The following is a 65,799-nucleotide window of genomic DNA, read 5'->3' on the forward strand; positions in this document are numbered from 1 at the left end:
TTCTTTAGATTGCTTCTTCACCCACATGTGCTATTCATGTTAAGTCTTCCATCTTCAACACACACACACACACATCATTGCTACGTTTCCTCTCCCATCCTTGCTTCCTCACAGCCAGCCAGAGTCTCCCACTTCACACATGCATCCATAAACACACACACACAGACCCAGATGGAGACAGTCTGTGATGGTAGGCGATTAGCTACTCTGGCGCTAATAGTGACTTTCACAGAGGGGGCAGATTTGACACGTGTCCAGGGACTCGAGCTCGGAGCTTTTGCTCCACCGTGCCACACAAAAAGATGCCATCTGTGCACAGACAAGGTGGGCACAGAGATTAAAAAGACGTGTGTCCAGTCGCTCCACAGACACAGTATGAATGAGGCGCGACTGGTTTGTAAAAGCAATCCTTGCAGCACGTGGTGGACAGAACAGAGAGAGGACATGAAGGGATGAAAGAGGGAAAAGAGGCAGAGAACAGAAGAAAGTGGTGATATTATTAGAGAAAGTAATCACAGAAAAGAAAGTGTACTTTCTGTGGAGGCTATTTGTCAGAGAGTTCAAGAGAATTAACTGCGTATCTCTGACAGTTTCAAAAGGAAATATATTGAATTAAAATCATAGTGGGCTTGTATTGGACTCAATGTTCATGTTATTGTTTCCACCCCGATACAGAATCGCAACAGGTGAGTCCGGGTGCTGTGTGTTAACCTTGACAATTAGTCATTTCAGTTTTGAAAGAAATATTTAAATATTGCTGATAAAACAGCACAGCGAAGGACAACTTATTTATCAAATATATAGATTAAAATATTTATTCATGGGAGATGGTGACATACCAACACAAGGTTTTCTTACCAGGCCACGGTTTTTAAAGTTTGATTTCATATCTTGCTCTGTTCAGCGCTTGTGTTAGCTTTTAGTTTTAAAGGTTGTTTTTACTTCCCTAATAACATTGTCAACCATCTTTGGCTATCTAGAAAAATGCTTGAAAATGATATGCTACTTGTCCGACGTGATATAGCTCAGATTAAAGCTCCAGTCATAAATTCCCCAATACAAATTAACTAATTCCCTTTGAAGCAGAGTAGTTTTGTGCAGTTGAGTAAACAAGCTTATCTATTGTACGGTCATCCCTTTAGCTAGTTAATGAGATGATTGGTGTACGACTGAGGGATGGTTCTGCTCGGTCCTATGAGGCCACCTTGAGAGGAACCAGCTTGACTCAAGGCCTCTGACTGATGAAGGAGCGAGAGGCAGAACGCTTAAGTCAGCAGCTCTGTCTCATCAAATGTGCTGATTCATTTCTCTTCAGACTGTGAACTCCCAATCAACCCTCCATCAAAAAAAGAACAGCCTCTATTCATGAATGTAAAAAGTAGGTCTACTGCTAGAACAAACCTCATAACAATTGCATGTTTCTTTTCCTCTTTGAAAAAACAGAACAAATGCTACTTTTACTCTCCTCAAGTAAAAAAACGGGGAGGAAATGAAAGTGTTTCCCCTCGCTTTGTTGTTGTTCTGTTTACTTGTTTCTCTGCTGACCTTTTTTATGGCTGTTTATATCCCTGTAGTTTATAATCCTCTTAATCTCCTCTGGTTCTTTTTGTCTTTTTCTTGTCCCTCCCTATCTTGCATCTGGACTCTTATTCTTCTTGTAGGTGCGATCAGACTATGAGCAGCTGAGACAGACCTTTGCTGTAGTGAGCCAGGAGAGAGACGTGGCCCAGCAGCAGAGGCGCCAACTCCAAGACAAAGTGGAGAACCTGGAACAGGTTCTAAAGGTGAGACTTTCATCCCATATACCCCTAAATACATACATCACTAGTCTGCTTTAATTAATAATTCCAGCTGTTCATCTCTGTGTCCTCCTTCCACCGGTATTGTTCGGTGTGTTCGTAATTTAATCCTTTTATATGAGACTTGATACTACATATTTCGTAGTATGTTCATACTTACATACATTGACAGCTTCACATTTTTAAAAAATCCTATAACATAATGACAACTTTGAATCATCTTTACCGTATGGAGTAAAAAAGACCTTGTCGCCAGCTCCATATCACTTAATCACGTTAGAAAACACTCATCCTGTCAATAAGTGTCAGTAATGAACCGTTGGATTTTCCATTTTTCATATATCCCCCAAGGAAAACATTTCCTTTCTTTTCCCACATCTAATCACCTGCAGTTAAAGATTAAATTGTGTAAATCAATTAAAAGTTAGTTCAGGGATTGATACAATAAACCTGCTATGGTTTCTTCTTCATCTCTTCCGTTCTTGTGAAGACTATTGAGCAATATGTCTCTAAGGCAAACCCTGGACATGTTTTACTGCTAAGTAGGCAAAGCAAAAGAATTAGGAGACCTAAGTCGAAACCGTTTATTCTCCTTTATCACCACTGATTCAATCCGTCCACTTTTCCACCGACATATACTGTATCTCACCACATTTCTCCAGCATTCTAATCTACACTCATTCATCCCTTGTTCACTTCAGTGGTTCTGTTCAGCTCACACCATTCATCAGTTCTGGGGTTTTTTGACCCTATTTTTGCTGCCTATTTTTTAAAATATTCAAATCTCCCATGTTCTCTAAGAAAACTTTAGAAGGAAAGCGATGCAACTCATGAGGTGAAGTGTTGTCTGATTCATGGAGAGGCTCTTTTTTCACAGTCTTATAGTCTGCCAATAGTTATCAGACACAGCCTCCCTGTGCCGTGAGAGGCACGCTCATTATAAATCCTCGCCTCCCTGCATCTCCTATCGATTGTCTGTTTGTCAGGATATTTGAGAGAGAAATGTACCCATCTGAGAAAAACTGACCTGCTCCCTAATACAGCAAAGAAAGGTTTGTCACTTTCTCATTGTGTATTGATTAAGCAGACAAGGAGACTATTTAGAGAAAATTACACAGGGCAATGTGGGTGGAGAAAGCAGTGATGGAGGAGATGGAATATGAAAAACAAAAAGCCATAAGTCCGACTTCTACAGTCAAAGCTAATGAGATACAGCACTGTCAATCTTGGCTTTAAAGTTATATAATCTGGTAACAAAAGACTTATTGTCATACATTCTATGTGGGGATTTAATAAACCTCTCTGTCATCATACAGAACGTCTAAAAGGCAATATGCAAGACAAATGTAAAGTGGCTCGTTACAATTGCGACTGAAGAGGACAGTCCATCGGATTAAGCAGTGCTAGTAGCGGCTAATGTAGCTTTGGGCCTCCAGCCACAAGCAGAGAGGAGGAGTGGGCTACAGCGGTCTGCTAAGCTCACTTCTTTCTAACTCCATGACCCTAACCGTGGTCTTCAGACCCAACGGATGTTGCCATCCCTTGAGACAATTCATCAGATTTAGCGCAGCTCCTTTTTCCTCACATACAGTAGTACTCTCCAAGACCCGTAAATACCAAGTTCAAATCCTAAAGTTCTGCTACGCAGTAAACATTACCACAAAGATATTTGTCTGTCGTGTTGTAGCAGAGTAGGGGCTCCTGGAACTTTGATAACACTCATATATTTTATTACATATATATATATATATATATATATATATATATATATATATATATATATATATATATATACATATATATATATATATATATATAGAACAACTTTATAGATGAACGTGTTTCATCAGGATCATGAAAAAGGCCACAAACCAAAATAAGAAAGGTTGGTAGTCGTCTCAAAGACTTGCGCTGCAGACGTCCGTAAGGCAGGTTGTTGGTTTAATATCAATGTCTGTCTCTGGTTTAACATGACATCACAGAGTGTTTGCTTAAAATGTAGGTGAGTTCATCAAGCCTTGAATACCCAAGAGTTATAAAAAGTAGTTTTCACTAAGGCTCCAGTGACAGCCTCTCAGCCAGCCCAGTCCTCTGCAGCTCAGAACTTCTCCCTGATTATGCAAAACAGTAGCTGCCTACTCAGGACACCTCGAAGCCACTCCGGGAGGTAAAGAGGCTTTTCTTTTTTCTTTTCGAGGGAGAGAGAACACAGAGAGAAAATGATGAATGTCAGTGCTTTTTAAGCTGTCTTTTTTTCTTAAGCCCGTAGAAACATCTTATGGCCTTAACTCTGTTTCTGTAAGATGTGGCAGCTGGTCGTGACTCCGCGGATGGATACTGTATGGTTATGAGTCGGCTAATTTGGGAAAGGGTAGATTTAGGATCAGCGTGGGTGACCATGCGTGACAGCTTTGTCTGAGTCAGTTCGGAGTATACAGTGGGTTGCATCTGATACGCATTATATGAAAAGCTCATACTGTATAGCACTCTTTACTTCCACAGTGAACTCAACACTTGAGTGCCTTAGATTGAAAAAACCTGCCTTTCAAGAAACGGTATACTGTGAAAAATCATCTCTAAATAACATCCTTCAACATAACCACATCCTCTCTCTGTTTCTCCAGCATATGCACGAGGCTGTAGAGCTGAAGCAGCAGCTGCAGATAGAGCATGAGCAAGCCTTGGTGGCCCTTCACACCAAGCAGAAGGAGATTAATCAACTGCAAAAGGTATGGCCTTATGGATAACGGCAAAAGTGGTAATTGAAAGCTTTATTTTGTATATACTTTCGACATAATGCTCCTTAATTGATTTTGTGATAAGACCAGTGACAAACTGCAGCCCTGTTTTCATTAATTGATGTGTCAGGAGTCACTTTGTGCTGAATCACTGTCATTGAATCGCTACTGTATCAGGAAATATAAAGACCGTAGAAACCTGTCAATCGAAGTAGAAATCAGCAGATTTCATCCGAAATGCAGTTTCAGCTTACGACACCTTTCATATTGTTTGATAGTGTGATGAATGAAGAGCACTTTGCTAAAAATGTTTCCTTTCTAGTTGTTGTTAAATTTAAACACCTTGTGAACATCTTTCAGTGTGCAGACTTTCTTTTTCTAGACCTCCTATTCTGTCTGGTATTTTTTCAAATTGGGATATATGATAGAACTGCACGTTTCACAAAATTACAAGTGCTTTAGAAACACCTGAAACCCTTCAAATGTCTAAGATCTTCAATCATCCATGTTTATCAAGTTAATCACCCTGACGTTCAGCATTGTGGAGCCTACATTTAAATGAACAAACATGTAGCTTTAAAGAATTAATTTGTTGTATATTTGTCCTGTTGCAGCATTATTTACAGTACAACTGTTTACACAGCATACAAATATTAAAAAAAAGCTAAAAAGCCCATTCTTATTCTAATGATTGATATGTAAATATACTCAATACCTGCTGGATTAGACCGTGCTAGTTTTTTTATGCCATAAAACAGCTGAATAGTGGCCGCCTCCTTTGAAATCTGTCAGGTTTGTGAGCCAGTTGTCTGCATGCACCCCCTCATGGTCTTGTATTTGCATTGGCGTCTTTTCAAAGAGAAACAAACAGACACTAAGCAGATGCTAAGTTATTTGTATAACTACACAAAGAGGTTTTTTAAATTTCTGCTACCAGCCACTTCTCGCACACTAAAATAAATCTGTTCCTGCTCATCAGAGCCATCAGGAGAAAGCATCTCCTCAATTACCAGTGCCGGGATCAACCAGTGTATTGGGTTGACAGCATGTCAGCTGTGTGCCGTCTCTTCTCCCTCATGGACCGTGATCACAGTGTCAGCTGCCACTGTGAGTCTCTGTGTGTTCGCTGCAAGCGACGTTTCACGCTGACCAACAGCACGAGGAAGCAGTGCACCTGTTAGAGGGACAGCTTTACCTCACTGCTACCTTTCTGAAATATGGTTCAGATCTGTTTAAGCTGATGAAATGAGACAACAACAACAAATATGCCAGATGTTTAACATATTAGACAGAGGTGGAACAAGGGGCACTGCATATAAACTCTCTAAAACAATGCATTTCATTTGGGTGTAAAAGTTCAAATGAAAATGGTAAAAAAACAGTAAAAAAACAAATGTTGTACCACTCACACAGGTGTTTTTAATTACTCTGGCTGTTTGCACCTCTGCTATGAATGCAGCGTTTGTTTAGCCCTGCCCTCCTTTGTTAACATTGCTGTCAAGCTTTCTGTTACTTTTTCAGGATTTGTGTGAAACATTTCCTTGATTTCAGATAGATTTCTAGCCAGCAACCGTCAACTTCGTAGTTTTAGGATTGCAGTCCACCTGTCAGTAAGAATGCAAGATTCATGATGATGATGTAAAAGTGTCTAAAATCTACATTTTTGACTCTCAATTGAGTGATCCTTCTATGTAGTAGACCGTAGTTTTAGACATACCTGGTCTAAGAATGATAAAAGTGTGAACAGGTGCATCAGCAAGACGTTAACGAGATGTCAATCTGCACACGTCCACGCTCCTAGAGAAGAGGTCTAATCAGGCCAAATGAGTGAAAACACGTGTGTGTGTGTATGCGTGTGCTGACCAAGGCCCTCTGCTCTGAAACGGGTGGTTCTGGCATAAGTTATGGTTTATGAAATCCACTAATGGTAAACTGGCCTCTTCCTTCCTAGAAGTAGTTGTGCACAAATACTGTAATACCGTGTAGGTTATTCAATACTCCACAGCAGTTTGTGACTCACACCCCAGAGGATCTAAAACAATCCGTAGCTCAGCTTCTGTGTTTGCGGCTATATTCCAATAGTGTCCTTTGCCTTCCTGTCAGTTTTCTGTACTTTTGCTGTGAGAAATATTCCTCCAAACTTTAACATTAGTTGCAGATTCCCAATAATCCTGCAACCAGGCTGACCTTGAATACGAAGTGTCCCTATGATCAAATCACTGACCTGCTGTGTTTCATCAGCCTCTAAGAAGCTTGTCACTGGCTCATCTACTCAAAATTATTTTTCTCATTTCACTCTAAATCCTTTTGTCACGACAATAGGGTGCAGACTCCTTTGAGCGTAACTTAAGTAAGGTCATGTTATTATCCATCTGAAGCACTTTAATATGATTTTACTGAGACAAACATCAAGAGTTTACATGAGTTACTTGTCTTCTTGCAAATCCTTTAAATCAATTGCCTGTTTCTTTACTCTGATGGCCCCACTGCCTGTCGAGTCAACCACAGACACAACCCCCTGATTCCACAGTCCTGTGCTCGGATATTACTTTTCCAGATTGTCTTTCTTTTTGGTTCCTTTTACTTTCATTTTTATGTTGCTTTTCCATATTTATCTGCACCGATCAATATATATTATTGTTTTGCATTTCACTTTTCCTCTTTGCATGCACTGCAAGGACATTTATTAGTGTTTGGTTCAATCTTCATTATGTTTTTTCTTTTAATTTCTTCTTCTTGCTTTACTTGCCCCCCCCCCCCTTTTTTGTTGTTGTGTCTAAACAGAACAATAAGGACAGAATGTTTCAGGTATTTACTTTTTCATGTGTGAATTTTCAACGAATCATTAAAAGTTTTCAAACTTTATTTAGTGCAAATTGAAAATCCATTTGTGCACTGAATGGTATTGAGTGTTACTATACTCACTCTCATCCATCGTCTTGACTTCCTCTGATATATTTATGATATGACATATTTAAGTGTTATAATCCTCTTAACTACTTGCAGTATTGAGGCCTCCTTATCAGAGTGTAACAGTGCAGACGGCTACACTTCCATATGCTCTGATTAGACTGCAGTGAATCCAATGCAACGCGCAGCTAAATGCTGAAAAATGTCTCTTTAGGGATCCTTTCCTAATTGGTCCTTTGTTTGATCAGCTTTAATAGATGCAACGTTGGCTGTTCTTCAGAGAATTCATATCTGAACATTACACGGGATGAAGTACACTCCATGTTTTGTGTGTGTATTTTCCATCATGTTTCACTTTTTACCTCCTGCTCTCTCTCTCTCTCTTTTGTTTTTCTCCCTCCTCTCGGACATTACACCCTCCTCTGCTTTCTTTGTTGTCTTTCAAAGGTCAAGGTTCGTGACCTGGAGCAGAAATGCAGGTCACAGAGTGAACACTTCCACCAGCTGTCCAACGAGCTGCTGAATTTCCGTTTGCAATCAGATACTGTGGACATCCTTAACATTAATCCTGCCTCCACATCCCAGAAGAAACTCTCACAAATCATCGTTGGATTTGAAGCCCAGCCGCATACAGGTGGGCCAGGGCTCTCTCCTCATAGCCAAACTTCACATGTACATATACAGGCTTTTGAAAAGGAAGAAAAATCAATTCTGCTAAGATTTTGAAAACGTCCTTTTTTGAAACTGTCCATTGTGAGTCGCACAGTGTTATATAAGTACATTGAAGTAAACGTTGCTTAGACTACAAGTCTTCAATGGTCCACTACCAGTGAGGTCCACCCATTCTAAAAAATAATGACTGCACTCTCGATAAAAGCATTCACCAAATTAGATGTGATCAAAAGGCCTATGATCAGAATAAAATGAGTCAGAGTGATCTAATCCCTAGACGGCTCACATAACAGCTGGATCAGCTCACTCCTGAACAGATGTGGACACCATTAATGGCAGCACTGCTTATTCATGATCAATATCTATCATAATTGATCGTAGGCCTGATGTATGACATGAATGTGGTTTAACACATTAGTATTCTAACGACACATAGTGCAACCTGCAGAGCCAGCAGATAGAGCCATATCAATGATGTAGATTTATACAGTCTGGCACAGACCAGAGGTCTTTGAAGTGCTGGAAATCCTGTTTTATCTTTCTCTTCACTTGAAACAGAGGGTGCACTCGCTGATGCTTTCGGGCTAATGCATAATATTACTCACTCACAAACCACAAGAACTCACTGATACCGTGGACCCATGTTGTTGACTGACTTTAATTTCCTCAAGGAATTCAGCTGTTCACACTGTTAGACTGCAGTTTTCTATTTTGAGTGGAGTTTTTCAAGTGTGTGTGTGTGTGGGGGGTGGGGGGTGGAAAGCACACACACACACACACACACACAAGGACCTCAGTGGTATTTAAGGACAAATGCATTGCAGATGTGAGGTGTTGATCGGGGTGGAATAGCCTTTGCCATGAAGCGTGTTTGCTGTACATTGGCTGCAGGAGATCAATAACTGTACAGTGAGCAGCAAATGGGTGCAGAAGGAATGACAGTTGCTCTTTATTTGCTATGGAAATCAATGTCTCCCAGACGATGAGAGCACGGCAAACACGCCTCCACTGATCTCCCAGTTCTTGCCCTGCACACCACAGACTGGAGACAGAAAAAGACTAGAACCGCTGTCTGTCAAATACAGCACCGTGAAAACGGACCGCCCCAGCAACCCTCGACAGCGGACCCCCACAGAGGTGGGTCTGATGCATTGATGTGACCACTATCACATCAATGCTTGTGTAATTTATCAAGTCTTCAAGACAGTTTCAAGTTTGCATGCATATAGTCAATGACATTAATGTTGATTATGTTATCAATCTATAGATGGAGGATGAGGCCAGCCCATCATCCAGGTCCAAGGCTCGCTACACAGGCCAGGTCCGCCTTTGCACTGCCCGATACAGGTGAATGAGATCAGCTTCTTTGTTTAAAAAATGTAAATGTAAAATAGCTACTGTCATGAAAACTAAAAAAAGTAAACTCCTCCTTTCAGTTATAACCCTTATGATGGCCCAAACGAGCATCCAGAAGCAGAACTCCCCCTTGTGGCTGGAAAGTATCTGTACGTGTATGGAAACATGGATGATGACGGCTTCTATCAAGGTGAGAAGTAAAACAAGGCTCAGAGATGACATGGACAATAATTAGTAAAAACAAAATGTATTTATAAAATTGCACTTTATATTTCAAAGATTACAGTACAGCAGGAGGTGTCTTTTGTAACTTTTCAAGTCTGTGGTTTTGCCTGAGTCCCTGTCCAGAATGCTTCACAGTCACAACAAGCGTGTGCATCACCGCATATTGATAATCTCACAATGAGACATAATACCTAGATCTGTGTGTCAGCTCAGTTATCCCACTGTGAATTTGTTAAAGTCAACATCCTTTTAACATTACAATTGTGTGCGTGTGTGTATATATGTATATATATATATATATATATATATATATATATATATATATATATATATATATCCTACTTGTCACTCAACAGTACATCTTGTTGACTTTGTCCTGAATGGACATGACATGACATCATGATCAAACGCAATCATCACTGTAAACATTGTTGCTCTTCTTAGGTTTCATGAAGGTAGCAGTATTTGTCACCCTCATACTGTATATGTCATACAAGTTATTTTAACCTTGTGACGTGAACTCTTTGTCAGTGCAGTCAAACTGCATTTGGCTCAAGTATCAAATCATTTTACAGTTTTCTTGAGATCACAGTGCTGTTGTTGCGCTGCACATTGCTTTGAAAGCTCACATTTAAACCTCTTTTAAAGCAATCAAAATCCAGCTGACATTCAACTTGTTACTTTAAAGTGAGTAATTTACCCACGAGGTGATTACTTTAATTTGCCTACACCTGTTTGTACGCATGCTCTGTGTCAGTGTCACCAAGAACACATCCTGTACACTTTTTCTAACTGGTGATTGGAGTGATTCTCTGTCTAATCTCTTTAGAATTATGAAGGCTTCTTCCATCAGAGGCAATCCTAATCCAGCTGACTAGCAATCCTGCCGACAGCGCAGCCCACTACTGACACAGTTGTACTCGGCTGTAGTGATTCATTAGCTGTGGGCGGTGAAATTGTATGTCATCGTGGAGGAGCCTTGTATTTACCACGCAGGAGGGGGACTCGTGCCTCAGACCAAGCTGTTGTCAAGATGGGACCTTTGTCCCTTTTAGCTTGATGACTAATCCAGCAGGGCTCAGTTTAATCATCAGCACACACAAACAAAACACACAGACACACACAGATGGTCTTCGGGTCTCCAAGGCCTCAGTGGAGAAAGGGATTGAAGGACAAGATGACAGAGAGCCTTTTTTGAAGACAAACTTCTTCCCTTTGGGGAAAAAAGTACAGTGCAAATCTAAGAGTTTTTTTCTGCACTGACATACTCAGAGGTGTTCCTGGAAATGTTAAACACGGTGAACTGAAGTTCACGTTCTTAGAAATGTTGAGTTCTGTGTTTACTGGAGAGTACAAAAGATAGCATTAGAGCAGCAGTTAATCTTACATTTTAGGGAATAGCACATACTGTATGTTTACATATCCCCCACCTCTCACTCACTGACTCTCACCCACCGCACAGGGACAATAGAACCCAATGTTATCTTAGTGTATTCAAGTTTTCTTGTCAGGAGCCATTAGTGAGCCTAATTTTAACATGTGGAGGGACCGTCTTGCTTCCTAGAGAGAAGACAAGGGTAGTGATTTCAGGCTTTTTGTGCATCAACATGAACAGAAAGAATAATGCTCTTTGTTGAGTTATTCATCTCCTACAACTTCCCATGTATGTCTTTCTGTCTCACAGGGGAGCTGCTCGACGGCCAGAGAGGACTTGTTCCCTCCAACTTCGTGGAATTTGTCCAAGACAAGGAAAAACTAGCAATTGAGGCGGGGGAGGGAGGAGACGACCTGGGCCCTCTGGACCGTATGTCCCTGGCCTTGATGCCAGTGGACGGAGGTGCCTCCCAGGATGGCCTCATGAGCTCAGCCTTGGTTCCCTGTAGCAATGGGACAGGGGGGGCCCTGGACCCTGAGGACCTGGCTGAAGACGTTGTGCCTTATCCCCGAAAGATCAACCTGATCAAGCAGCTGGCACGGAGCGTCATCGTGGCCTGGGAGTCTCCACTAGTGCCTTTGGGCTGGGGGAACATCTCTGGCTACAACGTGTTGGTAGACGGGGAGCTTCGTGCCAGTACAATGTATGGTGGCCGGACCAAGTGCTTGCTGGAGAAGCTGGACCTGGACGGCTGCGTTCACCGCGTGTCGGTGCAGAGCGTCACGGACCGGGGCCTGTCAGATGAGCTCCGCTGCACCTTGCTGGTGGGGGCCAACGTGGTGGTCGCGCCGTGCGGTCTTCGGGTGGATGACATCCAGCGCGACACTGCCGAGCTCTCCTGGTTGCCAAGCAACAGTAACTATGGTCACAACGTGTTCTTGGACGGGACAGAGCATGCAGTGGTAAAGCCAGGAAGGTATAGACTACGCTTCATCAACCTGAAGCCCCTGACAGTATACAAAGTGACGGTGGTGGCACAGCCGCACCAGGTGCCATGGCAACTGCCGCTGGAGCAGAGAGAGAGGAAAGAAGCTGGTGTGGAGTTCTGCACTCAGGCTGCAGGTCAGCAAAGCTCAATACTATACATATAGCTATGGTATCAAAAATATATTGCTTTTGAAAGAAAACATGCTTAAAACAATCTTGGAGACAGATGGAGCTAACTGTAATGCCAGCTCAAATATGTGACATAATGCCATATGAGTTTTAAGGTTATTGCACTGTGCGGTTAGAAGAGGACAGCACATCATTGCCTTACCTTGACGTTGTTGTGTATTGTATTTTGTCTAGGTCCAACACCATATTGCAGAACAGGTCAGAATGAAACAGTCCTGGGCTGGGTTTCCCAAATCATTTATTTTATTGCTAACCAATGGGCAGAGATGACATTAGTGCGATGATTATGGTCATGGAACAGAATAATTATGACATATTGTTCAATTAGGAGATTTGGGCAAAATATCATTTATTGAAAAATAATTTTCATTTAGTCATTTATATGTCAATTTAAATACATAAAAAATACTAAGAAATACTTTCTTTTTGGAAACCAAATTCACCAAATTCAATTTTGTGCAAGTTTACTCACTGCTCTGAGGATATCACTGATAGAGAGCAGCCACGCATCACACGATATGATCATTTATTATTCTGATGAGTCACTTCCTCTGCCTATAGCCTGGCCTGCAGTAACTAGCACTATATAAAGCAGTGGCTCTCCACTGCTCACTGAAATGACCATTTTGTATGAGTGTGCATTTGCCTCTGCTTGACTGCAGTTGTGCATGTTTTATCCAGTGATCCAGGAGAGTGGAAGACAAAGAATGAGCTGCAGTCTCTCTGGATTGTGTCCTGCATGCAGAGACGACAGCGCTTCTCTCAGGAGGCCCAGAGGCCCGCATTGATTTATTTTACCTTCATTGTTTCTCCTCACATAAAGAGTAGTATGAGGTTATGCTACAGCACTAGGACAGAGGAATACACAATACACAAGGAATTGTTCATATTTGATTTTGCAAAAAACTCAAAGAGGATTTCATTTCACATTTGGAGTATCTTATGCTAGACAATATTATAGTAATATTAATAATTAGTATTTTATAAACAAAGCACACAACGAATTGTGAATGTCCCCCACTAGCAATGTCCTATTATCACAAGTATCTGCATGAACTGTGCACATCTACAAAGTATAAATAAAGTGTAATTCTTTCAGTATAAATATGATAAGTGAAATTATAACTGAACCCAGTTTATTTTGTCTTGAATCTTCACCCCCCCACACACACACACGTTCCCCCCCTATCATTTCTGTGCATGGTTGTGTGTGCACCAATTTGTGCATTTCGATGAATGCTTCACACCCTTTCCTCTTGTTTGTATATTTGTGATAATAAAACCGTAAATAATTACACAACTTTTAAACTTTCTTTTCCTTCCCTCCCAGGCCCTCCCCAGCCTCCCAATGATGTACAGGTGCTCTGTGGGCAGGCTCCAGGGGTCCTACAGGTCCGCTGGAAGCCCCCTATCCTCTCTCCCACAGGCACATCTAATGGGGCAAATGTCGTTGGTTACGCAGTCTGCACTAAAGGACAGAGGGTGAGTTGGCAAGTGTTACCCACCACCACTATATCCTCTGATAAAGGCATGGCGAGTTATGGTGAGGAGCTCATCTTGGGTTAACGTCATCAATAATAATAATAACGGGGAAAATAAATGACTTCGTACAGTAGCATGAATAGTACCGAGGGACCGGTTTGTGGAGAATTCCCAAACATATGGGATACATATTTCAGATACAGTAAAACACTGATTGGGTTGTTTTAATCATATTTAATCCAGTTGAAACATGAGGACATGCATCACAGATGGGGCGGTAATAGAATCGGATGTTGAGTTTAGCATTATGTCATCAGTGGCCTGAGCGCACACAGCAGTGCCATCTACTTGTGAGTCATGGTCAGAGCAAACCTCTCAATCTGGGCCCTGTGAACTTGGAAAAGGTCTCGCACTCCCTCTGGTGACTGCCAAAGTAAATCAACACGCTATGCTGAAACCTTTTCAGCATGGTGTTTCCTGCCATATTATGTGCTTCACATACTTATATCGAAACGTATACATTGGATTTAGTTTTGCCCAGGACAAAAAGAATATAAACCATTTTGTATCTTGGGATGCCAGAAAAGAAATAAGTAGTTTATGTTGTTAAAAATGATCTGTGTATGTTAACATTTATTTTGTCTTTTTGAATCCAGATAGCTGAAGTGTTGTTCCCAATGGCAGACTATGTGTCCGTCGAGCTGACAAGGATTCAGTGCCTGGAGGCCAGCGAAATTATTGTGAGGACGCTGTCAGTGCAGGGAGAGTCCCAGGACTCCCAAGTCGCTGTCATTCCAAACAACCTCCTCGTGCCTCTACCTGCAATCCCCATGCCACCGCCAATGCACCCTCACGCTGGCCCCCCTCCACACCCCCATGCTGTCCCCCCTCCACACCCCCACGCTGGTCCCCCTCCACACCCCCACGCTGGCCCCCCTCCACACCCCCATGCTGCCCCCCCTCCACACCTCCACACTGGCCCCCCTCCACACCCCCATGCTCCGCCCCTCCTCAAATCCCCTCACCTTCCTCATGCCCCACCCCAACTTTGTGCTCCACCCCAGGCACATGTACAACAAGCCCCACCCCATCCTCCTCACCCTCAACCTCATCCCAGACTTCCCCACCCAGGTGGACCCCCGCAGCCCCTGCACCGGCCTCCACATCCTCAGCCCCAACCCCAGCCCCAGCCCATACACCTTCAGCCTCGCCATCCACACCAAGGTCCCAGGCCCCAGCACCAACTGCCTCTGCTACCCCACCCCCATCACCACCCTATACCTCAGAGACCAGTATGTGCCAGAGACCTGGATGCCAAAGAGCACGCAGCCCACCACGGGGGGGCTTTTCCACCTGGCCAGCCTGGCTGGGAACCAAATCGCTCTCCCACTTCCCAGCCTCCTGTGCCCATGCAAGGCCACACCCTTGAGGCCCCACCCTCAGCCAATCCACGTTCCCCGTCCCCCCAGAGGATTCTTCCTCAGCCCAGAGGAACGCTCATCCCGGACACTGTGGCCAAAGCCATCGCCCGAGAAGCAGCGCAGAGGGTGGCAGCCGAAAGTGGCAAGGTTTGATGAAGATGGAAATGCTAAATCCATTCACATAAATGAAATGAAAGAATAAAAAGGAAACTTGCACTGTGACAATCCACAGTGAATTTAATTATAATTTAAAAACACCTGTAAATTAGCTTCAAATAAATTGAATACGGCGATCTATTGATTGTGTACAAAATAATATTTGGCTTTCCATGACTGTCCGTGTATTTACACCATAAAATGAACTGTCAAACACGTAAAGATCAAGTACCACTGGTGTGCCCCTGTCTCTGTTACTTACCTACCATACTTTCCATGCGTATTTTCAGGTGGACAGGAGGCAGGGCAGATTTGGAGAGCAGGATCGTTCATTTCACCAGCATCATTCTGATGAGGAAGAGGAAGATGAAGAAGGTTTTGCACGCGGCCGTCGGAGAGGACCCTCAGTGGATGAGTTCCTCAGAGGCTCTGAGCTTGGGAGGCCGGTAAGAACAGCGATGAAACTTTTCCCTTATTTTGTCCCAATGTGTTTTCAATGGACAACCTCCTGTGTGTGTTTTTGGATGTGTGTGTGCATGCATGTCTGGGTGGCTGCATGCATACACTCCTGTGCCTGTGTTCCTGTGTGTGTTCACATGCGTGTGTTTGCCCATCCATGTGTGTTTGGTGTGTGCATGTACGTATGAATGTATGTGGACTTAAACAATTGCGTCTGTGTGTTTGTTTGTGTGTGTGTGTGTGTGTGTGTGTGTGACTGCCAAAAGCCTCACTGTAGTCACAATGAAGATTATCACAGCGAAAGCAGCCGGGGCTCTGACCTGTCTGACATCATGGAAGAGGATGAGGAGGAGCTGTACTCTGAGATGCAGCTGGAAGAGGGACGTCGACGCAACTCGCACAACACACCCAAGGTGCAGTTCTTTGCACTTATTCTAAACCCAAAAGTCATAACCACCCAAATTTATTATTATTTAGTGAACTGCACGGGCACAGATACTTCAATTGAGACTGCTGCCTTGACATGCATTTAATAGGTGTTGTTAGTGTGTGTGCTGAGTTTAGTTCAAATTTAAAAACAGAGATAAAGAAACTGGGTTTCAGCACTATGGAGAGAAACAGACTTTGCTGCTTTCAGGCAGCATTTCCACTCACCAGTGAAGAGAAACAGTTCTGAAGCAGCGTCTTCAGAGTTTGACTATCAAGTCTGGCCCAATATTTGTGATATTAGTCAGCAAAATTGGCTTGTATCCTATCATCTAAACTGTAATCTTCTCCATTTCGCTATAAGATCGCACACGGTAGATAGAAGCAGCCTGTGGTGTATAGAACTGGTTATTAGTCGGATCGGAGGTGACGTGGAGCTGCAGCGACTGCAGTCTGCTGCCACCAATTCCTCATACAGAACACTGACGCCGCGCGGCTGCAGTCTAAGAGCAACAGAGAGAAAGAAGCTGGGTTTGAATGTTTCAGCTTCATGGAGAGAAACTAAGATACACTGGGTGTGAATGTGTTCAGCACCCTTGGAGAGAGAGACTGGGTGTGAACAGTTTAGCATTGTATACAGTAATATACAAGTGCTTTCTGATATCTTTGGTACAATTATTTTTCCTTATACATATTTTATATCAGTAGTTTTTTTTCTTAATCAATATTCGCATAATATCGAAATGTTGAAATTTCCCGTGGGCTGGTGTGTGTCTGAGTGCGTGTCTATGCGTCTGTGTTTCAGTGTGCCTGCCTGTGAGTGCTGCATGATTTTGTTTACATACAAATTGTACGAGTACGTCGACATGCGTTTGCTTTCACACACTGTTTGCGAGTCATGTGTCTGTGAGCAGCTCGTGAATGTTTAATGTTTGCGAATGTTTTCTGTGCTTTTCTTTGCATTTCAGACCAACACTCCTGCTGGAGGCCGTCATGACCGGGACACAGGCAGAAGAAACCATCATGGCGGCTCCCAGCCTCAGAGAAGACCTCTGATGGTCCCCTCCATTGGTCAGTGTGGGCGGGTGGAGAGAGAAAGCAGGGGGGTGGGGGGGTGTCGCTTATTTGATCATTTTTGTGTTTTCTGTGCCTTAGAAAAGACATGTTTGTTGCTCTGTTAAAACCACCATGAGCTTCTCTGTGTCTCCAGATCACCGCTGTGTCTATTAACCATGCTCATGCCCTTCACTACCTGAACATCTTGAAGAGATTATTATGATGCAAACAAACTGACACTTTTCTTAAATTGCCTTGCACAGTTGCACTACACGCTGATGTGCTAATCTACTCTGATAAACTTATAAAATTATGATATGATGATGTGTGTATTTGTTTGTACCTCGTGTCTAAGCAATAAGACGCTTTAGGTGGCAACACAAATCTTCAGTTAACCTTTTGGGAAGGGAATGTTGAGCTTTGCATTGTAACCCCATCACCCTCTAATTGGTGTTTCCTGTAGAGGTAACCTTTGAGAATAGCAGTGAGGCAAACCCCATCACCGAGGATGTTTACTATGGCAGAGTAGCTCGGCACAGGACGTGGTCTTCCCGCAGGCACATGGGCGGCACCAGGTCACCCCATGGTATGTGCCTGCAGTCCTGTTTCCACCACCACAGCATGGCGACAAAAATGCCACCAGCAACTGGCAAACAGCAAGGAGTAGCTGTGAACACCTGCAAGTGCCTGTTTCCTCCGTTTCAAATAATACTAGATATTATTATGCTTACAGTTGAACAGCATGACTGCACTGCACTCAAATAGTGGACCCACTGGCAAGCCATACCTGGGGTCCAGGATGAACCTTCCCCCAGTTGCAGATGATAAATGATTGATTGACTGCTCAGAGAATGCCTCACTCACTGCACTGAACTCCAGATGCCTGCTAAACCCCTTACCCTTGTGGTACAACCACACCCTATGACACTTTTAATGAGAGCATTCATGCATGACATGTAGAAGAAATATCAGTGGCAAACTTTAAATGATGACTACACGTTCACTGCTTTCTTGTTGTCTTTAGACGTTTGAGTTTGTTGAGTTTGAAATATCAGCTGTTGGAAATGCAGTTGTCCTTTGGTCGTGCCTCATAAATACAATTACCAAACCTTCTGTAGGTTGGGATATGCTCAGCCAGGAGCAGTGCATTTCACACCATGCTTGTATTTCCAAGCACCAAAATAAAGCTTTTGGCCTAACAGTATCACGCGTTGCTAGCAAATTCATATAAAGTACTTCCACAACCACTCTGCCATTTTTGCTTTAGACCTCTTGCTGCTGCAAGGCTTGGCAATGTGTAGGAAGTTTTGGATTGTTGCTTTAGACACATGGAGTTGTATCTCTGTCTTTAGATGCATTTTTTTTATGTACGCTTCTTGTAGCATGCATGTCCGAGTCTTGTGTGTTTCTAGTGTTGTGTCATGTCCATGAATCACGTCTCTGTGTATTGCACCATGGTTTGTATTGCTCCTCGTCTGTCTCTCACTGCATATTCAAATGTAAAAATAGACAAAATCATGAAAGTACATGTAATGTGTGTATCTGTGTGTATGTGTGGGTAAATTATTTAAATAGTTGACTGACCACTGATTTTTTCCTGCATGCTGACAGGCACAATTATGGCTAGACAGGACATTTTAATCTGTCACCTAATACAGCAAATCAATGAGACGTATTAAGACAAAACAGATCTTCTCATTGATTTCCTTTGAAGCATGGCGAAGACACATCAATATGTAAACATTCTGTATGGACTTGCTCAGTATATAATTACTTTAAAGTTGTGTTGCTGAGTCCTGAAATCCGTGACCAAACATCACAAACACAGGCTCATATTTTATAGAAGACAAACAAAAAAATATGTTTGCAAATAGTAAATATTTCCACGAAGAAACAAAGCCTCCTTCAAAGTTCCTGTTTTGTGTGTTGGACCACATTAATAAGTTGTTCTTTCTAGTGATGCGGGATGATGGAATTTGTTTGTCCTCAATGTGTTTTAAGATGGCTACAGGGACCGGGACCGCCGCTCTCCCACCTACTACGATGAGTCCGAGCCTGAGGAGTCCTTCCGGATCTTTGTGGCCCTCTTTGACTACGACCCTCTGTCCATGTCCCCCAACCCAGATGCAGCTGACGAGGAGCTGCCTTTCAAAGAGGGGCAGATCATTAGGGTGGGAGTTTATGTTTATTTATTTTTCAAGAGACAAGTTGTTTTATTGTATTTTGGCCATGAAATCCAAACACTATAATCCTGAAAAATAGTAATTCCAGTGTGCAGTAACTGCAGAAAGTATGTTCAGTTTGAATATAGTTCTCTCAGACGGACTTCATCATTCACTATTGTTTGTTTTTCCAATATTCATGTGTACAGACTAGCTGTCAGTAAAATAACTTCTCTGAAATGAAACCTGCTTGGGTCTTGAATCTTTGTTTGTCCTTCAAGCTCTTTGTCTTTTCAAGAAAAAATCCCCACATTTGTACATTTTGTAGCAGCTGACACATTTCGGTCAGTGGTGCACCATAGTCATACAAAAATGGTTTCATTTAAAATGAACCACGAATTAACTAATTTCATTCGAAAATAAAATATCTTTATCGTTTATGTATAATCCTTCCACTTAAACTCAAGCATTTAATTACTGGCTTGACTGCCCCAATCACCATAACAGTAGTACGACATATTTTGGGAGATCTAAACATCACTCGCTTACTCTCTTCTCTGACAGGTGTACGGTGATAAAGACACAGATGGGTTTTACAGAGCAGAAGTGAGGGGCAGGATGGGGCTTATCCCCTGTAACATGGTGTCAGAGATCAGAGCGGAGGACGAGGAGACCATGGACCAGCTCATCAAACAGGGCTTCCTGCCTCTCAGCACCCCTGTGGACAGATTAGGTACTACACAGGCTGAATCACTCTCATGAACAAGTACAGATGATCACCGTTACCCACTGTCAGTGGGGTTGCAAAGTGTAATTGTGAATGAAAACACAAGTGAAATACTTTCTGTTAAAATTAAATTTGTTATTGCTTCCAGAGCAGCACAGAAGAGGTCTGCGTCGAGATCAGGCCTCGAGGAGAATGGTGGCCCTGTACGACTACGACCCCCGGGAGAGCTCCCCTAATGTCGATGTCGAGGTATCAGTGCTAAGGACTCATTACTGAACACACACATATCTACTGATCCAAGGAAGTAGCACACCATGACCCCACATAAACAAATATAACAGATTAAGACATAGCCGACTTCACCTGGATTGCATTCCTTGTACAGTATATCCCTCTCTGTATCTCTGTCTTCTGATAGGCTGAGTTGACCTTCTGTGCTGGTGACATCATGGCTGTGTTTGGAGATATTGATGAAGACGGATTCTATTATGTGAGTGCCACTTGGCCATGTTTGCTTTTGTTACACTTTAACACTTTATATTTTGTTCGTTTTTTTTTCTCACTTGGGGTTTTATGTATTAATTTTCTGGTATTCAAATTTTTTTGTCTAAAGGCAGAGCCAGGATAGCTGCTTTCCCTTTATCCAGTCTTTATCCATTGCTAAGGTAACCAGCTGCCAGTTGTAGATTTGTATTTACTTTTGTATTGGCAGACGTGAGAATGGCATCCATCTTCTCCTAAACTCTCATAAAGGAAGCAAAATGTGGAACTTTGAACATACAGGCCTTTCCTGGGTATTAACAGCATTGTGTTAACTGTAGAGTCTCGATTTGTGATTGATTACAGGCAGGGTGGTTGGTGGCAAACTATCTTTAATTTAACAAATCAGAAGGTTGGGAATTATTAGATTCTAAACATGAATTAAATGATAAATAGGTGCAAGGCATTAGCAGTGTAAATTAGTTTTACATGCTGATTTTAGTGGGGGAAATATAAAGATGGAAAGTGTCCCAATTCATCCCTGAGGGGATGACCTGAAATGACAGCCTACACAGTAGTATACGACACGGTGTTTCCAGTATTAAATGCATCACTCTGACAGAACGGTCTCCTCTCTTCCCCTCATTACTGTCGACAGGGTGAGATGAACGGCCACCGCGGTCTGGTTCCCTCTAACTTCCTGGAAGAAGTGCCTGATGACGTGGAGGTGTATCTGACCGATACTCCGTCCCACTACCCCCAGGAAGAGCCTGCCAACCGGCCCCCTGCCAATTCTGCCTCCACCGTCTCAGAGGGCAAACGGGTACACCATCATCGCCGCTCTCAGCGCTAGGCCCTGTGTTCATCCATCCTCCGTCCTCTCTCTTGATTTCCGTCTCTCGCTTCCTCCACTTGCCTTCTGTGTGCTGTTCATTGTGTGTGTTTGTCCATGTGGTGACAGTGGTGACTCTCTACAAACTAACAACCTCCCTCCCCCTTCCCCCGCTGCCCTCCACCCTTTGGAAAAGGGGACAAAAATCCAGTGTTAACACCTTTCTGAGTCTCAGAGAAAGGAAGAAGCAAAGCCTGACTTGGACAGAGAGAGGATAGACTGTGGGATCTCTGCGGGTGATTTATGCATGTAGCACTGGTTAAGGAGGACTTGAAAAAGGCTCAACTCATTCCCTACACAACATAATTTGGTACCACTTTGCACTGAAACACAAAATCAAAATGTGGTTATTGTGTCTAATAATAAGTGCTTTATTAACACATAACAACGGCTACCCAAGGACACTGAAATCAATTATTTGAGCAAAAACTTTTCAGATGAAAAAGAGAGAGAAGCATGCCTTTTTCATACTTGATACATTTTATAATAACTTTCTTGATTCGACTGCTGTATTTCCTTAAAGAGGCTTTGTTTCTTTATGTATATTGCACACACATCAAATCTATTTTTCAGCCCTGTTGACAGTGGATATGCCATGTTTGCTCTGAGCTCGAGAGACAAAACTACTCGCAGCACTGATACATCCATACTGTATTGTTACAATGGAACAATAAAAGATAAAAAATTGGATATTAAAAACATTCTTTTTTTTGCGCTCTGTGTTCGGTGTGTTGGTGTTGTTGTTGACGCTGTTGTTGTTGTTTGTATAGTGGTGTGGGTTTTTTAAGCGACGGTGACTTTGCTGCCACATCTGATTTCTTTTTTGTTTTTCCTCACCCGCTTGGCAAAACAAAACAAACAAACAGAAGAAGATTGTTCATTTCACACCATAAATGGCTCTGTCTGCCTTGTACAGTAAGTCGGCAACTTGAGATACCAAACTCGCGGCTCTAATGCACACAGCTTGTGGTCACAGCAGAGGGCTTTTTTGTTTCTCACAGTGATGTATCACATCTTCCTGGTTTGAGTGTTACCGAAAAGGTTTTGGTACAATTTAAAATATATACATGTTAATTTCGAAATGTTAAAATGTTTATAATATTGGCCTCACAATAATATTGAATAGCATCATTTTTGTCACCCGGAAGCTGTACATCATGATACATCACTGACCATTTGGACCACAGTCTCAGAAATGTAGACTTTTTAAAAACTGGAAATCCATGATATCAAAATACAGACTGTCGTCTGTCTTTATAATGATGCTTACAAATGCATCACTGCGTATCCAGCTGCTGCATTAGCTGAGAAGCCTGGTATCTACAGTTGTGCCCCTCAGTGTTGTTCCGTATATGACTGTACTGTATGTTCCCTCTGATGGCCTACTGATGGTGGACTTCTGCGCTCTGTGTTGTGCTGATGTCGTGCTCAACATTTGATGGCTTCCTCCTCACTGTTTCTTCTACTCATGTACTGTGTGGATGTGGATGTAAATTAATTTCACAAATGTAAACTATGATAGATAGATGGATGGATAACTTTCCCAAGAAATTGCGATAGTTAGAGCAGCCACATAAGAATCAACAAACAAACAACAGAAGTAACAAAAATATATTGGCTAAAAGAATGAGATTAATATTTAACAAAAATAAATGATATGATAATATTCTGTACATGGATAGGAAAGTTAGAGAATGCAAATTGTCAATTCTGCATATACTCTTCTTTTTTTCTTACTTTGCTTGTTAACATCTGCATCAAAATGGACAGACATGGGAAACGTGTTCCAGAGACGGAAATAAGTTATTTTTTCGTGACCCGTGACCTTACCTTCCATCAAATGAAATTTAAAAGAAAGACATTTGAGATGTTCTGCTCAACAACAAGAAAGGCCAAAGACGTAACCTTGCTGGAGGTAAATACAAATGTATTGAATTATTGGATGAAACAGTCAGACCTGTTTCTCAACAAGTCCCATCAGCCAACAAACAAGCAAGTACGACATTGAGACAATGAGTCAGTGGGTAATTTGATCATTGTGTGCTCAGTTTTAGATACACAGGGAGCTCAGAGAGCCGTACTCTGCATGAAGAGAACAGTTTGATGACCAACTCAGACAGACGGACAGATTCCGTGTGAGAGTGTTGCTTCCTTTGTAATACGCTGCCCCCCATGCCTCCACTCCTCCCCACCGCTTCTCCCCTCAGGTGACCACAGAAACCGCCGACGCGGTCGACAACGACGCCACACCTGTCCGAGCTCCGTCCCCCATTGTTCGGCCCCTGCTCCCAGGCACCATGAGACCCCTCAGCCCCATGAGGAGCCCCCACATCCCGCTGGAGCCCCGAGACCCCCGGGACCAAGATCTGGCAAACAAGAAGAAGAAAGGACTACTTTCCAAGGGGAAGAAGCTCCTGAAGAGACTCTCCCCTGTGAAATAAAAGGGAGGGAAAAAAGCATACATGTACAATATGTGCACAGGCTCTGAATATTGCATCCACACAATCAACTCTGATCCAACAACAACATGACGGAGAGGATGTGAGCTTCGTCTCTCAGACCGTGAGCCTATTTTACTATAACCATAGTTATTCATGTACGGTGATGGATACAAATTAACTCAATTATGTATAGTGCAGTGCCAAAATCAAGAGAGAGGTCACCTGCGGACACAAAATCATATTACTGTGATGTATTTTAAATCAACGGATAATTTATGAGAAAAAAAAAAAAAAAAAAAACTAGGATTTTCATGACATGTACTTTTCTTTTTTCTTAATCATTAGTCAAAGAAACTACAATTGTTTCAAGCAGGGTAGCTGTGAAAACAAAGCATCTGGGTACACATCTATGTTTCTAATGGGCTTTTTTCTCAGCAAAAAAAAACAAAACACATCAACTTGAGTATTGATGTCACAAACGAGGAAACGCCGACCACAGTCCTCTAAGAGCATCTCAAATAGACAACACTGTTATCAAGGCATTCTGTGAAGTAATGCTGGCTGCTAACTCAAAGCCTTTATTCAGTGCAATATCATGGAGAGGCGGTAGCATATGTGGGAAGAAAAGAAACATTTCCACTTGTACCTGTGATTTCATCAGAGTGGAGTTCTTCTGTGATGAAAGGAATACACACAAAAAACAAGAATAGCAGATTGGCAACAGGGCATTAACGTCAGAGGCGAGCTTAGCTGTCTCAGTGGCCTTTATGAGAACAATATGAGCCTGACATTCCTCAGTTGATTTACACACCAGGCTTTTTGTTTCATGACGGGCTTCTTGTGCTTTGTCATTTTCGAAAAATTAAACAAGAGCAGAAATGTGTGTTGTCCTTGTCAAACTGTCATGAAACGCCTAGTTCAAGACTAAATTTTGTGTCTGTCTTCCTATTGCACAAAGATGGGTGTTTTGATTGGTAAAAGACATGTTTTGTGTGCTTGTGTGTGTGTGTGTGTGAGGCAGTATGTGATGCGTTCATGTTTTGCACCTTTGACGTTTGTTTTTCACTTATATGTTTTGGTTTTCTGAAGGAGAGGCCATGTAGTTCTTGGTCCTGTGATTGAGTGATGTGCTGCTACCTCCGTGGCCTGTGCACCGCTCCGTTTGGTTGTCTCATGTTGATCCAGAGGGCCACGGTAAATCCTCGGAGAAATCCCAAATCAAAATGTCACGGTGTGCATTGTTCACTGGGCCTGTCGAGAAAAATCACTGACGTGTTTAATATGTCCTTTTGTGCTCTACATGACTTGTACTTACAGTACATAAGACTATACCATAACAAGTTAACATGTTCCACAGACTATATATATTTAAAAGGGAACTTGGTACAGAACTGACTTTTACTTTATTCCTATGATCTCGGATAATTTCACAATTTGTGAATTCAGCACTTCACCCGAGTCTGGCGACACTAATCAATAATGTCGATATTCCGTTGTTGCTCCATTTTGACTCACTGAATGTTTCATATATTGCAATCAAGTCTTCAGAATCAACCAAACCTATTTGCATAATGCCACTATAGACAAAATGTGATCAGATCGGTGAGAACTACATAATATCCTGCATATTAAGTCAGTTTATCATTCATTGTTGATGTAAAAATCTCCAAAATGTATCTTTATTGCAACATAGATGATGCTGCATTGAGTGAGAAAATCCTGAATTTAGTGTTTTATGTGATCATTGAATTTTGCCGGTTTTCTCATGTAGGTAGAATAGGAAAACCTGTAGGTTGGAGAACAGATCGAATTCTAAAACGTAACCAAAATTAAAAGAAAAAATGAATGAGTGAACATTTCTATTGCAAAGCTAAACTTCTATCTCATTGATCACATAAAGTCACAGCAAATAACTGACATGCATTGATCCGGTGGCCCAAACACAACCTCACTGTCCTACCTCAGCTTTTGCCTCTCGAGGAGACAGTCAGTATGTGTGTTAATTATATGAGATTATAGAAATAATAAATTGGAATTTCATATTTGAAAGCAAATAGCAAAGATTAGTAAAAGGAATACTGTACCTACATGTATTTGTGCTGTGAAGGTGACTAATAGTGCTCAAAAACTCAATTATGAACTGGAGGGATAGTACGTCTCATAGCTTTAATAATTAAAAAACTTGCTTTGTGTAGTTTTAAATATCCATTCTGTCCTGTTTATCGCTAGCTGTCCCTTGTTTCAACTTGCACTTAAGGATTCTCTCTCCTCATTATTTGTTAAGATTATTGATTCAATGCAATGCGTGTTTGCCAAAATGGAATGTAAGAACGGTTCGGCTGGTAATCGGTTTACATGATTTTGGTTCCAAAGCTATTCATGTTTAGTTTCCCATTCACAAAGTCACAACCTTGAATAACTGTACCACGGTGACCCAGTACCAAATCATTCACCTGTGAATGGGTGTAGTGTCTCTAAACACTGTAGTTCTTTTGTACTTTGATCCATTTGTAGATCATTTATAAATGTTTCTATTAGTTTTTACGACAGCTTTTTTCCTTCCACCTGTAAGACTGCGAGCATTCTCCATAGTGTCCTTTGAAATCAGATGTATCGGTCCACCGTATGTGCTTGCTTTGTGAATCAAGGTTTAAAAAAGAAATCAAGAAAAAGAGAAATCATTGGACAGTATTTATGGTGATCATCATGTATGGGTGTGCATGTGAAAAAATGCAACTTTTATAACCAAATTAAATTTGATATTTTTTAGGAAATTATTGTTTGCAATTATTTGTGTGTCTATGGGATCTCAATGAGGGGGGCAGAGGTCAGATGTTGCATTCAATACAGCAGGAATTGTTCTGTTGTTTGTGACCATTTGACATATATTAAATACAGTATATGATTAATATTCTGGTAGCCACTGCTGGCGTCCTTGAAGAGCATCCTTCAAATGACGTCAGCTGTCATTTGCTGTTTGTGTCATGAGTGAATAAGTCAGTGTTCTTAGTTTGATCGCTTCACGTCCAGAAAAGAAATGAAGGTTGTTTATATGACTTCACAAAGTTGGACATTCTCATGATAATGTTTACAGCCAAATAATAAATTCCTAAAAAATTAATTAAAAGTGAGCTACAATTACAAAGATGTCCAATCATATGTTCATATGCTGGACTGATGGACCTGACTGATGGCTATTTTGGATTTGGGCTATCTTTAATCATCACAGTGTCACACAAATTAATGAGACGTGACATAAAAAAAAGAAGAAAAAAAAGCCTTTAAATGTATGCAGGCAAGACATGTAGCACAAAGTATAACCTGGGTGTATATGTCGGGGTCAATATCAGACGGGGTTTCACAGCTTTTTTATGGCTGCAGCAAACAAAAAGCTTCTCACAGTCATCCTCTCAGTGGAGGCAAAATGCTTGTCAATAGAAGCTGTGTCCTAATCAGTGCAGTAAAAGAATATGGGTTGTTATGGCACCGGTCGCTTAATGGCACATCCACTGTGGGTCTGATTTAATAATCATCATCATCATCATCATCATCATCATCATCCCCAGGTTGTAATCGGCTGCAACAAGTGGTTGTTTGGAGAGAAAATCACATTAAAATTACGCCTCACGCTCATTAATGAAAGACAATATGACAGTTATCTTTTGTTCAGTTATCAGTTTGATCAAGACATGACGCATTATAATGATTTGATGAACTGATTTATGCAACATGTATTTCTAAGTTAGATTTTTTAATCTAAAATTCAATATTCTCTCTGCCATCGGGCTGTCATTCAGCCAAGAACATGACAACAAATCACATCCGGCCCGTCATCACTTCAGGGACAAAAAGCTGAAGGGATGGTGACAAAGCTGGGTTCACACAGGCCTGCTTGGCAGTCCATAAACAACAGGACTGACTGTCAGTTAAAGTTAGATTCATAATTAACGAGAGGTTGAAGAGACTTGGCTTCGATGCAGCAACAACAAGTAATAAGTGAAGTGCCGTTAAATAAGATCTGAAGTACAACAGATGTTGACTGTCATCCATGACTTCAAACTCTCTGAATGTTATTTGAACAATTAGTCTCAAAGCTCTCAAAGAGTGCGATCCAACATAATATGTGTGATTTCAGAAGTCTGAAATGAGAAACAACACATCCAACAAATTCATAACTTATCCATTTTCTCTTTTCTCCTGTTTATATCTCCGTTTTTACAAGTAGCACACCTGCTTGTGTCCACCACATTTACATGAAGGCAGGAAACAATCCAATCAGAGGCGAGCAGATTTGAAATCAGCGTTGTGTGTGGGTGACTCGATCTTTCAAATAAAAAGTGCATAAAAGATATAACCAAATGACCCTTTTACCGTCTATTTAAATTGAATGATTTTTTTGTACTCACAATCTCTTCAGTCACATACTAGTCTTGGTGTGTGTCTACTACCAAACCGGCCCGCTCGTCCATGCTGTGACATCACATTCCTCTGGAGGGCAGCAGTGCTTTTCAGTTTGGCGAGGACGGCGTGTGACTGCAGACTGCAGAGGAGGTCTCACTCTCATCAATGTATTTAGATTTTCTGATGTCAACACCGTAAACCACAAGACACACATTTCACATCATGAAATGTGTGTAAGGACAAACTTGAGAAATAATCCTTCGGCCTCCTCTTCCTCCTTTTTTTATACCCTGCTTTTAAATGCGTGTTAGTTTTTTTTTTACCATTGGCTTAAGTTCATTGACGATATAAACAAAAGAACCTCAACGTCTGAGTGATTACTGCAGCGTTTCAGTACTGAAACACCCATTGTGTAAATCAATGAATATTTGTTTTGTTGCATCTTATATATTTGCCCTGTACTCTCATCTTCTTCTTCTCCTCTCACTCCCCTCCCTTCCTTTTCTTCCTCCCCCGTACACCCCCCTCCTCTCCTCCCCCTCTCTTCCGCTCGCTCTTGCCCTTATTTTCCCTCGCTATCCAACAGATCTTTATTGAGCAGTAAGTCTGTGGAGTTCCCGAGGGCCAATGGATGTTTAAAATTCTTGCCAGTTGTAACCTCTCTATCACTCGCTTTTCGTCCTGCCTGCCACGCCACCAGAGGGGGGGCGTGAGGAGACATCCATCTTCTGCTGGCCTCTCTGAATATTTCACAAAAACCTCAGTTAAGCACGCCAAGTCCATTTGACCCTCCTGCCCCAAAATCACAGCGAGGATATCCCAGGTAAAATGTTTTAATTTGACTTTGATATACCGAGACGCGAGTTGGAGCCTTCTTTTGAAGTCTCTGGGAAAACTTCCTGAAGCTCATGCAGTAAATGTACAGAGGTTTAGGGGGGCCGTGAATGGTACTACAAGTTGCTTTGCATATAAAGTAACTGTAGGATTTTATTATAGGCTCTTTCGTTATATGTCCTTCGATGGATACATACAGGGCCGAATCAACCAACTCGAGGGCCCCGAGCCAAGTTTGTATCCTCTAACCTTTAACCACAATGTTCACAGCAAGCATGTGAGCTTCATTTGGCCACACACCAACCAGCGCTCCCATGCTGGATTACCAGTCAGTCCCCAGGTTAATGTCGTGCCAGTTGGTGTGTGGCAATATGATTAAACACAGGTTAATTTAGTTGCCAAAACAACTTTGAACACCATTTCACACGGTTACATTTTTACTTCTAGCTAAATGTAGTTTACAGACATTTCACAAATAATAGATTAAAGTAAAGTAGCCACCTGCAGACTTTCCCCTGAGGGTCTGGGGTCCTTGGGGAAGCTGCCTGATTTGCTTGGTCACTAATAAATAAAAGTGAGATCATTTCTTTGCAGGTTGTTATGAGGCACACTCATACGTAAGTCAAACATTCATGGAAACCAATGACCTGATCCTAGAATATGACATGGAGTTGTGTGCAGTCAATTTTACAGAACACACACTGAACAGTTCAGCCGTGTGTCCATCCATCCATTCCAACATGAATGCGTTTCCCAGCAGGTGGTTTGAGGCAGGCCTCTTTCCTATCCATCACGACGCTCTGAGGCCAGGCTACCGGTGGAAGGATATACCACCTGGCCTGTAACTCATCCAAGGCATCCTAGTGGGGTGGACAACGGATGTTTATGCTGGCTGTGTTCAGAGAAGAGCAATCATTCGTCATCAGTGGACGAATGTCGGCTGATGTCAGCGAAGGGAGGAAGCCAGGGTAAGGGCCTCGTCTTGGTGATTCATCTTCGGCTGAGACGGCTCGAAGTGGGAGACGCTCGCTGGGCACAACTTGACTGGAGAACCACGAGTGTTGAAAGGACTGGCCGCCCCCACCTGGCAGACTGTGGTGGTAAGTGTTATTACAGAGGTGTACCGGACACTTTACGTTCAGACAATGGACTCCAGCACTCCCCGGAGATCAGAGTACATAATACAGGAGCAGTTTGAAATGATTTATACTTCATAAATGCTCATGGCTCCAATTGTCTTGGGTCCAGAATCACCTTTTCTGTTAATATTCTATTCATGTGCTCCCCTGGCACCCGGATAGACGGGTTGATCTAATCTTTGAGCCGATGGAAGTTAAGACAATAGGATTATTAAGATGGAACATTGCTGTAGTTTAATATCCATCAGTGAGCTGGATTAGTGTCAGTAAAGGTTAATATATCTAGTAATCATATGATGACCTCAGTGTGCACTGAGGAGTTGAGCAATAGCTCACCTGGATGTCAACTTCCAGATTAAAGTTTTGATATGACATGTCCTGGTCTGTTCATACACAGCTCAGTTCATGCGAAGTGTCTCGTGTCAGGTAATATTGTAATATTTGAAAGTCAAACTCCTCTGACCCGCATTAAGATATACTTGGAAAATCTTTTCTTTCTTTGCTGTTTTCATTTGATGTAAAATATTTTTGTAAATTCAAACTGCCAAGTTGAATCATCTGTGTCACCATTGTGTTGATTTTCATGGAGAGAGTTCCAAAGCACTCTTCAACAGGCGGGTATTAAGAAAACAGAGTTTTCTGCCATCATGTTTTGATATAAAAACAAGACATATTATGAAAATGCAAGTTCCAGTTTCAAGTTTGAACACAACTCATAAAGAGGTATCAGAGATATGAATGCCACACTGATACTGATGATTTATTGTGGGGGTCAAAGAGAGAGGTATTGGCCAGACATGGTACTTCTAAACATATAATCAATTGTATGCAGCCTTGGGATACATCAGCCAAAATCTGGATACGTATTTAAAACCAACCAGCAGATCAAAGACTGGGATGCTAGCAGCTCTGTTTAGAGTATTAGCGTGCTAAAATCTACTAATTAGAGCTAAGCACAAGTACAGCTGTGGATGATGGGAATGTAATTAGCTTTGCAGGTGTTTGGTCACATACCATAGTATTAGACAAATTGAAATTTTGACCTGATAATGACGCTAGAGGAAAAGTAGAGTAATCACTAAAGTGATTACAATTCACCCTGAGGGCAACATGAACATCTGCACCAAATTCCATGTCAATCCATCCAATAGCTGTTTTGATATTTCAGTCCGGAAACAAAGTGGAGGATCAACCGACTGTCTGGCCGACATTGCCATCTCTAGAGTCACACACAGGGCTCGTAGCAATGGTCTATTTTCCTGAATTCCTGACTAAGCTTTCGTTGTTGTCACTGAGGTAATTTCTGCTGCTATCTATCTGTTTCAACAGCTCAATGAAGCACCGCTGCATGTTTTAGAATAAACAAGTATACAGTTATTTAGGTCTATACCCATGTCGCTCCACATCACGTGACCTCCAGATATTGTTGAGCCGCCTGACAGGTGCTTCATATGGAGTATTGGAGTCACACGCAGGGCATCGGACCACCTCTCCGTCCTCTCTAATAGCACCAGCAGTCTGGAACAACAACTGAGATCTGGAGACGTTCCCAGACTGAAGAGTCGGTGCCCTCTGCCACTGTCAGCTTTAATAATCTTGTCCAGCCAAAACCACAGACAACCTGCTCAAATTAAAGTTCAGTGACTTCCAAATGCAATACATGTTCTAACTTAGCACTGTAAACACCAGAGCAATGTGTACAGAAAAATCATGTTCCTCCTCTGAGATAAAACAGACTCCCGTAGTTCTTCAAAGTTTTATTGGCATTTAGAGATCCCTAAATGTCTCTCTAAGGCACATATTTATTCTAAACAGCCTCTATTGGAAGCGGAGAAAATGTTTATTTGCCAATGATGCCTGCGTGCATATTGCTGTCACCGTGACACTGGTGCCACCTTGCAATAAAACAGGCATTGAGGCAGTGGGCACAGTGGGTTTTACTGGCAGGCATTTTCTGCCAGTAAAGCACATTTGTTTCAGTGAACAGGTATTCAGTGAGACGTTAGAGAGTGGAGAAGTGAATGCTAGTCTGACCAAGTTTATTAAACACTAGGCGATCTTTACCGTGAGTCTGATGTCAGCACTTAGTCCGATGTGGATGGATGCCATGGTGCTTAAACTGCATAACCGCACATGATCATTTCCCTGGTTGTAGGGCACATCCAACCAGACACCATACTATTAAGTTCAGTCTTTGAACTCACACTGAAGCACCTCGTTATAATGAGTGTAAGAGATTTTAGGTCAAGGCAGATGAAGTGAAAAAAGTTAATTAACCAAAGTGTTAAGATGTTAAATGTGGCCTGAAGGCCTGATGTAGCACGGAATAACTTTTTTTTTCACCAACTTTTCTTTATTTGAATTGTGGACCGGACACATAGGTTGTCTCAAAACGTTGTTCCGGACTTATGAGATTTATGAGTGTATGCTGATCCTTTGTAACATGTTGCCAAATGTAGTGTGCAAGGTTTTAGCTATAGTGCCTGCATCCATCTGCTTCATCCTATGCAACATGATCCCATCTGATGCTGTGTACTGGGAATATGCAGCTGGCAGCTGGCAAAACCTGGCTTCACTTTTTATTTTTTTTTCTCAATGGCACATAGTCTCCAATCAATACAAAGGCCTACTTAGTGTAATAATAACATCTGGTAATTTCAAAAATAACTTTAAAGACAGTTAAAACAAAAACAAAAATAAGGATTTAATGTCTTCTCGCCCTTCATTAAAATGAGTCGTAGAGAAACCACTGATCCCCTTGACCTCATGTGCATTTAATTTGCTCGCAGCTCGTCCCCTACCGGCGATTACCCACGTGGTTTCGTTAATCTGAACGAGGGCACATGTTTACTCATTTCTATCATGGGGATAGCCGTGCCTGTTGCTGTCCTGCCGTGCCAGCTCGAGCCGTGCGCTCCCGGAGGAAATCATCCCTGTCGTCACTCAGAGGGACCAAAAGAAAGATACGAAACACATCCCAAAACTAGTCCAGAGCCAACAAGACGAAGCTCTATGTGGACAAGGAAGTAAAGCAGCATTTTGTTTTCACTTGAAGAAGTAGAGCATCGTGATTTGCTTCCAGCGCCTGTTCGACTGCACCGAGTCGCCAAAGCTCAACCCGGTGCGCGTGGAGGGCGCAGAAGAACCCGCAACTCTGCTGACATGATGCTCAACTTTCTCCTGCGCTCATTGTTCCCAGTCGTCGCAGTGGCTGTTCTCACTGCTGCTAAAGGTGAGATCTGCATACAGTGCGATGGCTCCTGATGAACTCTTTGAGTTCCTTCATCTGTTGGGTCATGTGTGTTGGAGCGCACCCGAGGAACATGTACATAAATACATAAATAACTGGGTTGGAAGGAGCCTAAGGCTCCAGCTGTGTTGACAGTGGGAACATTAATGTAGATGAAATAAGAAAACATGCTCTTGTGCTTGTTTTACTAGAGTCTCTTTATTGTCCCCCTTATTACAGTTGTGGTATAATCGCACGTATGCACAAACTAGGACAGTTTGCTGACGTTTATTTTAGCCTATTGTTAGCACACACTTTAAAGTAGGCCCACCAGGACTATGAGTTATTGTCTGCATTAGAAGGAGGAGAAGTATAGAACCAGTTTAGAAACTGTTCACGTTGGGATTTAAAAACTATTCAGAAGCAACGAGATCAGGGGACTGGCTTCATGAGGACGGAGGGTCGAGTTTTCCTCTGTTTAAAGATTGTGTGCTGACTACCTCTGTCCATTTCATTGTCCCTCTGTCTAAATGAAAGTGACAGCATGCTCTCCAGTGTGCATCAGGAAGCCTCATCTGTGGGATTAAAGAGGCCCGAAGCTGTGGCTGCACAGCTGTTTCTCTGGTTGTTTAAAGATAACCTGCATTGGGAGCTATGAAGTCACAGTAAGCTGTCTGTCCCTCCGTGATACCGATACCATGCGAAAGACTACTTTCTGAGATTGCCTGCGTTTATATCTATCTGCACATGTTATCTCAGTGTGCCTGTGTCATCATCCACACATTATGCCTGGGACTGCTGCATTTCTGCTAGTGCAGAACTCAGCAGCGCAGCTGTGCTCCTAATTTGTGTCTAAGTGATGGAGTTCAGCCTTTGATACCTTCTCTGCATGTGACCCATGAATATTAATGGGAGCTTATCTCTCAGTCCAGTCAACGAGTCCGTCTGAGGTTGAACTAATATTTACAAAAGTAGTTTACATTATTTCAACTAGTTCTGCTAATGTCACAAGATACTTCAGGGGATCTAGTCACGACTCGCCAAATTGACATCTGATCCATACATAGTATGTTCACTCATGCACAGCATTGTATATCAGCAATGGACTAATTATGGATCTCATATCAGAGGCTGCCACTAAAGCTACTGTGATCTTACTCTTTACTGGCAACGTGAGTGTGTGAGGATTAATTTTAATGTCACTATGTACTTATGAACCATGTCCTTTCCTGGTCACGTTATAGTCGGACATGTCTGAGGATTATTTCCCTCTTTTAGTTCTCTTCATTCCATGAACTGCTTTGACCTGCAGTATCCACTTAAGATGTGATCCGGCCCACTTCATGATGATAAATCTGAACAAGATGAATTTACAAGCTTGAGACTGTATCAACCAATCTATAACTGTGCATGGGTCAGCTAATGTCAAATATTTACAAGTGAACTGAACATATACAGACATCCATTTCCTGCTTGTTAGAGTAACACTGACAATAACATAAACAACAAAGCAGAAACCTTTTCTAAATAATAATTCTCCGATTTAAATCCAAAGTCAGCATTTGATATAAAGAACTTAAATGGATTTATTGATCCTATACAGTGTAAAACTGTGTAGGATTTGGAATCATGTCCATTGATTCTGTTTTTTAAAAACTTTTATATCCTGTTTATGGTTAAAAGCCAGCAATGGTCTAAAAGTGGAAATATCAGATCTGGATCATCACAAAAAGATTAATTAGTGGAACATTGGCCTGGGACCTATTTCACAGGATCTGAAAAACATCATGTCCTTAGTAATGTCTCGTAAAATATCAGTTTACAAATTAGACGATTACATTTTTTGTTCTCATAGCCCCAGATATACAGATTTATAGCAGCAGATAGGAAATAAACCATAGATGTATAATTGGATCACCTTAGTATCGCATTTCATTTTACTTTTGGTTTTCCTTCGTTCTGCAGATATCGTGTGAATGTGATGTGTAGCCGCCAATATCTTCTTTGGCCTTTTAATATGAAACTCCTTTAGGCATCCGTGTTATGGCTGGAATCCAAAGAACAGTTTGTGCGTTTATGAATACAACATTATTTATATGAACTCTGACATGTCTATTTTTTCATAGATTTTCAATCACCTTCGGAAAGACAATTGATTTAGTATAGATGTATTCATGAAATAATTATAAAAAAAATCTGAAAATAATGATGCATCACTTGTAAGACATCTTGGGGGGTGGGGGGAGGTTCTGTCTTGCCTTCGGATAAATCATTTTTGTGAGGGGGAGAAAATCAAATTTGCACATTAATTCTGAAGCACTTGAACACGGAGGATGGCAAATTACCAAGCGTCTTTGACAGGAGGTGGTGGAAGCTGTCACATGCGGCATCCTGTTGTCATCTTATTGAAGTTACAAGCGAGGCTTTTTACCACTCAGACACTGCCTTTGACATTCCCTTTATAGAAGTAGTTAGTTGAGAGCGAGATACATTTAATTTCTATTGAAGCATGGGTATAACTTTGTTACACGTACTACCACATACGAGTTAAACACATCATATGTCTTTGTTTCAGTGCCTCAATGATAACTACAATGGAGGATATAATGTGTTTAATTCCCTGAAATTGAGCCATTAAGCAGCAGTTTGTTATTTGGCTGAACATTTAATGTGTGACCTGTGGATTCACTATAGTTGTTACCATCTGGATATTTGTTATGCCGTTGGAAACACTGTCTTTTTCCATCAGTCCAACTACATTGAGCGCCATCATTGGACTGTTCTATCTGCACTTCATAGAAGTGAATCACTTGGGAAGAGTGTTGGTTTTCGCAGTGAAATGTGCTCAGCATAAAACTGTTAAAAAAATCCCTTCATGTTCTTCGTTAAACAGCGGTTATGATGGTCCCATGAATTAATGATCTAAATGTTGCCGTAATTACTTGTAGAGTTATTTTTACACATTTCACGTTCAAACTTGCAGATCAATCTGTCTCCTTGCCCAGTTTTAGATGCACTATCAAAGGCCAATCCTTTTCATTCCTAACCTCTCACTCTCCTGTTTGTCTCAATTCTTACGCTCCTTACGATTTTGTGCGTGGCAACTGTATGAATCATAAGAGCACATTTCAGACCCAACACTGAAATGTTGAGTTTAAGCAACGGTGGAGTCGTTAATGTGCTAATCTCTCTTTGCAAATTCTCCCCTCCCAGTTGCTGAAAGTCAGAAGGCTGCTGTGGACAACAGGTTATCCTCCACCCCATCGCCAGTTCATCCCACCATCAACTTTCAAGTCCTCAATGTGGATCATGTGTTTTTGAGGCAGGAAAGTCCAGAGTCATCCAGGAACTCCAGCCTGAAGGCTCAGACTCAGACTTTTCTCATTACTGGTAATGGCGCTGGGCTCCAGCCAGCTGTCAACTCTTCATACGGCCCCCTGAGTGTGGATGCCCCGATTCCTCCAGATCTGCTCCTCAGTGGGCGCAGGATCCTGCCCGTCATTCTGGTCCGCAAGGTTCGTTCCTCATCCCCTGTTGTCAAGATTCTCTTTCACATGCCCACGGAAAATGACATCACTTTTGGGCAAGAAAGGATGGGGTCTGAAGACGATAATGGCAGGAAAAGCGCTGGAGCCAAGACAAAGGACCGAGCTCACTGTGTGACTGCTTACGCCTTCTGGGAGACGAGGGAAGTTCGTGGGGCATGCCTGGTGTTTCCGGGTGGATTCTGTGTGGCACAGCTTCGGCCAGAAGCGGCGTGGTTCAGCTCAGGCAGCCGATCAGGCAGCTCTAGCAAGGAAGCAGGAAGAACCGAAGGAATTAAGGGGCTTCAGGGGAATCTTGTGGAAGTCTACTTCCAGAGTCGGAGGGATCGGACAGGCCAGTGTAACCCGCAGGATAGCCTGCAACGTGTAGGAGTAGGAAGAGGAAGAGACTCTGGGGGATCAGGGACACCAATGAGGCGAATAGGAAGTGTCAATCTGCTCAAAACTCTGCCAGGGAACCCCACCTATTTTCGACTGAGGCTGGGAGGCGCCTTGGTGATCCAGACTTCTTCCAAGCCCCTGAAGGCCACAGACATTGCAACTTTCTATGTCTTGCTGGCGAGCACATCTACCCTGGAAACCTTTACTCTCAGGTGAGAGATCTTCACTTTTTATTTATCAGGAATTGTCTGAAACTATACTTGTTCACTGAGCTGTGGCGGTTTAACAGGGGGGTATGTGCTGGACTATTTATTGGCCTTGAGCAGTTCCTGAAGTCTTCTCTGTGCCTCACAAGACTCAATGCTAAAGACATATTTCGATGCATAACCTCTTTGTAAAACCCTAAAAGAAGACACAAAGTGTTGATTAGTGAGCTTTCGAGGTACTGACATGTGGATTTGACATAGCCAGACTAGCCTTTCCCTTGTTTTCAGTCCTTATGCTTATTATATTTATTGGACTTGAGAGTGGTATCAGTCTTCTCATCTAACCCAAATTTCTCAAACTATTCCTTCACACCACATAACAAAGTCCTGTGGCGTTTTGTAGACATGCAGTGTAAGACATATTAACTTGTTTATTACTCCTTAAGAATTCTTGAACTGTGCATCACAGCTTGGATATGGACCTGACCTCTATTGTTGCATTTTACATTGGCCAAGTATTTTCGTGCAAGTCCAAGTCAGGTCTTTAGTCATTTGACTTACTTCAAGTTGTCTTTTTGGTTCAAACATTTTTCAACCAAAGTTGTGTGAGGCTATACAAGACATGTGTTGTACTACTCCTGGTTCTAGTAACATGAGACCTGAGTGATTTATTTCTGATTTAAATCTTTACATCAAGTGAGTCAACTCTCCCAGCTGTTAAGTTTATCTCTGGTTCTCATTTTTGTGACCAAAGTCTCACATCTTATGTCGATAGTCCTGACTTATACATGACATGTTTTGGTCATTTTTAACATTCATGCATTTTTATGTTGGGGTTAGACCCACTTAAAATGAATTCTGCCAGTTGTTTTGCATGTATTGTGGTGATGATGTTGTCAGATTTGGATAGCTAAGTAGCTAGTCTTTAAGCCACAAAGTACCTGCAACTTTGTTAAAGAATAAACTAATATTACAGGATATCCACATTACACACTGCAGTATGCCATTATCCCATTTTGACTACAGTACCTAACTAAAATAAAGCTTAAGGGTTTAGTTTAAGATGTCATTCACGGAAAACATAAAGATTATTCAACTATGTTGCTGAGTCTGCAGAGGCCAAGAGTTTAGTAGGAGTCACATAAAATTTAATTGAAACATATGAAGCAGAAAAAGAGACTAAAACCAAGTTGAATCATTATGATGAACGGTATATTTGAGTATCTTCATGAATGATAAGCTCCATGCATTTAAATGGTTACTTAAGGCACTTAATACTGACGGGGGCTCGCCATCAAGGCAATTCCGTAAAAATGCCAGAGCGCCAACATGACTTGTGTTGTTTGCCAGTTTCAATGGCTTCATAAATTACTGACATGTTGTATCCTGTCTACTTCTACTTCTCAGTTAGTGGGGGAGTTATGGAGAGCACTCTTCCATAAACAGGGAAATAATTGGTGAATGATTCACCGGTTTCCATATCTCAACATCCCACTAAGGTTTCAACAAGGTTCTCTGGGTATTTGACTTAATAAATAATACATATATATAATGGAGCAGGAAAACAAATAACTAACATCTAACCTTTTACCTCACTACTGTAGGTAAAAGTGAAGTCAATATAAAAGCAGCCCTGACACTAGCAGTTCAATCTGTTTCAAAGTTTCTACTTGCTGCCTTTTGATGCAAATCACTGAGTGGAGTAAAATTGTTTTTATCAGATCAGTAAAGTGTAAAGCCATCACAGCGAGGTTTGCGTTTCCAGTCTTTACTAAGCTTAATGGTTGTTTTTTTAAAACACAAGACACATTTTTCTCTTAATCCCATGATTTAGTGATATCATGCTGCATGCAACATCCAACCCCTGCAGTAATCTGCGGCGGGATGCAGGCAAATGACGAGGAATGTGAAGATATGCGTATTAATCCATAAGGGCCCGTAGTTTAACCTGTGGCTGTGGCCATACACAGACACAAACATGCCTGCACACACAAATCCAGTGACCTGAATGTAGCTCTGCTGATATTGTTGAAATTCCGTGAATAAGATTTGGTAGAGATACGCTGACCCTTCAACATCTGCTGTTGTTTTGATTATTTGGAAGGATTTACAGCCACTCCACCTGATTCCCCCAAACTCTGACTCACTGACCGCACCAAGAAGTCCCCCCAGTCAGGCCTGTGATTTCAGTCCGTGTATTTCTGACCTACTGCCACATCCAGAATGAGATTGGACAAGAAGAGGGGACTGAGTCCAGCAGTTAAGTCCAAGTGAAGGCTTGCAGTGAGGAGCTTGGCAAAGTGATTGATTCCTCCTGGGAGAAATCCCTCCTCTACTTCACTCTTTGGCCCAAGATTGAGTCCACTCCAGCAGGGTTAGGCCAGATAATCTGCGGCCCTGATTGAAAATGAAACAAGAGGTTAACCCTTTAGGGGAGAGATGATCTGGGCTGACTGCCAGGGTAAACCATGTAGATGTGTGTGTGTGTGTGTGTATGTGTGTGAGTGTGGTTTTTTCAAGGCCATTATACGCACCTGTTAAGTGCACAGACAGCTTGTGAACTCAACATTTGTTCATAAAAATCCTCTATTTTCAAAATTCTCCATCATATGGAAATATGAACATGTCATCCCCTTCAGGTAAAAAAAGTAACATCAGATATGGAAAATATGCAGCGTACTCATTTACAAAAAGAAAAAGTCCTCTATCCTTACCTGCATCAATGCTTAGAATGAGTAGGAAAACAACAGAGTTTCTCCAGCTGTCACCTTCTAAAAGAAAGAAAGATTGACAGAGTTTGATAAAACAGGACTGAAGAGTCGTTAACTTTACCGGTCGATATCCATTCTGCTCCCCCCCGCCCACACACACCTGTGGTCATGAACTCTGGGTAGTGACTGACAAAGAGACGAGGACAGAAGTGGCCGAAATGAGGTTTCTCCACGGGGAGTATCTTGTCTCCTTGTGGGCAAGAAACTCAGTGATCCAGGAAGATTGAGTTACTGCTCCTCCACACTCAACAGGAGCATGTTGAAGGGGCTCGTACCCCCGGGAAGGATGGTCATCGGGTGCTTTTGTCACTGGACCAGCAGCAAGCAAAAGAGTCGATGGATGTAGGTAGCTCAGTAAGATCGTGACGTGAACACATATGTATTGTATGTTACAATTGTTCATAATTGAAACACAATCTTTAATCAGAATAACTTTTTAAGTAGAAAAAGACAAAAGTTCTGACATTTTTTCAAATTGAGGTCTCAGGTTGTCAAGTGCGTCTTTGTTGAATCGTTAGCTTGTCAATTTCCTCCAAGGATCAAGTACTTGTGTGTGTGTGTGTGTGTGTGTGTGTACTCGCTTGCATACTGTGTTTTGTCTGACAAACAACTCTCACCTTGACCCTGTCTCAATGGTTATTGATCAGTCTGGTTGCTGTTTGATTACAAATCAGTATTTGTAAGTGTGTGCTGAACATGAGGGCATGCATACTTACCCTTATTGTAGCATGACTAGATTAGAAGTGTCTCTCCGTCTGTCAGTTTTAATATGATTCAACTATTTAGTTACTGTTTTGCTGCTGAAATGGTTGAAACAGATGCAAAGACAGACTGATGTAAAATAGCGGGTTACCCCCTATAAACCATTACTGGGCAGCAAACTGTGAACAAAAAAAGATGCGTTTCGACAATCTTTCGACAGTCTTTGTTCGTGGTATATTCATTTAATATATCATCATAGAGTGGATGGGCTAGAGGGCCGCTGCTAGGAAGAAGAAAACTGAGACTTCTAATACATCTTATATGTGTGCCTCGACAATTACATTTCTTTTAGACACAATTAAAGTCTAAATTTGTCCTTCCCCGGTACCAATTGATGGGAAAAGTGGCTACGTTTTAATGGTATTTTGAGTGTGTTTACTTAATGTTTTTGTTTCTGGTCTTATTTTGAAAATAATCATCCTCTCATGGCCACAGTCTACCCGTTGTCACATGGATGCCGCACATCTTCTTAAGGTTGTTTCAGCGACTACAATCAAGCGCCATTCGCAGTTTGCAAACCGAATATGCCACCTTATCGAGGCTGAGGTTTTTCAAATCATTCTCAGTGTGAATATCCTGCTGACAACAGCGCGGGAGCTGAGTGATGCTCATGAGTGAGCATGAGCTGAATTCCCCCTGGAACTTTTCCAGCACCTCGTTGAATCCCAACCATGAGGAAATTGGCCTGTTTTGGAAACACACAAGGCTCCCCGCCTGTAGCTGGGCGTCTGTGTGAGTGTAGATTAGTGATTCATTGCATTTTAAACATGGAACAGAAACGTTTCGTGTCCCTCTATTCACTTTTGAGCCTAATACTTAAATAACTGCTCTATGACCCTATCCAATGATATTTGACGCAACGATTTAGCGGAGAGACATCTGTTTAAAAAAAACCCAAAGGCTTTATGATTGTTGGTCCTCTAGGACTGTCTGGTCCATTCACATTATTTACAATAAGCCCTCTATCTCTCCGCGCAGAATGATGTGTGTGTCTGATTAACTGATTCCCAGTTGTCCCAAGGGCTAATGGGAATAAATACCCCTTCTAATCAGTCTGTGGCTGACTCACCTCGTTAGGAACGACACGGACGACTAAAAACATCAACGGACGCACACAAAACGCACAAATACACATTATGCATGTATAATTCTTGATATGTTCATGAGTATAATACATATATCAAACAACAGATGCAAAAACACGGTGAACATATTTTACAAAAGACACAAATGGTAATAATTCAAGTACTTCTGTTCGATGTTTGAGCATTATTATACTGTATTGTACCGGGTCCTGGACGGCTCATATTGCACAAAATGGCCTTGAGGTAGTACAACTTTTGTTTTTGTATATTAAAAGAATCATGAAACTTTCTTTAGTCTTTTACTTTCCGCAACTGGCATCAAACGTGAGTGAGTTAATGAGACATCTCGTGACTAACATTCACGCTTTGCACTAACTGGATCACGTCCTTATTCATTTATTTATTTATTTTTTTCACTGCAGGGCAACAGTGAAAGCGGGCCTGTCATTCAGCGCGGCGCGGCCCAGTGACACAGCGCTGTGGGACATCGTCGTGGAGCCTGGCAGAGAAGCGACTCCCAATACTGACTCCGTCGTCTGCCAGAGGAAGGTTGCTTTCACCGCAAAGAGGTCAGGCGTGTACTTTCCCCACACATGGAAAAAACACACTCTTTGTCTTTATTTTCTGAGATATCAATAAACTGACTGCTACCGTGAAGAAAATTAATGAGTTATCATGAAAACACCACGTTTTACAGGAAAGGTAATTATTTCTGGCGTTGGACACAGTAATGTAAAGACTGTAAGCAGTCAAGTAAAGCACATTAGTTTTTGTCTGTGTAAAAAACTGTGTTACTATATCAGTTTTCATGTAGAAGACTTGCTTTTGTCCGCAGAGGTAAGAGAGTAACCATGCACATCTCCAACAATCAGCATTAGAAGAAATTAGTTTTTAAAATGTATACCCACTCTGATTTTTGAAGAGCCTTTTCTGTGAAGGGGTTCTTCTACACTTCTAAAAATCAGCAGAATATTACAGTGATCCTGCAGGAACAAGAACACTGTAAAATCATCACAATGAATAAATCCAAAGCAACATATAAACAGTTTAGAGTAGTTATTTGTGTTGTTTGAATCATCAGTCGCCAGCTGTGTTTATCTTTCATTAGGATGCAATGAAGAGGTTAATGAGACACAGCAATGTTCAAAAATAAAAGATGGATAATTGGGGCTTCTTGTTCGAAAATCTGAAAAAACTCAGCTTTCTGAGTTCCTTTGATTTTCATTATATTTTCCTAAAATACTTCCTACATATATTATCTCAATCTATAGCCTTATTTTTCATTAGATAATATCTATATTTCTTATCTTATCTGATATTATTAAATGAGGTGGTCAATTCGGAACTTAATTTACTAAAGAATAAAGACTGAATTCCTGTTCCCATTAGTGAGGGGATGGTGACTAAAATACAATGTAAATGAGTTATTCTACCTTAATGGACTTCATTCGAAATGAACATAGGACCTCCACAGTGTGAGCTAGCTGATACGCACCAGTTATTTTCAACAGTTTTGCCTGACGTTGGTGGCGGCACACACACCAACAGCCACCTCTGCCCAGCAACCTCCCGCCCACACAGGCACACAGCAGCCGCCGGCCGCCCGACCCACTTATGTGTAATCATTCATAATCACGGCTACGTTATCCAGGCTTAAGCGCTTGCACGTTCAGAAGGGGAGATTAGGAAGGAGAGATATTCCAAGTTGTGTATCTCTTGTGCTGAGCCCCCCACCAGGAAACACACACACACACACACACACACACACACACACACACACACACACATGCAAGCCCACACACACGTACTCCCACCACTGTGCTTTGAAGTGATGATACGTCCAGGGGTTTAACGTCCCCCCTAATAGACGGATTTTCAGGAAACAGGGACATTAACCCCTTCTGTGTTTCTCGGTCTCGCTCTCACGCACTCTCTCGCAGTATTTTCTGTGTGAATCATTTCTATCAGTTTAAAATCAGTCCATTTTATTGAAGAAAATACAAGACAAAGAAATGTAGTAGACATTTTAATTGGACTACATTCGGCATTCTTTCAGGCATATTTGCCCGAGACACACGTGACTTCATTTGAAGTGAGTCTCTTGATCATTAACGCTACGCTGATTATGAAAGACATTTTCGTAAATAGTATTATTTGCTTCCTAGTTAACGAAGTGAATAAGCACATTTCCCAAACGTCTCCTTTTTAAAAGTGTGAGATTTGTTTGGTTGTTAGTGAAATGACTCTCTTTGAGGAGCTTCAACGTGGTATCGCTGACCCTGTGTGAGCAGCAGGACAACGTCGCCATCAGGAGAAGAGAAACATGTGAAACACTTGAACTCAGCTTGAATTGCGAGTCTCACACTCATATTAGATAGCTTTTTGGTTTTCTAATATCTGCGGTCAGTACTTTGAATCTCTAAACCACGCAGTCCAAAGCTTATGGATACACACAGGCAAACTCCTTGAGTTCCTTTAGTGTTTCTGTATGTTTTATTATATTTACATACCTTTCAATTTTTAAAAATGTGAGTTTTAGCCATGTACGGGAGAGGTTCATTGTTTTGCTTTATGCAAACTGTTGCTCCACTTCAAAGTGCTACGGATCCATTCACATTCTGCACTTTTCCCCCTTTGATCTGTTCCTGCTGGCAGGTACTCTCTCCAGCATCAAATAACATCACATGCCTTTTCTTTGACAATCCTTTGACCAGAATACTCAAATGGCTCAAGTCTCTGCTGGCTCACTTAATCTTCCTTCCACACTCTCACCTCATTCTTCCATCAGCTGATGGAAATGAGACCTCTTGTGGTTTGCACTCGCTTTTGGTTTTTAAACTCTACGGTTTGTTTTTCCACAATAATTCCTTTTTATTTTCACAGGCAGTCTCTTTACAAATATCTACATTCCTCCCCCATGGCCCGCGAGAGAGTTCACAGCTCATCTCAGATCCTTCTGCATTGAAGGATCTTTATTTCTTCACACCAGTATTCTATAAAAGAAAGTGCAATATGACAATAACAAATAATAGGCAGGTAAACATTAGGTTTTTGTTCAAATGTCACCTGCTTGACTTTTTTAACTGCATTGCTTCATGGCGCAATCACCATAAATACCCTCCAAATGAACGACTTATTATATTATAATTTATTCAATGGGGATTGTGATTAAACTTGAACTGTAAGTTGTAGTCCATGTTTCTTCACTCTCCACAATCAAAGCTTTCATATTGTATTTTCCTGAAATACATAACCATGATTTTTCTACCCCCATAAGTCTGAATAAATAGTGAATGTTAAAAAAAAGAAGACCATTTTCATCCTCCGTAATAAACATTGCACTCATAAGCATTAAAGATAATCCTACAGCCTGACTTGGTCTGGTATGACCAGTAGCTTATGGTGGCTAATGCTAGCTAGCAAGAGTATGTGGGGTCGTGGACATTACTCAGTTCACTGACTTATAAACTCTTTAAACATATATATATATATATTTGACCTCTGCTTTAGCATTTGTCATGTTATCATAATGAGCCACTTGTGGCTGTATTGGCCGTCTTTCATGCCACGGCTTGCTTTGACTTGTCTAAACCTGTTGTATTTTGAAATGCTATCTCTAAACAGGGGTCTTCTGGAGGTTTTACAACTGGACTTTGTGCCAAAAGATGTTTCGGAGCAGGCTGAGAGTCAGACGGTCTCCTGGCGCCTGGAGTTGCCAGGGAACATCAAAGATGTGGGCATAATGCGGATCTACACAACTCAGAGAGATTATGTGGGGCTGGCACCTCTGGTCATGGTGAGGACAATATCTGTATTCATTTCTGTGTTGTTAAACATACTAACTGACATAGAAACACTGCATTACCCGCAGTGTGCGCAGTGTTAGTGTGATCTATTGCAACGTTATTGATCCCGATGTTCAAGGAAAGAGGAGGCCCTATTAAGTGCACTAAGGATAAGGAGAATCTGTTAGTTATAGACAGCAGGTAGAATGTCATGCACTACACTCCTGATGACTCCATTGACTCATAAAACGAGAGGAGACCATTATAAATTCACAGTTTTAAGTTTAGTAAGAAAATGTCAGTAGTGGCCTCCTGGATGTAGAGAAGAGTGTTGCATCTGTTGGTCGTACAGATGTTCCAATCTTTGTTGTAGCATCTGGATGAGTTCAAACTCCGACATCATTGGCCTCCTTGAAGAAATGCCCACTCATGTGCATGCTTTTATCCAACTAAACTCTCGCACATTCTGTTCACATTCCTTTTAAAGAGTATACTAACAATACCATGTTATTAGCTAGTCTTGTTACCAATTAATTGATATTATTTTCTCTCCATTTCAAATGAATACAGGTCTGCACTGCACTGCAGAGTTTGATAAGTTTCAAATCACCTCTGCTCGTTTGCAAAGACATTTTATTATTAATGAAGCATGAACATTTCTTTTGATGCCTTGACTGATTCCCTGCTGCTGTGTTTCTTTGTCTTAGAAACCTTTACATCTGAATGTAACCGTCAGAAATTACGTGCACGGTGGATTTCTGCCTCGCAGCAAAGAAGGCTGTGTGATTGATTTCCTGCCCTTTGTTTGTAGTGTTTGCATGGTCTACCCATGTCATTGAAGTGTTCATCCCTCACAATAGCAAGGTTTACCACTGAGTTTAAAGATAACCCTGTTTTCAGAGAAGAAACAGATTTAAAACTGAGCTGAACTACTTGATCACTCTGAGCCAGATTACCGCGGAGCTAGCGGAAACATCAGAAGTCGAGATCTGCCAGCACCACATAGTGCTGATATGTCTTTCTGATTTTGTGCTACCCACAATGCAGTGGCTTATGTTTAGGTCCGTGTCGCAGTCTGAACTAGAGCATGTCCTTTTTGAATTGCGGTCGGCAGCTGTCAAGCCAACAGAGTTCAGACTATGAAGCTGCCGGGGAACATCTGCCAAGTGTTGTCTCATCCACAAGCATCAGGAAGGGGAAAAAAAAGATCACCCAGAGCTCCTTACATTCACACAGCCTCTACCTATAATAGATTAAAAAGACCTTAACAGAGATCTTTTAAACTGCAAAGTAGTTGTAAATCCATGTTGAAGGAGGAGTTTAAGTGTAAGAATAAAGCTACATCAGGCTTGATGTATACAAGCTAAGCTGCTGCTCAACATTGATTAAAGATGTACTGTACAAGGTGGGTAAATGGGTCTTTAAGTGGTTATCTACGATATGGATACAACCAAACAATCGAGGATCTATTTGCATCCAGTTGTGTGAGTTTGTGAGAGACAGACATGTCATGTATAATATCATCTCAGAGAGATTTTGTTTCGAGCCCATCTGTCCAGTCTTGCATCAGTGTGATTTAAACGAATCAAGTTTGTGATCCTGCGAGTGTTTTAATCTCTGTTAGTCTTGTTACAGTAGCACTCTCTGCCTGTCCTCCCTGCCCCCATACGAATAGTGATGATCGGTCAAAGTGCTAATACCACGCTGCAAGAATACTCTGTTACAAGCAAATCCTCGCATTTGTGAAGCTGTAACCATGATATGTTTTTGCGTTAAAAATCGGACTTAAACGATTTGGCAGTTCATTTTCTGTCAAACAGTCAGTAAAGTGTGTAAAGCATGCATACTTTCTAGATACTTTCACCCTCATAACAAAGCAGGCTAGTTGACGGTTTGGGATTTGGATAAATTCTGCTATGTTTTATTCTTACCCACAGCTCAATTACTAGTCACTTACGGGCTCAGGTAGTAGCTCCTCATGAAGGTATAATACACCTTCTTCAACATAATTACATCCAATGCTCTTTATTATTAAGAGGATGAAGAATAATTAATCTCAGCCTTCAACCTTTAAACGACACTAAAACATATAATAATGCATCCACAAGTGTGTCCTCTTCCTTAATGTGGCCCTCCTTTCTGCACAGAACACTGATATCTTGAATACTGCTGTCCTGACGGGTGAAACGGTGTCGGTACCTCTGAGAGCTCTGGCTATCGAGGCCGATGGCTCAGTCAAGGATGTGACCAACTACACCAGCTGTAGGTCTACGGAGCAGGATGTCCTCAAGGTAAATCAATTTAACAACACTCTTAATCAACTGGGATTGAAATACGTACTGTAATCATTTCTGTCTCGCTTGTAAATGTATTTGCTTCACTAATGGAAAAATTAAGTGATTTAGCATTTGTGATCAGGCTCAGCATATACCTTGTTTTTTGCTCTAGAGCAACTGCACTGCCAGCATTATGGAAATGCATGTACATGCAAGTTCAAGGTGAGATATTTAGTACAAGAGACAGAGTGTCTTTTTAGTGCATCAGTTAATCCTAAGTAATGTTTATGCACAGATAATACAAAATGTCACTTTTTAACAACGAAAACAGATACAAACAATTGTGTATAACTCTCAAGACATTTTATTTCACTGTGCCATCATACTCGACAGGTCCAGCTCTCGTCTGAGTGTGAGTGTGTCAAAACATTGTGGGTAAAAGCAGCCTCTTCCATATGTCACTCGAGACTGAGCCCATGATCCCAGCACTCAGTCCACAAGCCCAGTGATTTGACCTTCATGTCATGGATCTGTGTTACTGGGACAGTAGGAGCAAAAAGAGGGAGACAGGGAAGAGAATACCAGAGAGGAAAAAAAGGAATGAAATGATTTTCCATTAGACAACAAAGCAGCGGAGGCGGTGTGCTTAAGTGTGTGAGCTTAAGAGAGTGGGAAAGAGCCAGAAATAGGGAGACTGTGTTTGTAAGGATTTTCTGTATCAGTAGAGGAACTTAATACAGTTATTATTGTATCTCTGAATGGATCTCTGAATGGACTCTTACTCTTCCTGCAGTCATTGACCCCTCTTAGAGCAAAACCACCAACCTGATGGATTTGGTAAAGATTGAAGCCACAAAACATATCTTTCATACTATAACTGCCATAAGGGTGAATCTCTATTGGGATCGATTCACATACAAACTCATATGTTTAGCGAACACAGGATTGGTTGTGTGTTGTTGTGTGGTTGTGTGTTTGACCTCTTTAAAGAAACATGTATTGATTTTTCTTTCCCACTCAGGAGCAACAAACAGGCTGACATATTAACATAATATAACATTATGAACTTGTTCTGTGGATCAATCAAACAGTTGTCTATTTTCACATTTAGCAAATGACGGCTGTCAAAACAAACCAAAACAATGAGCCGGAAGTCCTTAATTAGACCCATATTTAAATGTATTGATTGGTGAAGCTTCAACTGCAAAAGATGCATACTTTACACTTTTATTGACCCTTTCAAATACATACAATTAAAGAGATGTTAAAACACAACTTGGAAAAACAGCTTTTTATGCTATGTTCCTTATTTCTTTTGAAGACATAAAAGCACATTTTTCTTAAACACTTTGACTGCTACTTGTAGTTGTTTTAGATGCAACAATCTCAATCTACAGTGCACGTAGACAGGAGGCTGGCCACCAAATAGTGAAAAAAGGAATTGCTAAAACAATGGCCAAGGAACATTTTAAACTGTAGGAAAAAGAATGACTTGAAGGTTTGGATTGTGTTGCTTTTGATCAACATGTCTCATTACTGAGCTGAAAAAGAAATTGCTTAAAGAGTTTATTTTCTGACACCCATCTACAGTACATATGGTGGCACTGGAGACATTAGACATGTTGGTCCACATCACGTGGCCTGATGGGAAAATGTCTTCACAGACTCCCTTAGGATTTCCACATGAGTTCATGTCGACTTCCCTCGGTAGTCATTCCTCCCTCTGCTTTTTTCCTCACTTTTCCCACCTCCCCCTACTTTACCTCCCTCTCTCCTGTGCTACACTCCACTCTACAGTCTAGTGCCCTCCAATTACCGCTGTGGAGCCACTGGTTTGTTAAGATAAGTGAGGCGGCAATGGAGATAGGCTTCCAATCTTAAATAAAACACACCAACTGTGTCTCACCTCATTGCTCCCGCCTACCGTACAGCACTACAGGAACAGCCATACGGCAGATGTAGTTTATATTCCACAGCAGTTTCATAGAGACCCTTGGTCATGAATTTACATGACATCTACAGACAGAAACACAGGCCAGACTTTGGAAGTTGTACAAAATGTATAAAATGTGTGTGTTTGTGAGGTTCTTGCTCATTTGCATTGGTGCCTCTGTTCAGCCTCTACTCTCCTTGTCAGTTTTTATACTAAAACTTTCTTATTCACTTTCCACGGGGCTTCACATGAAAAACACCTCCTCTTGTTATTCAGTTCCACCTCTAGTCCAGTGATTCTGAAGTGATTGTACTTTTTTTTTTTTAATTGCTGTCTTGCCTTATATCATGATGTTTTCAGAGTGACCGACTGGAAGGAGGAAAGGAACGTCATCTGACCGTCTAAGCTTTCGGACCCGATTCAAACCCACGACATTGCCTCATTCACCTTTTCGTTTTTATCTTTTTTCTTCTCCGCCTCGTCCAGGTGTCAGAGCGATGTGAATATGCGTATGTAAACGGGAAGGAGACAAAAGGGAGGAGCAGGGTGATGCTCAACTTTACTTACGGTTTCCTGACCGCCCAGCTGGAGATGAGTGTATGGATGCCCCGTCTGCCCTTGCTAATTGATGTGGCCGACCCCGAGCTCAGCCAGATCAAAGGCTGGCGAGTCCCTGTTACTACAGGCAGCAGGAGGTAAGGCCGGGCCAGTTAAGCGTCAAACAGTCGCATTACTATACATCTGTTATATAGAGTTTTTGGTATCATGATTGTAAAACTGTAGACGCAGCACAGTGTTACTGTACTGTATGAGTTACATATACTAGAAGCATGTATAGTAGGCATAAGGGAGGCCAAGGTTTAAAGACCTTTTCAATATATTTGTTTGGCCTACTTAATAGTTATGCCACTTCCATAGTTATTTTGTCTCTAACCACGATCTTTTCCTAAATCGTACCAAGCAGTTCTGTTGCATAAACATAACCCGAGTTGTTTCCTGTGAAGACAGAAGTTTATTTTGAAAAGACTGCATGCGCATAATAAGAGGACATTGACAACTTGTTAATGCACAAAAAACTGGAATTACATTTTCTAAGATATGATGCAAACCTTTATATGAGGATACAAATCAGATCAATAACAGATAACTAACATTAGACATGTCTTCTTAATTGATTTGAATTGCCTGTTTATTGATTTTAAAAACACAAGAATTGTGTTTCCCCCCGGACTTATTTCTACTTAAGTCATCTGACTTAAATCCAAACCCAAAGGGCTTAATGTAAGAATATGCAGTAATAATGAATACATTCATACATTTTTCAAAGTTCAAAGTTCAAAGTTAGCTTTATTGTCACTTCTTCCATTTGTGCAAACATACAGAAGATCTGAAAGTACGTTTCTCTCCTGTCCAACATAAAGTGATTGTAGTAATAATAATAATAAATAAAAGTAATAAAGTGCAAACAGTTAACAACAACAACAAAGAACATGTAAACAATATATAAAGCAGCATTTGACATATGAGTCTACTTTAGGAGTGGGAGAGTGTTTTTGTGTTTTATGTGGCGTTTTTAATGTCAGCAATGGGTATTGAAAGGGTTGCTCGAGACCATCTCTAGTTATGACAGGAAATGTCATAACTAGAGCGGAAACAATCTCTGATGCATCTTATTGGATACGCCTCTATTAAATGTACTGTATTTCCATCTCGGTGTGACAGTGCCACGCTCGATCCCAACCTCCCCCCTCCCGCTCTCCTTTCATCTCATGGCTGCACTCTGATAGGCTGATGCACCTGAAGTGTATTTTGGACGCATTCCATTGTGCTGTCTTCATAGAAAAGTTGGATTATGCATTTCACCTTTTGGAGATATTCAAAAGGCGACAGCATCATCCGCGGTGATATATAGTGAATTAGCCATGCATAAATCTCATTGAGTCTTTGTGGAGTTTGAATAATTAGTTTTTGTTGAAACAGTGTTAGAGAGATGTGTATTCAGCTGGATGGTCATTTCTGAATCTGTAGTTACTGGTGATATTGCACTGGATAACAGCAAATAGAGAGGTGTGTCTCTAATATCTGTATAGTGTAAATACAATCAGTCATAAAAACATCCCGTTTGTGTTTGGTGCATTAGTGGGTAGGACACTGTGGAGGCAACACAGTTGCCCTGGAGACAAAGGTTAGTGGAATTTCACTCAATACTTACAGTAAAGTCGTTATTTTCCACTCAATACTAATGATGATGGTAGACTGATGGGCTGTTTTTTTCTCAAGGTTAAATACTCTTTGAGGCTTTCATTTCCCATAACATTCAATACCCACAAACAGATACTGGGAATAGGTCAGAAATGTGACATTTTTTGTGGCTATAGTAACGACCAGTCGGGGCTCATGCGGATGCTGAATGTTCTCTGCAAGGCTTGCGGTGTTACTGCGTACCACAGTGTTAGACATGAGCATTCTTTGTGGCAAAGAGGCAACTGGGATTTCTGTCTAATTAATAGTGACAAAATATACTGGTACTAAACTTTGGGACAGCTTCTTTTTACTTTGAAACTGTGGATTAATGAAACATCCTCACTCTTGCTTTGCTCTCTTTTTCTTTTCTTTTTTGTGTGGCTACCATCAGGTTGTAAAACATTATGATTTCCAGGGAAGATGGATTGAAATAAACACTTGTAATCAGTTATAACAAAACTAATTTGATTAATACTAATAGCACAGCATGTAATGGCTCAAGGGTCATTAACAAACTAATACAGAAGTTGAGTAACCATGGCAAAGAAACTCAAGATGTTGAGTGTTAGTCAGCTAGTCAGTAAGTACACATATGCAAATCAAATATATTGCTGATGCTATGGTTGCTGATATTTTAAAGACTTATAGTTGAAACAAAAAAAGATGAATTAAATAATATAGAGAGAGAATTTAGTTGGAAGAAGGATGGAGGAAACATTTAGTTTGCTGTCTTGTGTCTCGCTTATTTAATTCAAGCAGCATCTCCATCACAAGTAACGCTCTGACCGTAGGCTATATAATAATTATGTTTATTTGGACTGTAGCTCCTGACAGTAGAAAGCATACCCACTGCAGACAGCACACCTGTGGTGCAGTGTGTGGCGGGCCAGCTGTGCTTATGAAAATTATACAGAATGATCATTGCTGAGGGGTTTGTGGATGGTTCACAGCTTAACCTCTATCACCCACAAACAAACCAGTTGGCTGTGAATCCTGGTTAATTCAACTTAAATTAATTTAGAAGTAAAGGTCACTCGGCAAATGTTTTGTGCCTCAAAGGCGTCAACAACCCAGCTGCAGGTCTCCAGTATTGTTCCTGAAGCCTCTCTGCTGGCAACTAGAAACCCCATTTACGAATTCACATCGCAGATTAACTGCTTGATTTTGTTGTCATTCATTATTTAAATAAGGAGATATCAACATTTGTAGTTTGCATATTTCTTGTGAATTAGTCTCAGTGTATTTTAGTCAATAATTTAGTAATTCAGTCATTTTGTTGAAGTGTGGAGAAAGATCTACATATCTGTAAATAATTCTCTATTACAAACATGAAATATCATGTTATTCATAGTTTGGTTTTGAAAGGAATAGTTCAGCGGTTTGGAAAAAAACACTTATTTGCTATCTTGAAGAAGATTGGTACGACTTTCATGCCACTAAATAACAAAACTCCAGTCAGCAGGGGGTCAGCTCTTTCATTAATACACTTTGTTTTTTTGTGTTGTTAAAATAATAATTAGTAACATGTTAATTTGTGAGGTGCTGGTCGGCACATTTTGTAACCTTGGGAGAGAGCCAGGCTAGCTGTTTTCCCAGGTCTTTATGCTATGCTACGCTAAAGTATCCCCCTGACTGTGGTTTCACATATGTCATGTGTCCCATTACCTTTGTGTGTCAGGTCGACATGGGACAGCGACGAAGAGGAGGAGATGAGGAAGGGCAGGGGTTGCATGCTGCAGTACCAGCACTCTACACTCAAGGTGCTAACATCATTCATAGCCCAGGCTGATGCTGAGGTGCCGCCTGACCCGCTTACTGGGGGAGAGCCTGTTGAGTTCTTCCTGGGTCCTGATTGGCAGGTAAACACATTTAACAGTCTGACCGAAGCTGACATGCTTACACTTTGCAGCATTCAGGTTATCCAGTCTTTGCTGGACGTGTCAGACAATAGATACAAGTTTCTTGTTCCAAAAAGTTACAGCTAGCTAGACAATAATTCTCATACATTATTTGCAGTAGCTTTGGCTATGGATTTAATATGATCAGCGCTTTTCTCTCTTTTAATTGACAGGTGGATGTGACCAACCTTGTTCGGTCTTCTATAAAAGTGGCACATCCTGATGTAGCCAGAGTGCAGGGTGGGGTGGTGCTGCAGGGACGGGCTGTTGGCACTACTACCGTACAGGTGAGCTATGGCTTGTGTGTGTGTGTGTGTGTGTGGTTTCTAGCAGGTGCAGTACATGGTGATCATGTATATCCATTTGCAGTTTGGATGAGTTATTCCTTGTTGCAGGTGCTGTCCCCTCTGACATCATCGGTCTTGGCTGAGAGGAGCATCAGGGTGGTGGATGATAAAGTGAGCGTGACAGAGCTGGGGGTGCAGTTGGTTTCTGGACTCTCTCTGTCCCTGCAGCTCAGCCCAGGGAGCAACAGGGCCATCGTTGCCACGGCAACCACCCGGGAGACGATCACGCAGCTCAAACAGGTAAATAACTGGAAAATTGTAACACACAAAGCATAAAGCTGTGGGACAGAGCTCAGCTGTTTGTGATGATGCTCGTCTCTTTTGACAGTTTTACAGTTACTCATTTTTAGTCACGCCGCACAAAATGTGACGAACCGTTCAACAGAGTGTGGAAATCAGATGGCATGAGAAATAAACAAAAGCAGTGAGTCATGTATTTAACAATAAATTATTAATTTAACACGCAATTATAAAAGTGTGTTTGCATATTGAGGGATTATTTGTGATTAAGAGTAAATATTATTTCCTTGTATTCAGATATTGAAACAGTGAGCACGGATTTCTAGATAAGTCTGTAGTGATCTGCTCCAGTCTCATTGTATCTATGCGGTTGCTTATGTCTACAGTCTTAAAATATCCCCCTTTTCTTGTTTTCTTGCATTTAACAAGCGAGCCTCATTGGTATTCACCAGTGTCTTCCACTGACAATCTTCCTCCTCTCATTACAAGCATGGCCACAGACGCATGTACAATAAAGCATAAATAACATATACACCCCCATAGACCGTTTTAAGACCAACATGCTTATTGCACTGTTAGTAGATAAAAATAAAAAATGATTTGTGTCGCTGCTCTTTGAATTTCCTCCATGCAAATCAAACCTTGTACATACGACTTAAGTATTGATCTTAGTGTTTAGATTTAGGATTTCACACTTAATCATAGTCTGGCTAAAGCCAAAGGAAGTGCCTACATTGTAGGTGTGGTTGAATAAATACAAAATATATATTTCTCAAGACATCTTTAGTTTCTACATTCAATTACACATTTTTGTCATCAGGGTACAGTGTATACCTGTAAAATAAAGTGATCATGCAAGGAATCATAAGGTTCTGAAGAGAAAAGTTACCTGTTGTTGACAGAGATGGTTGGAGAGAATCAAAAGCTCGACATTTGGTGGATGACAGGAAATTATATCTGGACGGAGGACAGGGCAGAGAAGTGGTTGTGAGAGAAATGTGGCAACACTGAATAAAGGAAGTAAAATACATTTAGTGACTGAAGGCACATTTTGTCATCTCATAGTTGGAGATGAAAGTGTTAATAACAAACTATTGGAACCATGCCAGGGCTAAACACCAGTCAATTGTGTCTGCGATGACAAGCTGTTAATGCTCTGCTCAGGGCGATTCATAATGCATTCAAACCCTCAATGTGGGTTAGGTCTGTGGTGACCCAGTGGCTCACATGAGCAACAGGAAATAGGTCATTAATGTGATTGGATTGGCTCTTAACATGACCCTTGTAGCTGCACTTTTTGTTCTTATTTAAAGGGCTTCCATTATACTCTCTTCATTCAGTTTGGTTACATTATATTTCATACCCTGACTTCATAGGACTATAATCTATGGAACAATAGCACCCTGCTGAGTGTAATCATAAAGAGATTAGTATAGGCAATTTAGTGCTATTAACAATCATGGGAATATAGCTCTCACTGAAGGCAGTGGGGAGAATACTGATTGGCTGTGTTCTGAACCGCTTTTCTACATATATTACCAGGTTCTTTCTTTCTTACTTTCAGGAAGCAGCGGTCAGCTGTTGGGTTCAGTTCAGCGATGGCACAGTCGCTCCACTGGAGCTGTTCGACAGCAGCATCTACTCTCTGACGGTCTCTACCCCAGACGATGGGGTGGCCACGGTACGCCGCACCCCGCAGTCCACCTTTTTAGTGGCGCAAGGTGAAGGTGGAGGCCAGGGGGCGCTGGTGAGAGTGGAGATGAGGATCTGTGAGGAATGCCAGAAGTCCAAGAGGAAGAGCAAGTTGGCAGTGGGCAGTGGGCTCCTCAGGATCAACTTCCAGAGTAGCAGCAGAGTCGTAGAAGGACGCGGTGTCGTAAATAATAAAGATGTTGATGGCGGTGCATTAGAATTGGTAGGAGCGCTCAAAACGACACAGCGTGCCAATGTGGATGAATGGTTGTTCAGTAGCACAGTAGTACCCGACCAGGGAGAGTCCACTACCACCCCAACCACGTTTTCAACAAGACCTACGCAGCCATATGTTGTGTTGACTAGAACCACAACCAGAGCTACGAGAAGTAACTCATATACTGCCATTCCCACAACTGCCACGACAACTATGAGCAAAACAAGCTTAAATACATCACTGAGCACTGTCAGACCTAAAGATACCACAGTGGGTTTAGTTAATAAACAAGAGGGGCAGAAGAGAAGCTATGGAAACATGCTTGACAGCCCCAATTCACCCTCAAACAAAGACATCACTAAAGCAGAAGTAACAACCAAGAAGGAGCCTCCTCAATCTAAAACTCCGAAAGTAATTGAGAGCGACCTCATTAGGACATTCAGAGCCATGTCGGACATGGAAATCGGCATGTATGCCTTAGTTGGGGTCTCCTGTATAGCTATCTTGGCTTTTTTGCTCAACTGTGCTTCGTATAAACTATGTTTCCGGAATCAAAAGACGCCCATACAGGCAGGCCCGTTACCCATGGGGGACCCGAAGGACCACAAGCACGACTGGGTGTGGCTGGGAACCAACAGTGATAGCGCTCCTGACCCGGGTGCCCCGGCTCAAGTGTCCACACTCAAGCGCGAGGCTCACCGCCCTCAGGAGTCCCATCATTCCATAGACGCAATCGGCCACTGCAACATGGAGGGCAACCTGCCCACCGTGAGTGTCGCCGCCATCCCCGAAAGAACTGCCACCCTGGGCCGCAGCAGGAACAGCTCCCAGCAGCAGCAGTTTCAGGGAAAGGCGATGGACCCCATGGCGAACCGTTCAGCCACCTTGCTGGCCAGGCCACATCGCAGCGAGCCGCTTCATTCCCCCACCAGCAAGCGGAACCAGGTCCAGTTCACCACCTTCACCACGCTGGACATCAAGCACTTGGCTGCGCTGAAGAAGAATGGCGTGGACTTAAACTGGGCCAACCAGCAGACTCTGCAACACCAGGTCCCGGCCGAGTCCCAGTCACCTTTACCTGACATGCCGTGGCCTGTGGTCAAACCTCTAGGAGAGAACCAGTGAGTGTGTTGGGGGTGTTTCTATGTGTGTGTGTGTGTGTGTGTGTGTGTGTGTGTGTGCGTGTGTATGAGTTAGTAAGAGGGAGAGAGAATAAAAAAGCAACATACACAGCAAGTTCTGATGTAGGTTGTCTAGAAGAAAAGAAGCTGGCTTTGGTTTTTTGATAAAAGATAAATCACTTTAGAGGCTGTATTTATTGAGATTAGATAAAGGACTTTTTATATTAAACTATGTGCTCAGTGAAAGCCTGTAAATAGATTACGTAATCGTCTACCCATGAAGAGCAAGTGTGTTAATTTTTTTAAAGATTCAAAGCTTGATTTTATCCTCAAAATGAAATATTCTTGTATTTGAAAAATATGTGCTCTCCAGATCACTTGTTGTAAATATAAATAGATCTATACTATTACTTATTTCTACATTTCCAACTCAAAACAAATGGATTTTCGTCTCCTTTGTGCAATTGTGTTGCCCTGTAGAAACTGCTCCAGATATTGCTAGTTGTCGGGCTAAATGCAGTTTGGTAGGGATTATTTCTTGTAATTCTATTCTTTTCCAGCCTTTTGTACTTTTTTCTCGGATTCCTCCAGAGAATACCTGCAGAGTCTGTGCAATTTGTCAGAGGATATGCAACATTTATCAGGTTATTTGGAGCAATCTGTCACTGCAGTCGTCACTGGATATTTATTCAAATCTAATGCATGTTATGCAAATATAGTCTGTGCCGCGTTGGAAGTGGACATTGTTTCTGAATTTTTTAACACACTTACCTTGGTCTTCAGGCTCCTCCCTGGGGGCCTGCTTCTACAATCTGTAAAAATGTATAATCTTGCTCTCCTGACAGAGCGATACATATTCAACTGTAAGATTTTTCATGTGTGAATGAAAAATGACAATGCCTTTTGTATGTAAGAGCCTCTTATTTTAAACCAAAATGTAATGTGTATTTCCTATGAGATCCTATCAATAAAGAACAAATGCATACATTTGTTGTATTGAAATTGAATTGAATTCAATCATTGTTTTTAAAGCCTTTAAAATGTTATAGTGCCATTCACGGGAAAGCACAGTGCATGGTTTGGATTAAAGGCTAAAGCTCCTCTATGAATCAGTGGGATTTGATTATGTTTAATCACTATTGAAAGTCATTTAAGGCTGATGTCATCATTCAGCGAAATGTCATACTGACAGCAACCTATTTGAAAGCCAGAGAAAGAGGGAAAAGAGAAAGTGAATCTCATTTTGTGTATTGTGACAGTGTCCCCTAAGATTTACATGTATTTTTTATAAATGGTGGATACTCTCGCATGATAACTTGCGGCTCATTTGTCTCTTTTTCTTCCATCCTCCTTGTGTCTCTGAGGTGACCACAGCTACACCTCTCAAAATGACATTCTATGAGCTGTGATGCATGAGCAGCGTGCCAACTTTAAAGAAACCCAGATAATCTGATGCTCTGCACCTCAGGAATTGGCGGCTGTGGATATGACGGCGAGCGTCGTCACTCCCTGCTGCACAACAGCATCAGGTGGATTTAGAGTGTTGATAAAAAACAATTTGAATAACTTCCTCCCAAATTCTCTACCTACTTCTGTCCAGCACCAACAGGAAATGTAAATAAACTTGTCTCGGAGATAAGCTGTCATTCAAAGCTGTCCCCGTGCTGCATCGTGGGCCCGCATCTTTGATTGCGGACCTGCCGTATCATCAACGCAGAATTCAGAACTTAAATGTTCAGACGCAGAAGTTATAAAGATATAAAAGCTGAACAGCTTGTATGACAACAACAGAGAAACAAAATACCTCTCCATGTGCTTTTCCACTGAAATGCTTACAATTTCTATAGCTCAGGTTCAACCCTCGGTCTCCCAGGAAACTAAACAGTATATTTGAAGTACTTGGCTTCATCACATTTCTTGAAGGGCACTTCAGTTAATCATACTCATCATGCAAAAAGAGTCTGCAATACGAGTTTGTCTTGAGTGGTTGGGACACGGCATAATGAAATATAATTCCAGTTACATTATTTCAGCAATAATCCATTGAGATACAGACATAGGTGTCAGGGCTATTTTGCATATAATGAATTATGCAAGTTGCAGACCATGTGTGTTTGTCTTGCAAACAACAAGACAGGAGTCCAGTCTCAGTATCATTGCAGCAGGATCTCTAATCTGGAGCATCAGCTTTCCTATTGACAGATTTAAGGGATTGGGGTCATTGTGCTGGAGGATTAGTGTGCATTAGTGGACCCTCTCCATGACTCCATCCTGACAATGTAGGCCAAAAGAGACAAGGTTGCTTTTTATCACAAGGCTGCTTTCACACAGGTTGGACACAAATTATCAAAGATGGTGGCAGGTGTTTCTGGGAAGTTGTAGCTGCTGAAACTCTGAGAGACAGTCAAAATAACATTGCTATCTTGTAATCTTCACGTCGGCCTGTATTGTGTTTGGATACCTTCGCCCTGTACCTTCAACATGATAGACAAGCCTTTGGGGCTCTCCAGGGACACAACGGGCCGGGCCTAGCCGGTTAACATGCTCATTTCAGTCAATATCTCTGCGATATATCACGTGGATATCTCTGTGACATAACAGCAACACTGTAATCTCTTCCCATTCTGTTCATAATTGTTGTCTTCATAATAAATGTTTGAAACAAAAATTCTGGCCAGATCTTACACATTGCACCGTAGGGAATATACGGAAACAGATAAGCCCGACAAAGACAGACGGAAGAAGACAGGCACACGCAGAAGTCAGTCCGAAGATGAATTGGGAGATGAGAGAGGTAAAAAACATCACAGGTGGAGGGGAACTCAGGCTGGCAGCTCATTAAGACAAAGTAGCTCTTGCTTCCCCGCTGCGCTCGTCGCTGTCATTGCTTGTCAGCCCGGTGTCAGTGCTCAGTGTGCACGGGAAGATAATGTCACCATTTTTACAAAGAAAGAGGACAAAAAGCCGAGGAGAGGTTCTTTGTGTTAATGAGACGGATTGAAGAACACAGCGTTGTAGGAGCAGCAGAAAGAACAGCCTTAATTGACAAAAGAGGAATCTCAACGAGATGACGCAAAGTGCCGGCAACCGGTATGAGCGTGGTCACAATAGCTGTTATGTTTTCAGTTTATTTATTTGAGTAAGGAGACAAAATACAACACATATTATGTATGCAAGTATAATGCATATGCAAACTGGGAGGTGGAGGATGAGGTTGGGAGGAAAAGAGAGAGAGAGCTCACGAGTCAGACTGGGACACAGAATGAGCGTCTGCGCCTCAGAAAGAGATTTGTACAGAAGAGTAGTGGAGAAAACAAAAGTAAGTTTTGAGCTAACGCACTCTCTGATTCCCCACAGATATGGAGCCAGATCCTCGTGGTGGCTTTGCCAATATTAGCCTATGATAGATATCATGGCAATCCATCATAGATATTGAGGTACTTTATTCTGGACCAACACGGTGGACTGACCGTCAATATACAGCACTAAAAATATTATATATATATATCAATATCAATATATACATTACCAAACAAATATACACATCCTCAGCACAGAATGGTAAAAAAAGGTTAAACATTAATACATTTGAATTATTGCAAAAATAAGAGAAAAAAGGAGTCATGTAACCAAAATAACAATGTCAAAAGTAATACATGTCCATACATGTAGAAAATATGTGAAAGCCAAATAGCGAATTTACTATGGACACATATTCAAGTGCAAAAGTGTACTCATTGTGTACATGTGCTCTCACATTTAACACCAGACATTGTGGCACAAACAAGCTAAGTACAATAGAGAGATACAAATAGTCTCTCAGAGTATAAATGGTTTATATTTTCAAAAGAAGGCATGAGATGTTTTTTAATCAAAGCAAACAAACTGCTGCAAGGCTGACATTTGTTCAATTTAGGGCTACATTAATAAGCATAAAAAAAAGAAACTGCACAATGAACCTCTGTTACTCCTTTCTCTGTGGGTATAATTTGAATTAGGTTTATAATAAACTATTATCTGCCAGATAAAACATAATTTTATTATTATTACGAACACACATCAATAATCTGATTACAGTTATAGAATATGGTATAATATGTATATATACAATTGAATAAGTGTCCATTAAACATCAAAGGCATTCATTCTTTTTGTTATGATAGCTTACATATTCAATTCAGTTCAGTTTAGGCTTTACAATATGTACACATATACTTAGTCAGTATAGTGTGATGCTATAGTATTTAAGGAACAACAACCTTTCATATTTCACAGGTTGTTGATGCCATGAGTTTTCTTATTGGTTTGATTACTTTTCACATTATTATCAGAATCGTCATCTGGGTGCAAATCTCACATGCAGCAAACATGCTGTTATAATAATAGGTTAGGTTATTTTTATAAAAATGAAGTAAAGTACAAGGAAATTGGAGTCTTGAAAGAAATATCAATTGCAAAAACAACAACAACAACAACAACAACAAACCGACAAAATCTACCAAACACAGCTGTGACAGGCATATTTAAATAGTCTACGGGAGCTAGGAGTGTTGCAGTTATACTCATCCTGCCTCAACAGCTGTCACAAGTCTTTCACACATCCCAGGAGGGTTGCTTCCTTTCACCTCGAGCACCTTGCTTCTTTAATCTTAATTTATTTGCTTTGGCTGTTTTGGAAAAGCCACGAAGGACTTGGTGATGCCTTTTCATTAAAAACACATTGGTTGATTGCTGTTTGGCCCTTTTGTACGAGTTGCACACTGCAAACTTGTAACCAGTAATAATAGCGTTGGTAAAAAAAATGAAATGATGTGACTGCATAGCAAGTCAGACGCACCATGGCGACATTAAAGGTGTTTGTAATGGAATAGTTGTATTCATCCCTGAGATAGCTGCAGGCTCCGCAGTTACTTTTCCGCCTCATTTCAGATCTGAAGAGCAGTGTGTGTGTGTGTGTGTGTGTGTGTGTGTGTGTGTGTGTGTGTGTGTGTCTGACGGGGTTTAGGATGACGGCAAAGGAGACAGAGCTGGTCTTTCAAACGCAGCAGAAATAAGGAAACATATGGCAGAGAGCTACGTTTGGATATGGCAGAGTTTCTTGAAGCTCAGACAGATGTTTGAAATATTTCTTCTTTTTAGCTGACAGACATTTTGAAGCAACAGTACAGGTGCGCGTTTCATCTACATTTGTTTTTGGAAATGTGGTCTTGTCTTGTACACAGCGGACAGTTCTCTATATCCATTTAGACCATTATCCTACCTACCCCAGTGGTTTGTTGCCTCTCTGTCTCTCTACCTTTGTCTCCTCGACTTGATTCCCCACTTGCTTCACACTTTATACACATGCTGCATTCATCTTGCCTACAGCCCTTAAACAATGACTGCCTGTCTTGTTATTTTTACTCTCCTTTGCTCACACCTGTCACTCTCACTGTATCCTCTTGATATTTGTTTCTCCCTCAAGTTTTTTTGCTGACAAAAGGTTTTCTCTGTCTCCGGGATATCTGTGTCGGGCGAATGGTGAAACTACTTATTACAGGATTTTGGATTAATTCCAGTTTGAGTTTTGATGTGAACTTCAATTTGCAGTTCATTTCTTTCATTTGCTTTTCTTTTCTTTGAAATGACAGACAGTGCTTTTTTTTGTAAACTGGAATGAGGATTTAAATATGTCAGATTATGAATAGATGGGTGACACATTATAGAAAAAAACCCACATAACATAATGTTATAACCTTCATTCGGTGTTGGGACAGTTTCAAGTTTCTTGGCTCAGGGGTCCTTGGAACTCAAGGAAAAACAAACTAATTCCTCCAGAACATGTTTTCATGATGATTATGGAGCGTCTCATACTCATACTCATACTTTAAGTGTGTAATCGGGTTGAGATCAGAAGATTGTGAAAGCCTTTTTATTGACAGGTTTATTTTAGGGATTTATTTTGTGCATGAGTACCACATATCTCTGATTCACAAATTAGACTCCTTATGAAAAGATTATATTAGATATTGATATATTCTGAAAAAGTACATGCTTACAGAAAACGGAGACCCAACGTGTCGGCTGTTTGGCCATTCTGATAGAAGCAACAACCAATCAAGTGGCTTCCGGTTTGTGGCGTTATGAATTAAGCAATAGCATTTGACAAAAAGCCAATTGGATTTTTGCAATGGGTTTTGGATTATTGCAGAAAATAAACTCTGAGGCAAAAACACTTATTTCAGGCATAAAACCAAAAAACTAACTCAAAACCCCCATTTACTTCAAGAGGATGGAACATACATGCACCAATGCCCATTTTTGGTATTTAGGACTCATTCCCGCAGCACTATATTGTGAATAAAACACACTCGCAGAGGATTGTGGGTCAGAAAAGCCAGAAAAGCAGGCTAGCTTGCTTTTTGTCTGGCATACTAAATCAAAAATTGGCAGTATTTTTGTGATCCCACCCTATGCTGCAGGCGCGCCACTGTGCGCCGAGAGCCTGGCCCCGGATTCACGGAAGGTTTGTTAAACACGCTCCCGACTGCCATAACACCGGGGGACAAAAAGTCTTGTCCAGAGACTACAAATGGAACAGATACCTGCAGCCTTCAGGTGTCTGTAAAGAGTAAAGCAAAAGGCCCGCAGAGAGGCATACCAGAGGGGGGGGGGAACATGTGTAAATCAAGGCCTCGACATTTCTTCTCTCTCATCAGTTGTGGCGTCAAACGTCACTTCAAGCCTCAAGCGGAGTTGGACTGCACGCATGAGTTAAGCTGACAGGCCAGCGATGACAGCTAACTTCACCAAGGTAAAGACTTTCTGCTTTTACCAACATCTGAGAAGATGTCTTGGCTCAGTTCAGTTGTTTGTGCCTTTGCTGTTGCTTCAGTGCTGTCTGGCATTGCTCTAAGTTCCCATCTGTGCTTGTTTTGTGATGTCTTGTGCTTGCTGGCTGCTAATTTCTGCTCTTGTGCTGCTGTCAATCATGGACGTTATCTATGTGCAGTGCTCGCGTTGATATTGGTAGCGAAGGAGGAATCCAATTATTGTTGTGGATGAGCTGATTTCCATCAGTTTTTTTGTTGGTTTGTTTTTTATATATTTGGCTGCTGTGTTTGTGATGCTTTCAACCGTTGCCCATGTGTGTTGGGGTTTGTATTGAATTTGTTTTATGGCATACTTCCCCCCCTTGCCCCACGTTTTTTTTTTTTTTTTTGTCCGTGCTGTTTGTATATCTACTTCCACAGGGATGTAAACATAAATGCAGTCCATTCACATTCATTCACATTCTAATTGTTTCCATGTAATATAAGATTTAAGTGAATCTCAACATGTTTATCAAATGGATAGATTATCATATTCACCGTGTCTTCACACACTTAAGCAGTAAGTACTATACAGTACTCAAAACAATTGCTTTTTTCCCCCCGATATAAACTGCTGACATCCTGTTCTGCTATATGTGCTGTTTTTACCATGCTGCTCATTATACATATGAAGACATGTGGTGTGCTGTTAATAAAGATCTGCTGCGAAGCTGATGGGGTTCAGCCTGCTGCTGCAGTGCAGGTGCGTTGCTGGGTTTAGATTTCTCCATGTCACGTCGCTAGAAAGTATGCTCCCCTTGGTGGTCTGAGGTGCTCAGCGGGTGACTTTGCACACAGCGATTAGTCTCCAACACTGTAGTATGAAAGTTTGTATTGAGCTCTGTAACTAGTACGTTTGCTATTGTCCGGAGATTGTTGTGCTTGTGAT

The 65,799-nt window shown here is 41.5% G+C and overlaps 2 protein-coding genes across 2 annotated transcripts; both read left to right on the forward strand.

Moving 5' to 3' along the window:
* The first annotated feature begins 1,720 nt into the window (after positions 1–1,720).
* Positions 1,721–23,953, forward strand: si:ch73-287m6.1 (RIMS-binding protein 2). Its single transcript, XM_034547096.1, has 20 exons — positions 1,721–1,784; positions 4,424–4,528; positions 7,895–8,081; positions 9,099–9,256; positions 9,387–9,466; positions 9,556–9,665; positions 11,385–12,197; positions 12,426–12,449; positions 13,582–13,733; positions 14,390–14,588; positions 14,709–15,301; positions 15,601–15,756; positions 16,036–16,182; positions 17,164–17,266; positions 19,253–19,422; positions 19,978–20,147; positions 20,269–20,389; positions 20,559–20,630; positions 21,279–21,443; positions 23,720–23,953. Exons 2-20 carry the CDS (start codon positions 4,427–4,429, stop codon positions 23,951–23,953), a joined length of 3,756 nt encoding a protein of 1,251 aa, XP_034402987.1. The 5' UTR covers positions 1,721–1,784; positions 4,424–4,426.
* Positions 23,954–33,489: 9,536 nt separating this feature from the next.
* si:dkey-1d7.3 (transmembrane protein 132D) lies at positions 33,490–58,063 on the forward strand. The gene is made up of 10 exons (XM_034547104.1): positions 33,490–33,559; positions 36,770–37,694; positions 42,729–42,875; positions 45,931–46,102; positions 48,239–48,382; positions 50,787–50,995; positions 54,223–54,403; positions 54,616–54,729; positions 54,838–55,029; positions 56,594–58,063. The coding sequence occupies exons 1-10, from the start codon at positions 33,490–33,492 to the stop codon at positions 58,061–58,063; spliced, it is 3,624 nt and encodes a 1,207-aa protein (XP_034402995.1).
* Positions 58,064–65,799: the final 7,736 nt, after the last annotated feature.

This window comes from Cyclopterus lumpus, chromosome 12, assembly GCF_009769545.1.
Source record: "Cyclopterus lumpus isolate fCycLum1 chromosome 12, fCycLum1.pri, whole genome shotgun sequence".
Classification (NCBI taxonomy): Eukaryota; Metazoa; Chordata; class Actinopteri; order Perciformes; family Cyclopteridae; genus Cyclopterus; species Cyclopterus lumpus.

Coding starts and splice junctions, on each gene's coding strand:
- si:dkey-1d7.3 (XM_034547104.1), top strand. CDS start 33,490: ATGATGCTCAACTTTCTCCTGCGCTCATTGTTCCCAGTCGTCGCAGTG. Junction 48,383..50,786: donor CGGAGCAGGATGTCCTCAAG/GTAAATCAATTT, acceptor CGCCTCGTCCAG/GTGTCAGAGCGATGTGAATA. Junction 55,030..56,593: donor CGATCACGCAGCTCAAACAG/GTAAATAACTGG, acceptor TCTTACTTTCAG/GAAGCAGCGGTCAGCTGTTG.
- si:ch73-287m6.1 (XM_034547096.1), top strand. CDS start 4,427: ATGCACGAGGCTGTAGAGCTGAAGCAGCAGCTGCAGATAGAGCATGAG. Junction 8,082..9,098: donor TGAAGCCCAGCCGCATACAG/GTGGGCCAGGGC, acceptor AATGTCTCCCAG/ACGATGAGAGCACGGCAAAC. Junction 12,450..13,581: donor AACACCATATTGCAGAACAG/GTCAGAATGAAA, acceptor CTTCCCTCCCAG/GCCCTCCCCAGCCTCCCAAT.